The 72,089-nt window shown below is 46.3% G+C and overlaps 1 pseudogene; it reads right to left on the minus strand.

The window, feature by feature from the left end:
• Positions 1–10,062: 10,062 nt before the first annotated feature.
• Positions 10,063–41,628, minus strand: LOC144762263 (uncharacterized; annotated as a pseudogene).
• Positions 41,629–72,089: the final 30,461 nt, after the last annotated feature.

Raw genomic sequence — 72,089 nt, forward strand, 5'->3', positions numbered from 1 at the left:
AAGCCAAGTGCAGGAAGCCCGCACTCTCTGCGCCACATCTGGGGCAACCATCCCCTCTGTCTACTGAGTATCGTGCCAAACGGAGCGGAGTGAGGTAGGTGCGGTGTAGGAAATTAAAGTGTATTAATTTAAAGCGTGCGTTGCAAGAGACCTTCCGTGTTAGAATCCCTGTTCGCTTACGCTGCCCTTGGTCCAGCGGCGTACCCAGATCCGCTTCCCAGGCCGCCAAGGCCGATGGCACCGGCGAGGCAGAGTCACGCCGCATAGCTGCATATAGAAGGGAAATAAGTCTGCGTCCCCTGCCGCAAGACAGGAGCACATGTAAGGTGTAAGTCATTGGGGGCGCCTCCGGGCACTGAGGCCAGATTGACCGCACGACATCTCGCAGGCCTTAATAGTGTAAGTGTTGTCCCCTGCCGAGGCCAAAGGTCTCCTCAGCCTGCTCATAGGTGAGGAAGGTCTCAGCAGGGTAGAGGTCTGCCAGGAGTTCACAGCCCCCCTCTTGCCAGGCACGAAAGGACATATGTTGTTCCATTGTTACCATGGGGGCCAGGATCCAGATCGGCAGGTCGCTATGGAAGGGTGCTGTCCGCAGGACACTTTCAATAAACCGCTGCCAAACGCTCGCCGTGTGTCTTACAATGTAGGGCAACGTATCATTTGCTCCCCTGCCGCGCATCAAAGCCACCTGTAACTCCTGGACCGTTGCTCTACCCGCTAAAAGCCACGTCTCCCAAACATCCGCAAACCATCCAGCCGCCGGTTGCTGCTGGGCCGCGTAGTAATACAAGTCAAAGCGCGGGGCCTCTAGGCCACCCTCTTCATAGGAACGCACAACCGTATGCAGAGCCACTCGACTGCGCCGACCCGCCCAAAGCAGGGATGTAAGGAGCATGTTCAGGGTGGGAAAGATCCTGGGGGGGAGAGGACACAACGTATTTTGGAGGATGTAAAGCGTCCTCGGCAGCATTACCATTTTCGCGACGGCTAGCCGACACATAAGGGATAGGGGAAGGGTATTCCAAAAGGACACCGATTGCTGCAGGGTCTTAATCAACCGGTCAATATTACGGGCCAATAATTGTGCGTCCATTGAGGCCACCTGGATACCCAGATAGCAAAATCCTTCCCTCTCCCAACGCAGACCAAGCTCCGGCAAATCCTCCTGGGGCACTGACCCAAGGCCCAACCGCGGGAAGATCAGGGACTTGTTTCGGTTAAGCCTCAGTCCCGACGCCTCCCCGAACCGATCCAGATGATATAACAATATCGGAAGCGCTTCTTTCGTGGCTTTCAAGTAAAACAAGGTGTTGTCTGCGTACAAAGAGATGACATTACATGTGTCTCCGACCAGAATGCCCCATTGGGACATCTCAGAGCGGATCCCAACAGCAAAGGGCTCTATAGCTAGAGCAAATAGAAGTGGCGAGAGGGGACACCCCTGTTGTGTACCCCGTCCTAACTGCCACTCCTCTGAACGCGCGGCCCCAAGTCGTACCCTAGCTCGGGGGGACTCATATAGTATACGGCAGAATTTGGGACCCAGTCCCATCTCCCAAAGAAACTCCTGCAAGTAGCCCCAGTCCACTGTATCAAACGCCTTGGCAAGGTCGATGGATACCAGCACTGTCTGTTCCTCATTGCCTTGGACTTCGTGTTTAATGTGATTCAAGCACCGTAGATTCATAGCGGCGTTGCGCCCAGGAATAAACCCGCATTGGTCCTGGTGGACCAGGTGCGCCATATGAGGTGCCAGACGGGTGGCCAATAGCTTGGTCAATATCTTCGCATCCGTGTTGATCATAGTGATCGAACGATATGAAGAGGGATCGTGCTTGTCACCCCCTGGTTTAAGGATCATGCAGATTTCCCCGCTCATCATGCTCCGTGGGAGAGACCCGCACTCAAATACCTCAAGAAATACCTGCAAAAGGAGACGAGACAGTGTAAGGCTAAACTCCTGGTAAAATTCCGGTGGGAACCCATCGCTCCCAGGCGATTTTGCGAGCGGCAAGCAAGCCAGAGCCGCACGCACCTCACCCAACGTTAGGGCCACATCCAAGTCCTCTCGGTCTGGGTCAGAGAGGGACGGCAGGGTCAATCCCTGTAAATAAGGGAGATAAGAGGCCTCAGATATGTCCGGGACTGCGGCATATACTTGTTGTAGGTGGGACCGGAGGACCCCAAGATAGCACGTTCCGAATGGACCATGTCCCCGTTTGAGTCAGGCAGGGCTACCAAACCTTCCGGGGTCTGTTCTTTCCGAAGAATCCAAGCCAGAAGCCGCCCCGACTTGTCGCCCTTTCTATGAAGGCTCTGCCTATACTGGCCTAAGGTGTACCTGTCGAGCCGGTCAAGAATATCATGCATCTGGGCTCGGGCGAGCCGCTCCTCTTCCCCCTGCAGTGCCCCAGGGACCTCCGCCACCTGGATATTCAAGAGGTTATCCTCCGCTTACTAAAAGAACCTTTCTTACATTTTTCTCAAGAGTATGTCACTCTTCGAACGAATCCAACTTTCATACCCAAGTGCCTTCTCAGTTCCATCTGAATGAACCAGTGAAATTGCTAGTTTTCTTCCCAAGTCCTACAACCCCCGGAGGAAAGAACACTACATTCTTTGGACATTAAACGATGTTTAAAGTTTTATCTTCAAAGAACAAAGAACTTCAGGAAGTCAGATCAGCTATTCCTGGCTTATGGCCAAACTACACTGGGAAAAGCGGTCACTAAAGCCACAATTAACACATGGATAGCCGCTGCAATCCATTTCTGCCATGTTAAGGCTAACCGACCACTACAAAGGCCTGTAAGGTCTCACTCTACAAGGGCTGTGGCAGCATCTACAGCATTGTTTGCAGGAGTGACGCTAGAGAACATTTGCCGTGCAGCGACATGGAAGAATGTCCACACATTTACAAGACATTACTGCCTGCAATCATCAAATCAAGAGTATGCTGCAGTTGGTCAAGTGGTTTTATGTCACCTGTTTCCATAGGAACATATTCAGGTAACAATGTTTGGTTCATTTTATAATGAGTGTTTACTATTCAATATTTTTGTAAAAGATAAAATAAATACATGTATTACAGTTTACTTGTCTATGTTATGCTAATATTCCTTTCCTGTGAAATACTATATGACTACTCTTTGAAATTTAGTCATGTTTTCTTATTAGTAGATCATTTACTTTGCAATTGTTGGTTGTTAAACATAAGTTTATGGGGGTGTACCACGATAAGTCTCCCACCATCCGCAACCGACTTTTGCCTGGCTTACTGCTTGCTATTATGATTCAGGCATGTGAATCTATGAAATATACGCCAATACTGGATAAGAAAACAAGTTACTTACCTGTAACTTCAGTTATCCAGTATTGGTATCTTTCATAGATTCACATGCACCCACCCTCCTCCCCGGAGTGTCAGTTCTCTAATTTTGGGATACTGATTCCCAACTTATGCTAACGAAAATCTGAGGAGAACTGGCTCAGCAGAGAGGGTTCTAGAGGGTGCTGTGAGCTGATTGGTTGGAGCAAAGACTTTGGTCTTTTTAGCATAATGAGGTAGATAGGCTACTACAATCTAGGCCTCAGGCCTTCTCGTAGGGCCTACTACTGTAATTTACTTGTGGCACTGCTTTTTTATATACCGTGGGACTCCTGCCTCGGCGACGGGGAATGATTCAGGCTTGTGAATCTCTGAAAGATACCAATACTGGATAACTGAAGTTACAGGTAAGTAACTTGTTTTCTTCTCCCTTGCCCTTCCTCAAAGCCTCCACCACTATCACCCTCTACAATAACGGTATCATCTTAATACAAGCCTCTACAGAAAACCTAGCTAAGACGGCCACTGTGTACCCCAATCACAAGAATGGTGTCTACGGCAGCCCCACTGACCCCTACCCAACCACTACCTCTTCGCTGGGTTTATCCAGTACTACCCCTTAACAGTTTTGTGTTCTCCACTCTCCCCAAACCCCTCCCTGACAGATGACCCCAGAGTTTCCTTATCCCCAGTTGGCTTATGTCAACCTACGAGAACTCCAAGCCAGACGGCTGACGTTCATTTGGGTTCAATCTCTTCGCCGATCAAATCTTGGCAACGTTCCTCCTTGGCCCCTATTCTAACCAACCCTCAGCTCGTTGACGTCTCCGCCCGGGCTAAGGTTCCGTCCTCACCATTACAAGATCCTCTAATACTTACTGCCCTTCTTCCTCCTCATGAATTACCCACCACCATTGCGGACCTCTCTGGCCCTCCACGACTCCCCGCGTCACTGGTAGCCTCTCCTTCACACCTTACACCCCTCGCCCAACCCTCAGACCTGGTGGCATGCCCAGATATATCTCTACAGCTGAGCCATCTCACTTCAGAGCTATATGAACTGAAAGCCCTCTCAAATGATCTCTTCCCCATGATCAGCTCTCTCCTCACCTCTACAAACTGGCCCAGAGCCACTACTTGTGATAGCGAGCACAGTGGTCAGTTGCTAGCCCCTTCCTTTTTGAGTTTTATTCCCTCTCCTATCTTCCCTCCCAACCCCATCTCAAAATCTACTCCCTCTCTAAACTCCCCACCCAGCCCCAAAAGTAGTTAGACCCACCCGGCGTCCACTGATCTCCTTGACCGTCTCAACTCTAGCACTACCTGGTCTAAAATTAACACGACCTCGACGAGGCAAATTCATTCTGTCCTTTCCAACCCTTACAAAGAACCTCCCCGCCACCTGAAATGCAGTGATACTGTCAACCTCATCAGGGTGAATGTCACCCAGACTCCTTACCCCCTAATACTCTATGTCTCAAATGTGTTCTGCTAAATTGCAGATCAGCCAGTGAACACGCCTCAGATATCTTTGACCTCATCCAATACAATGATTTAGATATTATCATCCTCACTGAAACTTGGCTTAACCCCCCTTCCACTCCTATCTTAGACCTCCTAGTACCCCACTCATGATATAATCAGGTTAGACAGAGCCTTGAAGTTGGGTGGGGGCCTAGCCTGTATCTTTAGGAACAGTCTCTCGATCTCTCACTTGGAGTCCTCTTCCCCTTCTTCCTGTGAAAACCTTTGCCTTAGCATCTCAAGTGAGAACCTACCAATCTGCAAACTACACACCTTTTACCACCCCCCGGGAGACAAGCTCCCTTTGATTGAGCAAATAATGGAAATCATCTCCAGCAATGTTGACTCAGCTGTGCCACAAATCTTCCTTGGTGACTTTAACTTGCACTGGTCTAACCCCAATGACCCCACGGTCTCTTGCCTTAAATCATTTCTTTATGATCTAGAATTGACTCAACACTGTGACCAACCAACTCATACTAAAGGAAAAACTCTAGACCTCATCATCTCCAAGGAACAGACCATCACCTTAGATTCCATAACACTGTGTGACTGGTCCGACCACCACAGCATCCTCTTATATATTAACAGGGAGGTGGTGTTGAAGAAGACTCAACCTCTGAAATCAAAGATATGGAAAAGGGACCTCAGATCAATAAACCTCAACAATCTTGCTGCCTACTTTAAATCCGTCCTCTCCTCCCAAGCTGACTTGGTTGAGGTGCAAACACTCGCTGACGCCTACAATGTGACCATAGCCAACATCATGAATGACATTGCTCCACTCCAACTTAAAAATGCCTCTTCAAAAATATCCAAACCGTGGTATAATGATAACTTAAACACTGAACGCCGCAACCTTAGGGCAGCTGAACGCTTCTGCCAATCATATCCCTCCATGGACCAACTAAAACTCCTTAGAGATATCAGGAGCCTCTACAACAAGCCGATCAAGAAAGCTAAGGCGGACTATTTCAGATTACAACTAGACCAATCGGCAAATCGCCCCAAGAAACTTTTCAAATTGGTCAAACAGCAATCAGTTATTGGTCCAAACCTATCAGACCCGGGTGGCGACCCTCCCTCCTGCGAAGAATTTGATGCTTTCTTCACAGAGAAATCTCGACTCATCTCCACTGACCTCGCTTCCAAGAAGGCTCTATTACCCTCCTCTATTGCCGCCACACCCGCTGACCTCTTTGAAAAGGGCAACCCGACCTTCTTGAACTCCAAGAACAATGCGTCATGGGGCTCCTTTACCCCATTTAGTGAAAAAGACATTTACAAAATTCTTCAGTCTATCAACCCGTTCAACCACTTTGGTGACCCGCTGCCTCCGGCCATCTTCAAAGAGATCAAGGTCGCTCTCATCCCCACCTGGACTAGGATTGTAAACACTTCCTTATCTCAAGGCATGATCCCTGACTGCCTAAAAGCAGCTCAGGTATCACCTATTTAAAAAAAAAAAACAATGCTGATAAATCCATTCTCAATCATTTTCATCCCATCTCCAACATCCCCACCCTAGCGAAACTCCTAGAAAAATGTGTACAAGATCAACTATGTGCTCACATAGAGAACTATCAACTTCTAGACTAACATCAATCCGGTTTTCAGAAGGGGCACAGTACCGAATCAGCCCTCTCACACGTTATACATGACATTCTGAAAATGCTCGACCAAAATGAATCCTGTCTGCTTATCCTTCTTGACCTGTCCTCAGCTTTCGACACGTTTAATCATGTCAATCTCCTATCCATCCAGCAAAACAGAATGGGTTTCTCCGATCTGGTGCTACAATGGTTCTCATCCTTCCTTCATCACAGAACACAATGAGTCAAGGCTAACCACTCTCTTTCCCAGCCCTCTCCAGTTCTCATGGGGGTCCCCCAAAGGTCCGCTATTTGTCCCATCCTATTCAATCTCTTCTTGGAACCTCTTGCTAACGCACTAAACTCTACGAACATTCTCTTCCACATGTATACCGATGACACACAACCAATGTTCCCTCTAACTTCTTTCCTCTGTGTGCGGCAGTGTAAGGTCTATGTGCGCTGCAACCAAGGCTATGTGCGCCAATAACCAGACGTGCGTGTGGGTGCAGTGCCATATATTACTCCAAACTTTTGCTTAAAAAAGTGAAAAGACTGTGCATTTCCACACATACAGATCCACGTGAATGGTGTTAAGGCAGATTTGAAACCATCCCACATAGCAATTTGAAATCTTGGCAGCTTGCATTTCTTTTCTTAATAGAGCTGGGCTGCGGGTGATTGTGTGCAATTGTTCAAGTTTTCATGTTAATTTGAGCTCATGATGGGTGCTGCGATTAACATGAAAACTTTAACAAGTGCTCTCTTTGAGCAGGAAAAATAAAGTTATAATAACGTTATTATAATTTTACTTTTCGCAGTTTCAGGGCTCAGTTAGGGTAGCGCTGCATCAGGTTCTCGACTAACGCATTTTAATGCTAGTGTCCGCATCACCGCATTAGTCACACATTCTCGCGCCCCTCTGAAAATACTGCAATTGAGGCACACTGCCAATGAGGCAACACCAGCAGGCTCAAATTGTCTAACATATATGAGCATGCAACTGCGCCATCAAATTTAAAATGCTATACATCAGAGATAGAATATTCATGAACAGCGCGGTGCAGGCAGGCCAGAATTTAACAGATCAATTAGCCGTACCCCAACCAGCCTTCCTGTGAGTGTACGCTGGGGATACCAGCCATCACGTGGGTGATCCATGGAACGGGTCTTGCCTGCTTTTTTCCCCACAATTACACCACCCTTTTGGTGACCAGAAGCACACACATGCTTCGAAGATTGGACACACCGGTGGGTGGTAGCTACACAAATGACATAATAATCCAGCAGTGACAAGGTGATCAGTCAACCTTTGCAAAGGGCTGTCAACTTCGCAGAAACACTAGTCACATTTTTTAGTAACATTTGATCCGTTTGAGCTACAAACAATTTTTTTGTTAAAATCGTCAATTTATGCAGCAGATGATGCATTATGCGGTAAATATTGCAGAACCAGAATTATGTAGAAAACATTTGCAAACTAGGATATTTTGCCATTCATGCTTGAACTGCTCTTGTTGAAATATGGAGAACAAGTACTGATGACAGAAAATCTAGGGCTCGGAGACAAATGGTTTGTGCTTCCACTTTTAAGCTTATGCAGTGGCGGCTGGTGCTTTTAAAAAGTGGTTGGTGCTTTTAAAAAGTGGTGAAGCAAAAACTTTGAGTTGAATTTAAAGTGTGAAAAAGTGCAAGAGAGCTCAGCGATTGAGCTTGAAACAACCATGGAGACGGGGTTACTATGAGACTGATTATTAGTTTGGTACTATTTCACAAGAAAAATATAGAACAAATGGGTGCAAATGGTGCATTTTCCCCATATATTTCACAAAACCTTGCAAAAATGTATTAAAAATATGCAAATGACCTCACAAAGACTCACCCTATACTCATGCAGACACATCGCTCCTCTCACCCTGTGTTCACAGATGCACAACGCTTTGCTCAGCCTACACTCACATAAGCATACCCTTCTCCCTGTGCTCACTAGTGTACACCATTCACTAAGTGCATTCACATCCCTCATACAGTATACTCATAGTAACACAACTCTCTGTACGCTCACACAGACACATCACTCACCATGCACCCCCAGCACTCACTCAAGCTCTTACAGAGGCACACTAATAAACCTCCACACACTCACTCACAAGGGGACATCCTTCGCCTTGCGATCATACAGTGGACTTGCATAATTCACTCTGCAGGCAAAAAAGCACACAACTCACCCTGCACTCGTACAGTCACATACCTTACTTTGCAGTCACACGGGCTCTTCACTCACCCTGCATTTACACAGTCACATTACTCTGTATTCACCCTGCACGCACACAGAAGCCCCATGGTTGCAGCTCCAGTCCAGCCAAGTGATCTTCCTGTGGTGTGTTGGTAAGGGTTGTTGTTGTGTAGGCCCTCAGAGGAACAGTTGGCTGCAGGATTTTGGGAGGCCACGCTGATGGCTACTCCTCAGAAGTGCAAGTTAAGGGTAGAGAATGCATATCTTCTGCAGACTGGATGCCTCCCTTCCCTTCTGACACGGCAGGATCCTGAGCCTTTGGAGATAAGGAGAGGAAGTAAAAGCAAGGCTTTAACTATCTAGGGCATATCACTTGACTCACTTGTTTGTGGATGATAGTTGTGCACAAATGTGTGCCATCATAAACTTTACACAGCTATGCACATTTCCCTCATAATATCAATGTTTTACAGATCAGCAAATGCCCCACAGTATCTGTCTTTCCAGTGAGCCCATTTATCTCCCAGTAGGTCTAGTCTTACAGATGTCGATAGGTTTTTCGACATTAATTTGACAGCGGTGCACATTTTCTCCATTATTACTGTTCTACAGATATGCATTTCTCCCCATTAGTACTGTCTTAGAGAGCTGCCCAATTTGTGTGCAGTATTGCTATCGTATTCATGATTGTCTATCTCTGTGTAATATTTGGAGGTGTGCCTTTCTCCCCAGTGTTAGCTTTTTACAGCTGTGCATATTTTCTCTTGAATGGAGTTTTTGATGATGTGCACATTCCTCCCCCGTTCTGCTCCTTGCTGATGGGCACAGTTCTTCCTCAGTATAAATGTCTACACTGGTGAATACCTCCCCCGGATTTGAAACAGGGCTGGGCAGGAATCAAACAATATCCAGAGCCTCTGTCATTTTCAACTTTTCTTGCTGCGGAGAGTGGCGCTTCCTCCATTCCCAATCCCAAGCCCTCCATCCTCATTCAAGCGAAACTATTTTTTAAAGGTTATGTCCATTTTTTCAAACAGTTTGAACACATTCCCAATTACAAAAGCGCAAACACCCCTAACATTGTGGATCTTGGTTACCAACTTTTCTATGAATTTTTATTTTGTAAAATTATGGGTAACAAAAGAGTCCACAGTCACTCGTCCATTAAAGAGGCAAATTAGGTGGTTTGGGAAACAAGTTGCAACGTCACCCTCCTCCTAACACCTTTCACGATAAGTTGCAAGTTGTGTAAAGAATTCACATTCTTATGTGAAAGACTAAATGCCGTTCCAAAGCGGTGCAAAAAACAGTCCATACTGCACTTTCCGTTAAAATCCTTGAGTATTTCCTTTGAATGTCCCACATAATGGCAAAGCACGGAATCATGTCAAACTCTATACTACTGTAAGAGCTGCCACGATGCCATTGAGAAGTTCCATGCTATAGCCCATGTGAAAAGAATGTCCTGTCATTCGCCTGAACCTTGCTGGCGAGAGAGGTGTTGGTGGAAACATTCCGGAATCAAAGTAGGTCACGGTACCAGAGAAGCTGCAACACGACAGTCAGGCTGTCAGAGACAGCACCAGCAGACTCCAGAAGCCCAAAAAATTAGTTTCCATTCCACCTTCATTCTTTGTCTTCTCGGACGGCAGCTCTATCAGGAAAACGAAGAAAAACGCCAGAATGAAGGCCAGACCAGCCACAAGTATCAAGCAACATGTTGTAATCGATGTCATTTATAAGCTTGGTTGCAGAAGGCTTGCCATCACAGTGTCATCCTAACTCTTATACCTTACCTCATATGGAATGTTCACATACTATTTAGTGCACGTCACATGACGCTTATGTCATTTCGTCAGCTGTTCATCCTCTTTATACCCTTTCCCTCCCGCTGCTGACGGCCTTATTAATTCAATAAATACTTACTTCAAACTATCGACATTGGTGTTATTTGTATTAACACTGACAGTAGTCTCGCTGGCCACCTCTTTCCACGGGCGGGTGCGGGGACGGGCTGGGGGAACTCATTGGTGGCTAATAGGCCCTCTCTAAAGGGCGTAGGAGTGGCAAGAGCCACATCGGGATCTGAGCTTCGGCGCACCTGGCCTCCTCCGTTCTCCTTTTCAAGCACCATGCCAGATATCAGGATGCATCGGTTACCCCCTGCTGCAGGGCCGATTGTGTGCTTTTTTTTAAAGCATTCATGTTAATGGCAGCTCCTTATGGGCTCTGCAATTGACACTAATACTCAAACAAAAGAACGCAATGAGCCACACTCTAGAAAACAGAAGAAATTTAGCAAGTGCTCCCTCCCCGGAGCACTTGCTAAATGCCTCTTCCTACGCGAGATCGAAATGCCCGTTTTTCATGCTGCAGGGTGGCGCGAATGCTCTCATGGATGTGTGTGCGCACCACACACACAGCACTGCGCGCTCGGGGGCACTGACGGGCGCGCCCGCTCAGGCGCGCATGTTCGAGGGAACACTACACACAACTATACTTGAAAATCTCATCCCCGGATAACATCATCTCACTCAACACTATCTTAACGTCGACTTATAATTGGTTAACCAAGAACCATCTCCTGCTCAACACCTCCAAAACTGAGTTCCTGCTCATCTCCCCTCCGAAGCATCTCCCCAAGCTAGACCTCTGGCTGACTCACCTCACTGCCTTCAATTGCACGCCGACCATCATAGACTCAGCCAAATCTCTTGGAGTTACCTTGGACAAGCACCTGAATATGTATATTCATATCAGCAATGTATGTAAGGGAGCAAACCACTTGATGAGGTTGATGAGGACTCTCGGAAATATCAAACCTTTCCTTCCACAAAGTGACTTCAAGCATGTGGTCCAAGCGCTTGTCTTGCCGAGGCTAGACTATGGCAGTGCTACCCTCTGTGGCCTTCCCAAATACTCCCTGGCTCCACTAAGTTTTGTATGTACAACAGGAGCATAAACCCATCAACCGTGTTGGGATTGGGGTAGGTAGTATAGTATAAACATATGATATCCCAACTGGTATTATTCAGAGACAATTATAAATGAAATGTCAACAACATTATCAGAAGGAAGTAAGGAGACTCTTCCTTGGTTATTGCAAGTGCTCAAGGCATCATTTTATATAGGAATATAATGCAAAGGAAGGAAAACAAGGTAATTCGCAGTTGTGACAGCACTGCACTTAAGCAATTAAAACAATAGATTACAACCCAAATTGTACTTGGTGCTAGATATAAGTGGGTGAAGAACACGGTAGTGGCCCAAGTGACAATGTGATCAGCGAAGACGGCGCAGAGTGACTGGTGCAGAGATATATACAGTGATTACACGACGATAAAGGATTTCAAGTGACTTGATGAGTACATTTCTATTTGTATGTTCGTAAATCACTTTGTATGAAGCGCCTATAGTCGCGCTGAAAGGTCGACGGTGTTTCGATCCACTTGAATCGGGATCTTCTTCAGGACTTGGGTTGGTCGCAGTACGCGAGTGGTAACTCGTAGAAGGTCCAGGGTGGTGGTACCAGGGCGGGGTGGGTGGTGGAGGATCCGATGAATCAAAGAATGCGGGAAGATGGCGCACTGGGGGGTTCATGGTCGAGCCGGCCTCAGTCCGGTAGTGCGAGCGAATCTGCTACGGGGTCCCGTTTGCCGATCCAGTAGTGATCGGTCCTGTAGGAATCAATCTCAGGAGAGAGACGAGCGGCGAGACGAGCAGCGGACTGAACTTTGTCCACCCACATCACCAGACAACCGCAAATTACATTCAGGAGGGGTAGGACCTATGCAACAGACTTAGCCCTACAGTACCCAGGATAGCAAGAACTAACTCTTGGTTAAGCTCTCCAAACATGTTTTTTTTAAAATGTGGATTTTGTGGGGTATGCCGGTGGGCTAAACATAAGACAAAAAGTTTCAAGAGCTCTGACAACAAAACTTATGATATTCGGACGAATATTAATTGCCTAACTAAATTTGTGGTCTACATTATCGAATGTAAATGTGGACTACAGTACGTAGGAAGTACTATCAGGAGCTTGAAGGACAGAATTGGGGAACAAGTTAGAGGCTTGCTACAAGAAGATGCTAGGTATCCAGTAGCAATTCATGCTAGCATATGCCAGGCACAAGGCCCTAAAAAAGAATTTGTTTTCTTTGGAATAGACCACATTCCCATAGACATTAGAGGTGGAAATAGAGAGTTGCGCCTTAGGCGCGCAGAAGCGCTCTGGATTGTGAAGCTCATACAGTGGGGCGGGGACTGATCTGTGACCTTGAGGTGCAATTTTTCTTGGGTGACTAACACCTGGATTTCAATTCTCCTAATATAGAATATAGGACCGTAACACACAACTCTATAGGGCACCGTATTTTCTGTCCGTTTTATTGATCATAAAATTGTATACCAGGACAGAGAACCATGTTGTAATACAGGGAATGGATTCTAATATATATGGATCACATAGAGTAGATGTTGTAAACTCTTATGTGAATGCATTATGATATGAATCCTGTTAGACCGTATGTAGGCATGCACCTGTATTTAGAGTATGAGGCAAATTCTATTACAACACAATTACTCTGTCTATGTCCCTCAATCCTTACTGTCGTCTTCCTCCTGACAGGGTAACCGTATATGGACATTCCATGCTCTTACCCTTTTCGTTTGCCTTTCCTTCAGCCTTAATGATGGCTTGGTGTCTTGTTCGCGCTTAATTTACATGGCGGTACAATATGGGCTTTTGCTACCTATTCGTTTGTTTTTAAATCTTCAAATGTATTCAATTTGAACTTTATTGAGAATTTTGAGAGCAAACATGGATTATCTAATGATGGGTCCATCATACGTTTGCTACCCATAGATTTTCTTGGTTCGACGATATATATGGGCTACTTGTATATACATATTCTTACCAGCTTTAATAATAAGAATTTTTTGTCAATCACGCACACAGATGATAACTAAGGGGTTGCTTTGATAATACGTGCGCCTCTTAGTTGTGGTAGTTTTACGTTTCCTTAGAGTGACGTAGGGTCGGTATAATTAGGTATGGCACGTCAACAGGTCAGCAGTCTAGCGGTTGGACATGCGACTTAGATATATACCTGCTTCCGGGTTGAGCCCGAGTCACTTCCAGGTTTCAGACGCCAGTGTAGAGAGGGCGATTCGGCCCCAGGTAAACACCGTTCGTCCCCTAGAAAGTTTTATTAACCTTTTATCATTGCACGTATTTAGTTAGAACTTTGACCATACATTGGGCAACTAGAACTAACAGGTCTTCCTGTATCCGTGTGGTTCTGAAGGACTTTTATTTTGCTACAAGAATTGGGAATACTGATTATTTATTGCACAGATGTGCGGACTACTGGCGTCTTCGGCAACAATCTAAGCAAATATCGGGTAAGAGGTAACACACATTTGTGATGGGCTTGTTTCTGATGGATAGATATGTAAGGTTTGAAACCGATTGTGATATATCGATTGTCTTTGAGGGTGGGCACATCAAGAGGCAGGCTACATTATACTTATAGGAGACGGGGCATTCGATTTCGAGGATTTGGGAATTGAGAGCCTGAGGTTTTAATAGGTTGTAGACCGTATGGCTAACGGAACCTCCGTGTTGATGTGTTTTTCCTGACTTATTATAGTTGGCATTAAATAATGTAATGGTTGGAGTTACTTAAAACTTACTGGCATAGAATTGCCAAGTTGTTCTTAATTTGAATTTAAATAGTCTAAGAGTGTACAGAAGTGCCCACATGAACTTTGGTGTCTCGTTTCACAATACTAGTGTTGGGGCGTCACGCACATATAATTAATGGCTCTACTTGACGTACGCTCTCAACATTACCCCATCTCTGAAATATGGCACTAATTACCTTGCAGAAATCGATACTCCGCTATCATCCCAATACGAGGTTACCCTGCCGGGTTGGAATTATCACCGGACGTGGGGTAAGAACCTCTTTTTTTATTTTTTGGGATCTTCATTCTTTTAGGGGGGTACTCAAATATTGGAGAATTAAGTACTAATACCCTGCCCTTTTGTGGTTTCTCTTCCTTTTCTCTATCTTTTACACATGATTAGCCTAAATACTAAGGATTCAGCCATTGAGGTAGCTTTGAAATTTTCTTAGCCTTTGTCACACTCATGAGGGCTGCTTGCGGGTTGTGTGTCACGCCTTTCTCTTGATTTGTTCATATATATTATGCAGTGCGAACGACGATGAAGCTAATAATGCTTGCTATGTACTATCGACTTATACGTTTAGTGTTGGCACGGGTGTCTTTTCACTTTTTATCGCGACGTACATGAATATCTTCTGTTGGTTAAATTATAAATATGATTTAGTCATAATAGACGCATTACGGACCATGTCATTTCAACTACTTAAGGGTTCCACATGATGAGGTATTTTCTTGATAGTAATTGTCACATCTGGTTATACAATTGCATTTATCTATCATTGGAACGTTTTTAAGCAGGCCTGCTACAGGTCATCCATTTTTGTATTTTTCCAGCCCTGAAGAGTTGTAGCATCTGTGCATGTACAGACCTACAACGAAACACGTGTTGGCTGGCTGTAAATTGTCAATGACTTGAATTGGGCTGTGCCTGCCTTCCACAATGCTGCCTCCACCACCTGGGGAGTGGCTGATGTTTCTGCCCTGCACACTGAAAGAAGAGAAGGAGTCCAGTAAGCAAAGTGCTCCAGGACTGTACTTGCCTTCCACAATGTTGGCTCCACCTCCTGTGGGGCGTCGATGTGCCTGCCCTGCATTGTGAAAGGAAATGAGAAGTCTGGTAAACAGAGTGCTTCAGAACTGGTTTGGACGGGGCAAAGGCCCCTCTCCCCTCAGGGAACAAAGGATGTTGGGGTATAAATATTGGGACCCTGATCCCATGAAATTAGATCACTTTGGACTACAAGAAAAAACCTTTACTGAGGAGAGGAACCTGAAGAAACTGAGGAGAGACTATTCCCAAGCTGAAGTGCTGCTTGGGGGATTGGCCTGCAGTGGTTGCCTTACTGCCAAAGGAAGGAGAAAGGAACTTTGTGTACTTTGCTTTCAACTTGTGAAGGATCTCCAAGGGCTTGGAAAAGAGCTTGCCTCCTGCTGAAGTCTCAGGGACATCAGACTTTACCCCCAGCTCCCCCAGAGTTCTTTGGAAGTGCCTGCTGCTGTTTTGGGCCTTCTGAGGAACTGCGTGTCGCAAGGAGCTGGAAGCGCGACTCAACGAGAAGAAGCGTGTCGCTGTGCCTGCCGTCGAAACTCTGAAGGAGGGTGTCGCCACTGGAACTGTCACACTGCACCGCATCGGTGAGAAGCGTGCCACAACGAAGAGGAATTGTGTTGGAGTCGCTCCTGCTGCAGTCGCAACTCCAAAGGAGGGTGTCGCCTCTGTAGTTGTCGCACTGCACCGCATCAGGATAATCTAGCAACGAGGTCGGAGCGTGTCACCGTCGCTGTGCCTGCCGTCGCAACTCCGAAGGAGCGTGTCGCCGCTAGAACTGTCGCACTGCACCGTATCGACCAAGAGCACCTCGCATCCCCGAGAAGCACGCCGCCGTCGGAGCTGCTGCCATCGCATCTTGGATGTCGCCGCTGTAGTTGTTGCATTGAGCAGAAGCTTCACATATCGTGGTAGAAGAGTGTCGCCGCTGGAGCTGCTGTCGTCGCATCTCAAGGGTGTCGGCGCTGCAGTCCGCGCATCGAACCGAGAACTTCACGCATCCCGAGAAGCATGCCGCATCTGGAAGACCTTCACGTCTTTATTTGTTTGTATCTGAACTTTGTCGCATTTCCCATCGCTGAGACATTGCTTGTCGTGGAAGCGCAACGCAACCTAAGGTACATTGACGCAGAGTGTCGCATCTAAGAACTGAACTGAACTAAGCTTAAATCTACTATCTTAAAGTAATCGTATTGTGTATTTTTGTCGTTTATGATCTTGTGTTAACTCTATATAAAGTCTACTTGATTTTTATATAAAACCTGTGTGGTGTCCATTTGTAGTGTTGTCACTGTGTTTCTGTATGTGGTCACAACTGCTTAACTTACAACGCCTCTGAGATAAAGCCTTGCTGCTCGTGCCAAGCTACCAAGGGGGTGAGCAGGGGTTATTTTAGGAGTGTAATCCCCCTTATCCTGACTAGAGGAGAGGGTCCCTATTTATCACACATACCTACCTGTGCCAACTAGAGACCCCCAAATCTAACAGGGACCATCAGTGACAGTTCCGGGCTCATGTCATTAACTTAATATTAGAGGGACTGGTGGGGAGCAGGAGGGACGGCCTCTGGTATTTTGACAAATGGGGGAGGAACAGTCTGGATGCAGAACAGTAACATCCCTGCCTAGTAGGGGAAGGAGGACGTGACCGCTTCCGACCAGCCGTAACAGCATTAACACAACGCTAATGCCAGCAAACCGGCGAAGCTCATTCATCACATGTTTGGGAGAGAATACAGTCCCGGGACAGCACTGGGGACTTGTGTAGAACAAAGAGGGAGGGCTGGAGATAAAGCCCAACTGCCACTTTCACCCCACCCCTTGGGGCAGTGATTTCACCTCAGGAAGGGCCCCGTAACTCCACAGTTGGTACATCTGCAGTTTCTGAACCTCGCACCCTGGCTTTGGGAAATTCTAGCCTCTGGTGGCTAAAGAAGAACTCAGCATTATCTTGAGGCCGTTGCTGTCCCACACATTTTCTTCACTGGAACTGGCAAATAGAGACCTTACAATACAATGCGAAGGCCTGTTCTGTGCCCAACTTCCAGAACTTGCCTAGAAGGAAGACGCTCAATGGCCAACTCTCAGTGGGTATCGCTTATGCTGCCCATACACAACTCTAGTTTACAAGCTGCCCTGCCCAGATTGATTCAGGGGTGTGTGCGTGTAAGAGTGTTGACCATTTTAGTATCAGGCAAGTCCAACTTGGGTTCACAACAAACCGGTAAACAAGCGTGCAGATTAAAATAAATAGGCATGGCTTTCCGAAGCAGCACCATGCTGGAAGATGAAGTACACTGGCCGTGAAGCGAGCTCCGCACAGATCATCAGCAAAATGTAACAACCATGCAGAAAAAGAGAAAAGGGCGTGGCCTCCCAAAGCGGCTCCATTCAGATTAGAATGCCCGTCTTCATATTCAGACACTATTAAAACCTTCCTGGTAAAATTATTTCCTTCACTTAGTGGATGCATAACTGGTGTCAGTTACTGCTCAAATATATCTTTAAGGTAGTGGATTGGTTGAGAGTGATAATGTAGGCATCTGATCGTTACAAGATAAAGTTCTAGTACCCTGTCCGCCAAACCTTTTATTCCGCCAGCCTCATTTAGAGACTGGTGGACATTAAGTACCTTGTCGACAGAGCCCCTGTTGGCCCTATCAACATAATAGTTCTTTCACCGGCCCAACGGAGTAGGGGTCGTTGAGGGAGGGCCGTGGACCATACGCTCTAAATAGGGTGAACGGTGTAATAACTATTTTATCCTGTCAACAACCTCCAGGAAATACCTGCTGTGAGGGACAGGAACAAAAACAATAACGAGTCCCTCACCTTTGAAAAATTCCCAGGGTGTGGGGGTCATTAGTGTTTTCTTTTCAGAAACATACCCCTGCTTTGGTAGTATGTTTTCCCAAAAACAAAAAAAATGCCAAAAGTTTGGACTTCCATCAAAACAGCCCGCGACTGCTGGCAAACTTTTATAGATTGAAAGTAAACACCATGATGCTGGTTCCCTTACCCCGATCCCTGGAACGACCCCTGGTACCCCCCCTCCCCCGCCCTCGGAAATCCACACAACCCCACGGACCCCGCACGCAACCTGGGAATAATCCTGGACTCCGAGCTCAAAATAGATCAACTCTGTCTCGTCCTCCTGCTTCCACACCCTCCGCCTCCTACGTAAGACCTTCAAATGGATCCCCCTCGAACACAGAAAGACTGTCACTCACGCCCTGGTCACCAGCCGACTCAACTACGGCAACGCACTCTATGTCAGGAATACTGTGCTCCTCAGGATCTGGGTGATGCTATAAGGGGTCCACTCCTTGACATCCCAAAACTCTGAATACAAAATCACAGAGCGATAGGGCCATCAAGTGATGGAAAGGTAAGGGTAGGGAACAGCAGGGATGAGAACCTAGTAGACAAAATAACATATATCAAAACACAAATACATATAGTTGACTACACTCAATCTCCCTAATGCCAATAACTACCTTATCCAACAACGCATGGAACGTTATTCACTTCCCCGTAGGAGAACATCCTATCCTATTCAGATGGATAATCCTATAAAACAGAGCATACATTAATCACTTCCACTCCCTGTTCTACCCACTGGCCCAGCTCCGTTTTGGTGTGCCCAATAACCCATCTATTTTCTCATCAACCTTAACCTGCTCACCGGTTCTGTTCGAGGACCTTGTTTCACTGTAAAATCCAGAATCAGTCTTGATTAACGTATGAAAAAAAAGAATCAACATATAAGCGCTTGAACTCTCAATGTATTTCCAGTGATAGCGCTAAAATATGTATTTCCAGTGATAGCGCTAAAATAGATTTGCCAAAATAAAATAAGCAAAAAATTAAGAATAATACCAAATGTTGCTCTTCCCTACTCCGTGGAAAATGCGGTGCCCATCCCGCTCAGTCTAGAAACGAATCACATTTATTCAATGGCAAAATAACTCCAAAATTAAAGAACGTCTCTCTGCTACCCCTTTTTGCAGGAATTTGAACGCGCGTTCACCATCTGGTGCAAACGCCGTCCCAACACTTCATCAAGGAATGAATACTTGCACAGGACACCAACCCTAATCCGCGGTATTATAACCGCTGCATTATTTGCCTGCAATGTGACTACTTGCACAGGACGCCAACCCTAATCCGCGGTATTATAGGTGCTGCATTGTTTGCCTGTAATGGACACACGTTCACCGTCTGGTGCAAACGCCATCCAAGGGAACATCACACATGAGCTACTGGGAGCCAGCACTCACCCTTTTAAGTTGTAGGCTCCAACTGCTCGCATATCCAAAGCAACACAGTTCTAGCTCAGCCGAGCTAGCACGAAGAAAAACGTCTCTCTGCTTCCGCGTCTTCAGCCGCCATAGAAAACGCAAAACTCCAGAATAACGCACGCCCACGTGTGCTTGCGTCGTCGTCATATAGACGCTGGCTCCTCCTTGTCCGCATGCACCTAGGGAGTTGTAGTTGTCCTTTAGGTAGGCGCTTTTCGTCCCGTAGTTCCTGACACACACTGCCGGAAAAAACAAAAACTCCACCCGCAAGCTACAGAACATCCAGAACGCCGCCACAAGACTGGTCCTCAACCTGCCAAGACACTGCCACATCTCCCCACACCTGCGCACAATCCACTGGTTCCCCATCAAGGCTAGAGTCACCTTCAAGATGCTCACCCACACACACAAGGCCCTCCACGACACCGGACCAGCATACCTGAACAACGTGTGTCCCGTGCTCACTATGCCACTGGAGTGAAGCTATCCTGGCTAAAGACGGCTGATAGCCAGAAACCGGTCCAAGGATGCTTGATTCCGGTCCAGGGAAGACATGGCTTGGTAGTTTGGGCTGGACTGTTCCCATGAGGCACAGGGTCAAGACTGATTTGCATACGGCCATGACTGAACTGGGGTGGCTTGGTGAGCAACATAATGATGGATTAAACCCAGATCTGTGACTGGGGGTGAATGTTTTGCCATTGTGCAACATTCCGTCCACCATCTTGTGTGTTTTGCTTTTCACCCTATGTGGGAAGGGTATTCCCAGATGTGTGTCCCATGCTCACTATGCCACTGGAGTCAAGCTATCTTGGCTGAAGATGGCTGATAGCCTGAAACCAGTCCTAGGATGCTTGATTCCTGTCCAGGGAAGACATGGCTTGGCAGTTCGGGCTGGACTGTTCCCATGAGGCACAGGATTTAGACTGATTTACATATGGCCATGTCTGAACTGGGGTGTCTTGGTGAGCAAAATAACGATGGATTAAACCCAGATCTGTGACTGGGGTGAATGTTTTGCCATTGTGCAACATTCCGTCCATCATCTTGTGTGTTTTGCAGGAACCACGTCTGGGCATACCCGTCCCAATTAGGGTGACACACTAAAGTATGCGAAAAAAGTGACGGATTGAATGCCTGAATTAATCTCAGACACAGGTAATTAATTGGGGCTCCATCCGTAGACTCAAGATTAATTTGAATATAAAGCGGGGTCTGAAATGAGGTGGCATGGTGTGCAAAATAATGATGGACTGGGATGCAGCCCAAGTAATTACCAGTGGCTGAGATTATCTATCACTTTTTGTATACTTCCTAAAAGTGGCATTTTCAAATTGTGACTTAAAATCTGTCTTTACCATTAAAGAGATTTTTAAATTACAATATCTGAAAGAGGCAGTTAGTTGTAGATTCCTTACCTTCAAATTTCTCCCTGGCGTCAGACTAGATCCGGAGATTTTTATTTAGCAGTACCCCTGCGTGTCGGTAGTTGGCACCACTCGACTCTGCTTTCGGCATCGTGGTAGCTGGGATGACGTTGCGGTGTCTACTTAGATGCCGCCTCTGCGTGCTGTCAGTTCTTTTTCCGCGCCAGCCTAGCGCAGATCTGGAGAGAGGTACCCCTTAGCCACTTTTTGGCTATCCTTTTTTGCAACGTTTTGTCGTTTTCTGGTGCGTAAAGGATGTCCCAACGTCGGACCTGTTTCAAGCCTTGCAAGTCCTGTAACAAGATGATGTCGGTGATGGGTCGTGGACCTTGGTCAGCGGACTCGATAATTCTCGCTTCGGTGCTTACTCTAATCAGGGGTTCCACTCGGCAACTCTGGGCATTAGCTTGCCTAATCTCCACAACGGCCCCACCAATTCCGGGGATGCCTGGCTCCACCTTGGGGACTCCCAGCAAGGGACCATCCCACAGGGAAAGCCAGGACGGGTTCCCCAGAGTTATACAGCGCCGGGACGCCCCGTTGCTGGGGCAGCTGTGCGCTTTACAAGTATACTAGTAGTAGTAGTAGTATGGACCCCCACCTCTTGTGCTTGTGGTGTCTGTAGTGCGACCATGACCCGAAGTCATGCTCCGGCGGTCGGCTGTGCTTGTTCCCGGTCTCTTTCGAGAGGAAGGTCTCAAGGCCGTTCGCGGAGCCTCCACTCCTCGTTGCACTCCAAGTTGTCAAGGTCATCGGGCATGTCCAAACACAAGAAGAAGGTGAAAAAGCTTAAGCACTCTTCACCTTCTCACCAGTGGTTGGCTGACACGATGCGGGATTTGGACCATCGTTGCTAAAAGGCTCCATATCCGGGGCCTGAATCAGGGACAACTCTTCCCCTACCCCCATTTCCTGGGGCCAGAGCGTCCCCTGCCTAACGATGACATTTTAACGCTGCCTTACCCCTCGTATTTGGGCAGCGCGACACTGCCGGCGTGCCTTCGGACCCTGTGGAGCAGGTCGGGTTCCTGGGCCTTCGGTGGAAATTAGCCTTTTTAGGGGCCCACCCGTGCAGGGGTTCACCCTTATCTGCCTACTGGTCCTTAAACCAACAGAGATTGGCACGGAAGCTGGAATATCAAATAACAAGTTTATTAATCACTCATGAGCGGGACTACATCAATACAACACCCTCGGGCACTGTAGGAGGTAGTACATGGAATACATAAACCAAGGGTCTTTTATACCCTGTTTGTTGCTGGTTAAGCATGGAGACTCAAATAGAAGGTACAGGGATACACAGGAGTAGCTATCGACTAATATGGGCAGACAGATATCACTTGGTCAGCAAATTGGGAGGGGAAACAAAACTGCTTACTTCAGTTGGAATAGCCTCACAGTTACATTCTAAAACAGGTGCATTCTAGCAGCTACAGGCCTTTCTGAGCTCATACATTGCTCTGGCTTAGAATAGAAGGAGTTAACTAAAGCTGATGACTCAAGCAGAATAGAAAGGCAGGCAACAGTGAAGATGGCAGAATCACATTGCTTAACAAAATGGATGCCACAACTAAAATGGCTTCAGCTTATGCTATTGGCAATTTCTGCGGTTTCCACAAACGGCCATTTTAGCATTAGCTGAAGACATTCACTATGCAGTAGAAGAAACATGAAAGTTATCACTCATATCTACTATCATCAGTACTCTTATTTCTGGGTCAGTTACTAGTCGGGCATTTACATTCTGAACATTTCATTTAGCTGGTATACATGAGCTACAAATAGAAACACATAGGGAACAGAGCATTGGGCCACATTGTATACAGAGACAGCAGGAAAAAAGGATCGCAACAAATATACATAGGGCTGATAATAACTTCCAGCCCCAGACAGTAAACATTGTTATTAGCCATCCAGTCAAAGTCCATGTTCCTGAATCCTGATGGATTTTAGTGGCTATTTTGTGCACTTTAGAAATCGCCTCAAAAACTGAATGGGCGTGGTAAGGGATATGCACGCAACTGCTCCCGATAATGCAGCATGTTCCACCACGATCAGCCAGGATGACGCCAAGGACTATCCTGTTTTGGAGAGCCACAATTCTCACAATTTGTAGTTCTTACGTGAGATTTCCAAGTGCCATGGCTGTCTGATTGGTTACAGCCTGTACAACACTTGTCAAGCGTCTGATTTTTCTGCTATTTAAGGCTGCACCAACAAAGAATAATAGCCCCACATTAAAGTCAACGTACTGCTGCAATGCAGTATCAGTTTGATCCACCTCATCATGATTTAGTGTCCTCTTATATCGGTTCTTAGAAATGTCCTTATACTTTTTATGTGGTAGGATGCAGGAGCCAAAAGCACAGGTGGTAGCAAAAAGGGCACAAAACAGCTACCTGACCACTCAATAGGTAGGTGGTACTACCCTTTACTTCCGCAGATAAAATAAGTGTTATGTGATGACCACAAACTGCTATTGTTCGTTCCAGTAACATTTAACACTATAATACAGTCACTTTTCCCCACAGGAATGCTGCCAATACTGCTCACACAAAGGTCTGCTCGAGCTCTAGTAACAGCAATAACAGGAGGTCCATTTACTTTGTTTGTTTGAGTAGTAGAGAAAACATAGCGTGCAGAGGAATTTCCTCGACGATACTCCTCCATTTCCCATACAGTTCCTTTAGCTTGTGGATCTCCTTCCTCATCAGGGTAACACACTTTGTTTAATTGGGCATTCAGTACACCTACATCAGCTTCAGTAATGTTAGCAACTTTAGAAGACCATAGTGCCGCAAATCAGGCCCTACAAGAACCATTGTGTGAAAACTGCAGAGGAATGAATGGCGTTCCTCCCTTTTTCTGATGAGGTGGCATCATTCCACACCCAACAGTCGGTAATGCTTGTAGCATTGTGGGTGTGATGCAACATTTGAATAAACGTGTTGTTGAGATAAGACTGTCTATGCTTCTGCTCATGATAAGGGGGAGTGTAGTAATGGAGCTTAATGGTGACTGGAGTAGTAGCAGTCAGTAGATTTCGAGCAGGAGCTACTCCCTCTCCAACCCATGTTATTGTAGCAATGATGATAGCAATGGAATTAAGTCCAATAACAAACACAGTCTTTCGATCACAGACTCTCGTAGGAATTGATCTCTTCTCCGCAGGCATGTTCATTTCGATGTTGAAAACCAAAACAGATGGTATCCTAAGGTCCTGGGCAGCCATTGGTTTCTTCACTGAGATTGAGATGAGTATCTCTAGTAGAGTCCCCCCTTTGTAACTCAGGCTTTCACTAACCCTGGACAGTGGCTCAAACAGTCTTTTTCAATGATGAAGTGTCTCTGTTCCGGGGTCGCAGCTGATATCGAGATGTACCAGGGATCGTATGGTCCGGGAAGACTTCCTCTGGTTCTTCAGATGATGCAGCTTGGCCTCTCTCTGTATCCAGAATGTTGCAGTGATCTTTCAGCACAGCAGGTTCCACCAAGGCGGATGGCACCCTCTTGCACTAGGTGGAGTGGACCCAGTTCTTCCGATTGGTCACTCGGACTGCAGTTATATTGCCAGAAGTACTTGCTCGGGTCCCCGCCACCTCAGTTCCAGGCTGCCTGACCTCTGGAACACCTTCACCATCACCTGGTCACCGGGCCGCCGATCATGACCATCACCTTGCGACTTGTCAAGAAGAGCTTCTCGAACCTGTTGATGAATAGAAAGCAAGCTGTCAGTCACCTGAGACAAGTAGTCGCTCATCAACACATAAGGTACATCATGTATAGGGCGTGGCTTAGTTATCCCCCAAATGTTCATTGGCCTCCCAAAAACCACCTCATATGGTATTAGGCCAGATTGTGTATGTGGTATCGGTCTAATGGAGAGCAACGCTGGGGCAGTGCATCAGGCCATTTCAGAGATGTAGAAGCTAGGATTTTGGCAAGTTTCAATTTCAACGTGGAGTTGTAACGCTCCACTAAGCTTGCTGACTGCAGGTGAAAAGCTGCATGAAATTTCTGCTTAATCCCTAATCCTTTCAAGACATACTCAACAACTTGCCCAATGAAATGTGGTCTGTTGTCACTTCACAAAACTCGACAAACGCTGAATCTGGGGAAAAATTCCTTTAGGAGCACCTTTGCTGTAGTAAGAGCTGTATTATCTTTCGCAGCATATGCCTCTATCCACTTACTAAAGGCACAGACCCCCTCTAAGACGTACTTCAGATTATTACAGCGTTCTAGCTGGATGTAATCCATTTGCAGAACCTCAAAAGGTGCAGTTGGTATTGCAAATCTTTCTGTTGGAGTTTGTGTTCCCTTTCCAGCATTATACTGGAGACAAATCAGACAAGACTGAATTATCTTTTTACCTGTGCCGGCACTATCTGGATGGTCCCCAACTTGCATAAGTAGCTTTGCTATTGAGGATGCTCCAACATGAGCCGGCCTACGTGCCATGTGAATCATGGGATGTAAGTAGGCTGTGGGCAATCTCCACTTGGTCATATCTTTATTCCTCTAACAGCCCTCATCATCCAATGTTCCCTCCTTAGACCATTGGTCTAATTCATCAGCAGAGGCAGATCGTGGCATGTCCAGTACTTCTTGCCTGGCATCATGCCAACGTTCAGCATGTGACTTAACCACGTACATAGATGTAGTGCTTTGTTGCATTGCAGTCTCACGAGCTGTATGATCGGCAAAGGCATTGCACTGTCCTATTTTATCAGTCACTTTCTTGTGTGCGCTACACTTGACAACCGCTACTTTCTTAGGCTATGTCAAGGCAGTAAGGAGATTATGTACTAATTCCCCATGCACTATTTGTGTCCCATGTGATGTAAGGAAGCCTCTTTCCTTCCAGAGTTTCCCAAAATCGTGAGCCACTCCAAAAGCATATCGGCTGCCTGTGTAGATGTTAACAAACAGATCAGTACTAAGCTCACTTGCTCTTGTTAGTGCTATCAACTCAGCTGCCTGAGCTGACTTTTGTGGGATGCGAGCTGTCTCAAGTACTGTCTGAAGTGTTGTTATTGCATAGGTAGCAGATGTCGTGCCATCAGGCAATTTCAAGCAGGACCCTTCAACCCACAGTTCCACGTCAACACTAGTAAGGGGTGTATCTTGTAGGTCAACACGACCCTTTGTTTGTTCTTCAGTAAGGGATATACAGTCATGGGACTCTTGTGACTGAGGCTGAGTAGCTGGAAATGGCAAAAGTGTAGCGGGATTTAGGGTCGAACATCTTTTCAAGGTGATATGAGGGGCCAAAAGTGTCAATTCATAACCCGTCAAGCGTGCGCTAGTCAAATGTTGTTTTTTCATTGGTTCAAAAGGGCGTCAACTGAATAGGGCACTAACACAAGCCATCTGTGTGAAATACAATTATAAACCTCGGCACTCTTATTCAATTTTATATCAATTCATACAGTTATTAAAGCAAATCGATTTAAAGTAGCAGCAGGACATCAATTTTGTTCTTGCTGTATCACTTTAATATAAGTATATGACAGAGTCTTAAGTCACAAATTTAAGAGCAATAACAATATAATCGAGTAAGCAGCTTGGTATGACAGTCTTCTTTTCCAGCGTTGAACCGGCAGTCGACACGTGTTTCGTTTCATAGAAACTTTTTCAAGGCTTCAATCACTATTTTGCATGGGTGACCAAGAAATTGTATAAAGAGTGTCCAAGTCTTTATAATGGGAAATCGTCTGTCCCTAAATATAATTCAGCACTCTGTTAGAATAGACCACGGCACACAATTTTTTGTGTATATCCACTGGTTAATTTATAATGTTAGTAGTCACGAGGTCCTGGGCTATGATATGCTCCTTTTATCTTCGGAAATCCCTCGCGGTGCAGTCGTTCTGGGTTGGTCGACCATGCAAAATAGTGATTGAAGCCATGAAAATGTTTCTATGAAACGAAACACGCGTCGGCTGCTGGTTCAACGCTTGACAGGAGGACTGTCATACCAAGCTGCTTACTCTTGATTATATTTTTATTGCTCTTAAATTTGTGACTTAAGACTCTGTCATATAGTTATATTAAAGTGATACAGCAAGAACAAAATTGATGTCCTGCTGCTACTTTAAATCGATTTGCTTTAATAACTGTATGAATTGATATAAAATTGAATAAGAGTGCCAAGGTTTATAATTGTATTTCACGTTTTCACTGGGTCCAATTGGGCTTCGGTGTTCTGGCACCTTAGGTAGTGGGGTGCCGCCATCTTAACCTCGAGGGGCACCAATACTTGGATGTTTATACTAAATGCACTGAGAGATTAGATGTGCTATCAATTAAACCACCACTGCCATCTGTAAATATTGTCACAAGCAATCTGTGTGACAAGACTATTCCCTCACTCTGACGTATGGACACAGCTGTCGCCGCTACTGCTCAAAAACACTCAGGCAACGCACGAGCGACTGGATCAAGGACAGCTGAGAAATATGCACAAGGACGCTGCTTATCACCGTGTGTCTGGGTTAAAACCGAGAGAGCACAACCGTCCCTCTCGTGTACATAGAGTGTGAAGGCCTTAGTATAGTCTGGAGTTTCTAATACTGGTGCAGAGCAAAGAGCTTGACGTAACTGCTGAAAAGCATTCTGGCATTCAGTAGTCCATGGGAGAGGCATCGGAGTGTCTTTAGTCAAAAGGGCTAACAAGGGCTTAACAATATAGGAAAAGCCAGGGATCCACTGCCTACAGAAAGAAGTAAGGCCAATCAGTGCATGAACATCCTTCTGAGTACAGGCACAGGTGTGTCCAAAGTAGTTTGAATGCGATCTGGTGCGAGTGCACGTCCCTCCTTAGACAGGAGGTGACCTAGGTAGGTAACCTGCTGTCTACAATACTGCAATTTCTTCTGAGAGACTTTGTGATGATGAGAGGCAAGAAATGAGAGCAATACCAATGTTCCTTTTTCACACTGTTCAGGTGTATCAGCAGCCAACAAGATGTCATCGACATATTGAATAAGAGCCACCCCTTTCGGTACAGGGAAAGAATCAAGCTGTCTTTTCAGTGCCTGGCTATAAATGCTAAGACTCTCTGTATACCCTTATGGAGCTCAACAAAATCTGAAGGATCGATTATTCAAAGTGAAGCCGAACAAGTAACGGCTGTCAGGATGAATAGGTATTGAGAAGAAAGCGTTCTTCAAATCGATCACACTGAATGTAGTTGCAGTAGGAGGAACCATAGTAAGAAGTGTTGTGATGTCAGAGACTACTGGATATTGAGGTACGACTATCTTGTTTACCTTGCAGGTCAATGATAAATCTATAAACCTTAGTATCAGTGTCCTTTTTCAAAATGGGAAGAATAGGGGCATTACAGGTATTGTAGGGGACTTCTTCCACAACCCACACTCCAATCAAATCCTTCACAATGTGTATCAATGCTTCTTCACCTTCTCGAGAGATTTTATATTGGGGCAATCGAGGAAATGAAGCACCTTCCTTCACTTGAATATGTACTGGTGGGATAACCATTTGTCCTACATTAGTATCTGATGTAGCCCACAAGGGGCTAGGTAACGATGCTAGAGCAATATCCTCTTTAATGAGACAAGACATCTCAACCATCGGATATTTGTAATTTAAACACGCATACCTTCTGGGAAACAACGTATTGTAGCATGAATATGTTTGAGCTTATCGATACCCACAATATTATCCGGTGTGTTAGGGGAAAGCAGAAATGGACATGCTGCAGTGAATTTATCAAGACTAAATGCAAGTGGCTGTGACAGTGGGCTAAGGGAAGGTGTCCCATCGAATCCTATCGATATTATTGCGCCAGCCAGGGAAGCCCTAGGAACCAATTATTTTAGACAGAGCACTACAAGTAGGTCCTGTATCAACCAGAAAGCGATCAGTAGAACCCAAGACTTTTGCATTGACATAGGGACCTCTCTGATCTACTGGGACCGCAACTGGTTCCTTACCCCATCCAAGGCATTCCTATGCATAATCAGAATCCTTAGGGCCATCAGCCAAGTAATCAGACATTTGATATTGGTTTCGTCTGTCAAAGGTATTAAAGGAAGTTGGGTTGGTTTCAACTGCCTCAAATCTGGTAGGATTATCCATGCCTCCCCTATTTCCTGTGTTCCCTGGGTGGCCTCTCATACTACCTCCACCCCGCTGATACAGCTGACCTCGCAAAAGGGGGCACTCAGAACACCAATGTAAAATCTCCTTACAAAACGCACATTGATCAGAAGACAAATATGTTTGAGGGAAAGGGGGTACACCAGGGTGATACATCGCACATCTACCTCTCGCACTACCTCTAAATGATGAACCATAGACTTGAGCCGACATAACTTTTGCTTTTAAAATCTTTAACCTTTTTATCCTCCTTGCCTTTGGCTTCCAATTCTCGACGCTCATAATACTGGGCCATAGTCAAAAGGGAGAGGGGGGAAGACGTGGTCCATGAACTCTCGCTGGCCTTTAGGCGACTAGCTATTTCTGGCAACATGTTAGCGACAAATTTGTCAATGAACAGATGCTTACCAGTGTCATCTGTCAATGACTGCCCACTTAAGTCATGGAATGTCTCTTCGAATCGTGTAAAGAAATCAGAAACTGACTCATCTGCTTTCTGCTTAAAAGACGCTAATGTTGTCCAATCTATTTTCTTGGGGGGTATAAGAGTTATCAGCTTAGTTACAACAGCTTTGTTAAGATCTAATATCACCTGTTGTGGTTTCTGCGCAGGCTCTCTATCGGCATCTAGTCCCTCTAAATGCACCCAGTATCACCATAGGCTACATTATCACCTACCTTCCGAATTGATCTCCACATAACAGGGGGTAACATAAGTCCAAAGAACATGTCAATATCAGGCAATGTCATAGCGCAGGAACTAATAGCGCCTTCTACTTCTTCATAAAAAGCAGCTGGATTTTTGCCCGGAGCAGGCAAATCAGCTTTAAGAGCCATAACGTCTGCTCTACTCCAAGGGGTATAGACCCAATTATAAATAAAATATCCCTATGGCATTATCTGAAGTTTTATCGTCACTTGTTCCCGCTCCCTATGGAGGAACATACAAAGGCACAGCTTCACGCATCGGTTTCACAGTAACTACAGGATTACTAGTGTCTGTATCTGAACCTATAATATCCTTCTTGTTGCGCCGGAGACTGAACGGTTTATTCAGCTGTAGCTTTATCAGCTGCCTTTTTCTCTTCCCGTAAACGGAATGCCTCAACGCGCAATTTAACCACTCACCTAATTAGACCGGACACCTGTGAAGAAAGAAAGGTGCCATCACTTAACTATTTATAATCAAAATTTATATCTGAGGGCTCTAGAGCACCAGAATGTTTTCTAAAACTGAGTATTACCTCCCAAGTAAACATTTCTAAAAAATATAACTGCTCTAAATCTGACCATTGCTGAATCATTGCTATGAGGTCTGGGGTGGAGGCACTCCCACAAGCTGCTTTACGAGCAGCAGATCTAAGGGTGGTTTTATGCTCAGTGGTTAAAATAGAGCGAGTTGTCTGCCCAATTTGCTTATCGTCCTCTTTTTCATCTGAAGAAAAATGCTCATCATCAGAATCTTCATTCTCAGGGGCGCTAGAGAATTTATACGGAGGAGGAGGTCTACCTAAGATTATAGAATCATCTTGAGGTTTATTAAGTATGGGATAAATGGGGCTCCTAATAGGGTACTGACCAGTTACCTCTAAATGACGCTCCCTATCTTCTTTCTCTTTTATTTCCTTCATCTCTTTATTTTTCAGTTCTAAGTGTTCTGGTAAATTATCCTGCACTGTTCTTTTTCTGCTATAACTTCTTCTCTCCTCACTCTCTCATTCACCTCTTTCTCCCTCATTCAAACACAATCAAACATATCCTGTCGACTCTTTCGCCCAAAGAGACACTTCTCTACATACTGAATCTTTTTAAAATCAAATGACCCATTTACTGGCCATCGTAGATCAGGATCCTTTTTTGTATATTTGTTCCACAGTGTACTATACATTATGGAAGAAATACTGTATTTAATATACATAAACCTATTAGGTGTCCCCTCTAGGGGAGCCGGCTGACTACTTTCTAGATCCATATTGGTACCTCCAAGACAGCAAGACATTCTAAGAAGTGTGCTAGGAGCAGGCATGCCAAAAATATTATAATAAAATATAATATTATAATCGAATAGTATTTATTTCAAGTGTATTAACAGAAGAGACAAAAATCTCCCCATTACCTGCCTTTGTTTATTGCAAAAAACAAAACCAGAATCTTGGCCAAGCAAATCCAAAACAAGAGTGCCGCTTCAGCGACCTTACCAAACCAAAGTCTCCAACTGCCGAGCTCTGGGTTGACATAATGGTCACTGCAATACTTACGCCAAAAGAGATCTCAGTCGGGGACCGGCCACCACCCGGAGGGTCAATCAATCAATCAACACATTTATATAGTGCGCTACTCACCCGTGAGGGTCTCAAGGCGCTGAGAAGGGTGGGGGGGGGGGTTGCTGCTACAGGTCTTGAGGTCTTTCCTGAAGGTGAGATGGTCCTGGGTCATATGTAGGTGTGCGGGGAGGGAGTTCCATGTTTTGGCTGCCAGGTTGGAGAACGATCTTCCTCCGGCGGTGGTTCTTCGAATCTGTGGGACGGTGGCGAGGGCAAGGTTGGCTGAGCGGAGCTGGCGGGTGGGAGTGTAGAACGAGAGGCGGTTGTTGAGGTATTCGGGGCCTATGTTGTGGAGCGCTTTGTGTGCGTGGGTGAGGAGCCTGAACGTGAACCTCTTGTTGATGGGGAGCCAGCGCAGGTTTTTGAGGTGGACGGATATGTGGCTATGGCGAGGGATGTCGAGGATGAGTCGTGCGGAGGCGTTCTGTATGCGTTGTAGTCGTTTCTGAAGTTTGGCAGTGGTTCCTGTGTATAGGGCGTTTCCGTAATCCAGGCGGCTGGTGACGAGGGCCTTGGTGACCGTCTTTCTGGTTTCGGTGGGGATCCACCGGAAGATCTTTCGGAGCATGCACAGGGTGTTGAAACATGATGACGAGACGGCGTTGACTTGCTTGGTCATCGTGAGGGAGGCGTCCTGGATGAATCCTAGGTTGCGTGCGTGGTCCAAGGGTGTTGGCGCAGAGCCCAGAGCTGAGGGCCACCAGGAGTCATCCCAGGCGGATGGGGATTGTCCGAGGATGAGGACCTCTGTTTTGTCTGAGTTCAATTTCAGACAGCTGAGCTTCCTCCCTGTAGGTTGGTTTTGGCGGTGGCTGGGTCTTTGGTGAGAGAGAGTATCAGCTGTGTGTCGTCGGCGTAGGAGATGATGTTGATGTTGTGTTGGCGTGCGATGGGGGCGAGGGGGCTCATGTAGATATTGAAGAGGGTTGGGCTGAGCGAGGTGCCTTGGGGTACGCCGCAGATGATCTCGGTGGCCTCCGAGCGGAAGGGAGGGAGGCGGACTCTCTGGGTTCTGTTGGAGAGAAAAGAGGTGATCCAGTCCAGGGCCTTTCCTTGGATCCCAGTGTTGAAGAGGCGGGCTAATAGGGTGCGGGGGCATACGGTATCGAAGGCTGCTGAGAGGTCTAGGAGGATGAGGGCGGTTGTTTCTCCGTTGTCCATCAGGGTCGTGATGTCGTCGGTGGCTGCGATGAGAGCAGTCTCGGTGCTGTGGTTGGCTCGGAATCCGGACTGGGATGGGTCGAGCGAGTTTTTTGCCTCGTGGAAAGCTGTCAGCTGTTTATTGACGGTCTTCTCGATGACTTTGGCCGGGAAGGGAAAAAGTGAGATGGGGCGGAAGTTCTTGAGGTCTTTGGGGTCCGCTGTGGGTTTCTTCAGAAGGGCGTTGATTTCTGCGTGCTTCCAGCTTTCGGGGAAGGATGCTGACGCGAATGAGATGTTTATGACGTTCTGGAGATGGGGTGCGATGATGGTGTCGGCTCTGATGAAGATATGATGGGGGCAAGGGTCCGAGGGGGAGCCGGAGTGGATGGAGTTCATGACGTTGGTGGTGTCTTCAGTGCTGGTGGGGGTCCAGGCGTTGAGGGTGGTGGTGGGGGTCGCTGGTTTGGTGACCGTAGGCGGAGTCTGGGGTCCGAAGCTGTCGTGTATATCTGCTATCTTTCAGTAGAAGAACGTGGTGAGGGAGTTGCAGAGTTCTTGTGACGGTGTGATGTCATTGTTGCTGGCGCTGGGGTTGGAGAGCTCTTTGACGATGTTGAAGAGTTGTTTGCAGTTGTGGCTATTGTTGTCTAGCCGCTCTTTGAATTATGTTCTTTTGGTGGTGCGGATCAGCTGGTGGTGTTTGCGGGTGGCGTCTTGAGGGCTGTTCTGTTTTCTGTGGTTCGTTCGTGGCGCCAGGTTTTTTGGAGGGTTCTGCAGGTTTTCTTTGATTCTTTGAGGGCGTCTGTGAACCATGAAGTTTTCCTGTTGCCTGTCGTGCCTGGGGGGTTCTTCAGTGGTGCGAGGTCGTCGGTGCAGTTGGTGATTCACTGTGCGAGGTTGTGGGCTGCGTCGTTGGTGTCGGCGGTGTCGGCTGGCGGGTTCTGGTTCAGCGATGAGTGGAGCTGGTCTGTGGTTATTTTGCTCCAGCATCTGCGGGGGATTTGTTGTGTGCCGTAGTGGGATGTAGTCTTTTTGAAGGTGAAGTGGATGCATCTGTGGTCGGTCCAGTGTAGTCCGGAGGAGTGGCTGAAGGAGACGTGGTTGCTGGCGGAGAAGATGGGGTTGAGCGTGTGGCCCTCGATGTGGGTGGGGGTGTTCACCAGTTGCTTGAGTCCGAGGTTGTCGAGCAGGGTGGTGGTGTTGTTGTCGCTGTTTTCCTCCAGGTGGAAGTTCAGGTCCCCAAGGAGGATGTATTCTGGTGAGGCTAGGGCGTGCGGGCTGATAAAGTCGGCAATGGTTTCGCTGAATTGTGTGCGCGGGCCCGGGGATCTGTAGATGACGGTTCCTCTAAGGGTGGTCTTGGGGTCGGTGTGAATCTGGAAGTGCAGGAGTTCGGCGGTGGAGAGTGTGTCTTCGGCGTTGGTCGTGATGTTGATGGTGTTCTTGTAGACGATGGTCAGAGCAGGAAAACAGGAAAACCGGAAAAACAAGTTGGTGTGCAAAGATAAAGGGTCCCCTCGTGCAGGGTACCTCCTCAGTAGATTCCTGTCTTCCGTCAAGACCGCTCCTTTGGATGGCCGCGTCCCCAATGAGCCCCACGAGCCGGGCACCAATTTGTGGAAATTAGCCTTTTTAGGTGCCCACCGGTGCAGGGGTTCACCCGTATCTCTCCACTGGTCCTTAAACCAACAAAATAGAGATTGAAATTCTAGCTTCCGGACGGAAGCTAGAATATCAAATAACAAGTTTATTAATCACTCAAGAGTGGGACTACATCAATACAACACCCTCGGGCACTGTAGGAGGTAGTACATGGAATATAGAAACCAAAGGTCTTTTATACCCTGTTTGTTGCTGAGTAAGCATGGAGACTCAAATAGAAGATACAGGCATACAGTGGCGGTGCGTCCATTGGGGGCATTGGGGCGTTGCCCCACTAGCCATGGACGCCCGCACTGCAGTGCCAACATGCATTAAAAAAAATGTTTTTAAAATAAATCTGTGCGGTGCGCGCTGACTGAAGCGCACTACCGGCGCCGGGACAAGCTCGACAGAATCGGGCATCCATAAGTAAGTGGGCCGTGGGGGGGCGGGGCTGCGGCAGAGAGTGACAGCGCACAGGCAGCCAGAGAGCACAATAGTAGCGTATGACACTGACACACACTGCGCATGTAAAATCCAGGAGTAGGCAATATTGAGACTGGCCCGCGCATGCGTACAGTGGTACACCTTTCCCCCCCCCCCCCATATCACCCAGAGACACAGGCAGGGACCCGGGCCCCGGGCACAATATGGGCAGATAGTAGGCTGCTCGTAGCCAATCCTGGCGCAGTGGCGCTGTTAACGCTGCGCCAGGATTGGCTACTGCAGCAGGATGGTGCCGCACCTGGGTGTTGGCTGATCTGCTGAGGGCCGCACTAGTATGGCCAATCACATATGGCTATATCCAGACATGTCCAGGTGATTGGCCATACGCTGTTGGGACAACTAAGAGTGAAACTGAAAGTAGAAGAAGTGATCAGTCGTCGTTGTTGTGTGCCTGCCTGCGTGCCTACAATCTACTACGGACGGTCGCGGACCACTTGGTGCTTTGTGTGAGTCCTCCTGTCTACTGCTGCTGCGTCGGTCGGAACGGAAGACATCGCGGAGCAGACCACCAGAGAGAGAGAGAAGTTCCAGATAGTCGATGTCACGGTCACCACCACCACCGCGACGCACGTAAGCTTTTTACTGTGCCAGGCCAGGCCTCCTCTGACCTCTGCCAGTGCCAGTGCCATCCCTAAGTTAACCAGTCACAGTCAGTCAGTGCTATGCTAGCTTAGCTTCCTCATCATTCCTCGTCAGTCAGACAGTGCTGACACCTTCGGGTCAAGTTCGCGCTATATCAAAGTCCGGAAAACAATAATGAACCTTCTCAATATGTTATCATAGCCTAATACTCTATTTTAAACACATCTCCGATGGGTTTTATTTATGCTGCATTTATGGTTGTGCTTTATATGTTTTCAAGCCAAAGGTATGCGTTTAAAGGGGTGATGAGGCCTTTGGATATGAATTCCTTCATAGCAGTCAGAGTAGCACTCAGTACGTATGCCAGTGCACTTAGCAAAGTCAAAGACATAGATGACACCAGCTGCTGGTTATTAAACAAGTGGCTCATTACCAGGCAGGGCCAGAATCGAAGGTCATCACACTGGTCAAATGTTAGATCACAAATCTTCAATTACTGCTGAATCGAAGGTCACTAATGATGTCACGAGTTCCACGCGCCGACAGTTCACTGGCACAATTTGTATTGACGGCACAAAAGCTTTTATATTCAATCAGCAACCTTTTACTTCTGTAAAACCTGGCAGTTTCTCGGCGCTCACATGCACCGGCTAACTGGTTTAAAACCTGCCTCAGGAGTAAAGCGTTAGCGACGAAGCCGCCAGGGACATTTCCTGAATACTGACAAGGATTTGATGCAGTGCTCCAGGGTCAGGTGTGAATCCCCTTCAAAGGAGATCGTTTGTTCATCAGAAACGGCCGTGAATCTATAGTGCACCCAACACTTCAAGGACGTGCATTTTTAAATTAACATTAGTTTACCTCCTCTATAAGTTTATGCTCTATCGTCGTTTTTTGATGTATTTGCTGTATTTATTTATTTGTTTAGATTAAGCTTATGCATTTCCTGGAAGAGTGAATTACTATGGGCGCATAAGAAAACAGCAGATTGAAAGCAAGACAGACGTGCCATTTAGGAACGTTAAAGTTTTATGGTTATTGGTTTTGCCTAAAAGCATATTAGAGTTGCGTCTGATAGTACCAGTTCAGAGAGCTAACGATGTAAATACGGGTGGCTTCACAGTGTACAATCAGAGAACGGCACCTTGGAATAACACGAAATGGTATGAGTTGTCAGAGAGAATAAAATATTTTCCCACCCCTTCATAAATACATAGTATATGCATTAACGCATGCAATGTATGCAGCCGAAGCATCACTGACATGTTTTTGTCTTATTTGTGGGTGAGGGAAAAGCTCCAGACACACATCCAAAGAAGAACCTACTGTGCAGTGGTGGTGCGTCCACTCTGTATTCCAATATATATTTTTCTTTGTAATGTTATTGTTTACTGTAGCTACAGTTTGTATTATAGGACAATTATCTGGTAATTGTGTGCTGACTTTTTTCCAAACCTAGTTGTCCGTGCTTCTATTCACTATCATATGGGGATGTGTAGTGTGCACAATAAATTCTGTTGTATTGCTCTAATTCTCTCTCCGGAGGGCTCCACATTCCAGAATGTATGTTTAAATCACGGAATATGGGCTCAGCTGAAAGAGGCTTTGTCAAACCGATCACTAAAAATGCTTTTACCTATTATTGTGGCTAGACCAGTTATTTACTAGAGCGGTGCGGGCGCTTGTGTGTCACTGTCCAGTTTTGCGCTGCATCTGCAGGTTTTTAAAAGAGTAAGTTTGGCGCTCGCTACGGTGCAGTATGTTTATAAGTTTACGCCTCACCACTTTCAAATGTCACCAGCTGCCACTGCACAGGAGTAGCTATCGACTAAAATGGACAGACAGATAGCACTTGGTCAGCAAAGTGGGAGGGGAATCAGAACTGCTTACTTCAGTTGGAATAGCCTGACAGTTAAATTCTAAAACAAGTGCATTACAGCAGCTACAGGCCTTTCTGAGCTCATACATTTCTCTGGCTTAGAATAGAAGGAGTTAACTAAAGCTGATGACTCAAGCAGTATCGAAAGGCAGGCAATAGTGAAGACGGCAGAATGACATGGCTTAACAAAATAGATTAGAAAGTGTTGAGGGTAGGAACACCTCTCCTCCAGGCTGTGCACAAATCAACAACGAAACACAAGGGTTTCTTGATCAAAGTTCATAAGTTTTAATACCATGTTGTACAAAGTTCTACTTCATATTTAGAGCATAATTCAAATGCGTCATCATAGTGTGCATAATCACATTCTTATGTCACATTATTCACAGTTGAGGCTCAATTATCGTCCACCCAATTCTTTTCAGGTCATGCAGTGGTGACCCTTCGTCAGGGGTCTGAAAAAAGAGGGATATACAGGACCAAATTAGTCACTCCACGAGTCAAACGGATCATACATGCTTAAACGTGCTGCTGGCCCACCTTATAACCATCAATATCCACGTGAAACGAAGCGGGAAAACGTGCAATATGCAAGATGCGGAAACCAACCACCAAAGTCAAGAACCCAAATACCGGAAATAAAGCGCTAAAGGTGAAACACATCTAATCAGCGAGCGTTGAATTTACCAAATCTCTATCAGTGCGTGAAAAAACTAAAACCCAAGTCCCTGGAAAAACAATCGAATGAAACAGTGAGAATACACTTACGAAAAATGGACGCAGCCGCGTCTCGAAGAAATCTATCATGTAAACACCGTGCAACAAGGCTGCATTTAATAGGCTTTGACCCGGTCATGTGATCGGAATCGGTTGACCAATAGTGAAAGGTGTATAGATAGAAACCCTGACACGTGATATGAGTACCGAGGCTTAAGCGTCGGGAAGTGAAACGAAATTGCGGTGGTATAAATAAGTTGCAAACACAGAAGTAATATGGCCAAGCATAATGTCAAAGTACAATGCTAGATGAATAGACAAGGATATCAGCACAAAATAAAAATGCCAAAAAACAGGTTAGGATGAGACAACACGATGATGCACGTTATATACATATATCATGAATGGGGAACAGTGTTGATCAAAGGCCAATGCGATATGTATATTAGATCACAGAAAACAAGAATGTTCAATCCGATCATTTAAACCAACTGGATGTGTAGAGTTCAATTTTTTTTCCAGTAGAATTCTGCTCTGAGTCTCTGTTTTACAGGATCCATGTCTGGGCGTTGTGTGATAACCTCGAGAACCGAAAATCTCAATTGGGAAATCTGATGCACAGCTTCTTTCCAATGGCAAGCTAGTGAGGATTTAACATTTGCCAATCTAATGTTACTCTTGTGCTCCGTAATACGCACTTTAATTTTCCGTTCGGTTTGTCCAACGTAGATTTTCCCACATGGGCATTTAATTGCATAAATGCAATTCGCCGTGTCGCAGGTGCTGGAATGATGCAAGTCAATGGAGTATTCTTTGGTCGGATGTGTGAGGCTGTTACCTATAATCACATTATTACAATGTATACAGTTTAAACATTTTGACATCCCTTTCCATTTTTGGTTGACTTTAGTGGGTGCATTGAGTAACTCTTTCAGATTTTTTGATCTTTGAAATGCGAATGTTATTTTGTCGCTGTATAAATCTTTTAAATCCGGTTCAGTTTGGATGAGATGCCAATGTTTGTTAACTATCCGTTTGATTTTACTGGATTCCGTGGAATATTTCATCACGCAAACTGTTTTCTTATCCGGAATAATTACTTTAGGTGAGAGTAAGGTATCTCTGTTCAATTTTTGGGTTTTGTCCAATGAGGTTTGTAACAAATATTGGATCACGCACTAGCTATGAAATTGATTAGTCAAAAAACATATGCATTTTTCATCTTGAAGTATCCCAGGAGACCTCAACTGTATATGTTGCCGAAAATCCACAAGGATCTCACCAATCCTCCTTTAAGACCCATTGTCTCCGCCTGTGGATCTATCTCGGAACCAATTGGAAAATTTATTGACAAATTTCTACAACCTATTGTTCAAAACTGCGGAACATATATCAAGGACACCACTGCATTTCATCGTGTTGTCTCATCCTAACCTGTTTTTTGGCATTTTTATTTTGTGCTGATATCCTTTTCTATTCATCTAGCATTGTACTTTGACATTATGCTTGGCCATATTACTTCTGTGTTCGCAACTTATTTATACCACCGCAATTTCGTTTCACTTCCCGACACTTAAGCCTCGGTACTCATATCACGTGGCAGGGTTTCTATCTATACACCTTTCACTATTGGTCAACCAATTCCGACCACATGACCGGGTCACAGCCTATTACACGCAGCCTTGTTGCACGGTGTTTACACGATAGATTTCTTCGAGACGCGGCTGCGTCTGTTTTTCGTAAGTGTATTCTCACTGTTTCATTCGATTGTTTTTCCAGGGACTTGGGTTTTAGTTTTTTCACGCACTGATAGAGATTTGGTAAATTCAATGCTCGTTGATTAGATGTGTTTCACCTTTAGCGCTTTATTTCCGGTATTTGGGTTCTTGACTTTGGTGGTTGGTTTCCGCATCTTGCATATTGCACGTTTTCCCGCTTCGTTTCACGTGGATATTGATGGTTATAAGGTGGGCCAGCAGCACGTTTAAGCATGTATGATCCGTTTGACTCGTGGAGTGACTAATTTGGTCCTGTATATCACTCTTTTTTCAGACCCCTGACGAAGGGTCACCACTGCATGACCCGAAATGCATTGGGTGGACGATAATTGAGCCTCAACTGTGAATAATGCGACATAAGAATGTGATTATGCACACTATGATGACGCATTTGAATTATGCTCTAAATATCAAGTAGAACTTTGTACAACATGGTATTAAAACTTATGAACTTTGATCAAGAAACCCTTGTGTTTCGTTGTTGATTTGCGCACAGCCTGGAGGAGAGGTGTTCCTACCCTCAACACTTTCTAATCATTTAAGGCACGTCTTGACCACGTGCGACGACTGGAGCGCTCCTGATTTACTAAACGTTTAAATCCTGACACACAGAGTGCACAGGGATAACACATTGCTTTAACAAAATAGATGCCACAACTAAAATGGCTTCAGCTTATGCTAATGGCAATTTCTGAGATTTCCACACTTTGATGCCGGCGGCTCTGGCCTCTGCACCGGGGGGCCCCTGCAGATCAAGGCCTGGATCCGGATCGACGCTGGTCGATCTGACTCGACCTTCCCCGGCTCCGACGCCTGCTGCGCCAGTCGTTCTCCTGACCGACGCCATCCCCATCCTCATCCCTGACTTGGACCCGGAGCCGGACCATTGTCTGCCGACTTCGGAACCAACGCCGGAAGGTACTTTTGTTCCCCTGTTCATCCCTGGTGTTCCCTATCGACCAGAGGGTGGCGATGAGGACTGGGAGGGGTCGCTGAACACTTTATCTGACCACCCTGGAAGAGCCGGACTGGCCAGAGGACCTGGGTGATGCTAGTGGTCTGGACACTTCTCCAGACACTGGCTTACTTTCTCCCCCTACCGTGGCTACGGAGGAGGGAGCGTCCTATTCTCTTGTGGTGAGAAGGGCGGCCAAGGTCTTGTGCCTTGAGCTCCCTTCGGTGGCAATCAGAACTAACCTCCTGACAGAGATGCTTCAGCCTGCGGCGTTCACTTCTGAACTCCTGTTGCCGTTTAGTGAAGCTCTCACAGACATTCTCCTGGGCACCTCCCCGCCCGGGTGACCCAGTGTTCCTAACCCAATACCCTTCCTCCGAAAGCTTGATGGTCCAAACCTCCTCCTCAAAGGGCACATTCCCTTCTGCCCCTCCAGATAGGGAATCCAAAAAGCAGGACCACCTTGGGAAGCGTATGTTCTCTTCCTCCAGTTTGGCACTGCAGTCCGTGAATACCGTGTGCCTCTTGGGCCGATACTCCCACGCCATCTGGGATACGGTTGCGCAGGTGCTGCCTCAGTGCCCAGAGGAGGCCTTCTCTCCCAGGCAGTGGCGGATGGGAGAGACGCAGCCAAATTCATGATCAGATGTGGAATGGATAACACCGACTCACTGGGCAGAATGATTGCCACGTCGGTAGTCCAGTCAACCTTGATGGACATGCCCTCTGATGGCCGTCGTCTTTTTGGCGATAAAGAAGACTTGGCGCTGGGGCAATTTAAAGATGCCCGGGCTACGGCCAGACCTTTGGGGCCTAGCCGCGCCATCTTGCCAACTCCAATCTGCTTTTTGTCCTTTCATGGCTACGGAAGGGGCACCCAACCATGTCCGGCCCAGTCTAGCCACAGGCTCACACAAGCTGCCCAGCCTCTGCGTGGCCGCGGATGTGGGGCCCAGCAACCTCGCTGATCTGGGAGCCAGCGGCGGTCCAGTCCACCCTTTCCTCCCCTGCGGCAGCCTCTAAACCTTCCTAGTCCGACGTTTCAGGCCCATCAACGACCAGTGGGAGGCAGGATTCTCCATCACCTCCTCCACTGGCAATCCATCATGTCAGACAGGTGGATTTTGCAAATAGTCCGACTCGCTGTCCTTCAGGACTACCCCTCCCTCTATGCCATTATTTTTCAATCGCATGTCTAAGGATCATTTGGCACTTCTCCGCCAGGAGGTTTCAGCTCTCTTGGCCAAGGCAGCTATAGAGAGGGTCACTGCACCAGAAGTAGGTCGTGGTTGCTATTCCCGTTACTTTCTGTTGCCCAAGAAGGACAAAGGCCTGTGTCCTATTCTAGACCTCAGGGCCCTCAACTGCTTCCTCTGGAAGGAGTAGTTCAAAATGCTCACATTGGCTCAGGTCCTGTCTGCCCTCAACGCCAGAGACTGGATGGTGGTGTTGGACTTGTAGGACACCTATTTCCATATTCCTGTCTTGCCAGCCCACAGATACTATCTACGGTTCACGGTGGGCCACAAGCACTTTCAGTTCACCATGCCCCCTTTTGGCCATACCAGTGCCCCTCTGGTGTTCACAAAAGTGATGGCGGAGGTTGTAGCTCCTCTGTGCAGATATGAGGTTGCAGTCTTAATAATAATAGGGAAGCTTATAAAGCGCCTGGTTACGCACCCCGGCGTGTCTCCGCGCTATAGTAAGTGGAAGCAGCATGCCCTCAGCTCAGCTCACTGCTATTTAGCTACTGTACAAACAGATGAGTCTTGAGCTTTCCCCTGAACCTTGCCTCTGATGGCTCCAGACGGAGCTCCAGCGGAAGTTTATTCCAGTTCCTTGCTGCAAGGAGCCGGAAGGACCTGCCCCCCATGCGGGCTTTTTTAATTCTGGGGATCACTAATAGGCCACACCCAGAAGATCTAAGGGAGCGGGCCGGCCTGTGCTTAGTAATAAGGCTATGTAGCGGCCTCGGTGCTTTGCCCCCGATAATACGGTGGCACATACACAGAGCCTTGAACTCAATTCTCCTTCTAACCGGAAGCCACTGTAGTGCCTGCAGCGCGGCCTTCGAGGCAGATCTTCTAGGGAGCCTCAGGACCAGCCGGGCTGCGGCATTTTGTAACACCTGAAGGCGATCAAGGCTCCTCACCGTGACTCCCAGATAGAGGAGGTTCCCATAATCCAGTCGAGCGGTGACAAGAGCGTGCACTAGCGTCCGTCTAGCCTCTGTCGGGAGGAGGTCCAGCACTTTCCGTAGACCTTTCAAGACCCCAAAACACGCCCCCACCACCCGACTAATCTGGGGCACAAATGTTAGATCAGCGTCGCGCCACACGCCTAGATTTTTGGCTTGCTGGCATGGCGTGGGAACCGGACCCAAACAGGTGGGCCACCATGCCGATGACCACACAGACGGGCCTCCCCCCACCACGAGCACCTCTGTCTTGCTACCGTTCAACCTCAGGCAGTTGGTGGACATCCATGCGGCAAGCTCCTGCATGAATGCTCTGAATTTGACCGCAGCCAGATCAGGTGTCCGCGACAGGGAGATGACCAGCTGCGTGTCATCGGCATAGGACACAATTCGCAAACCATAGCCCTCCACTATAGTTGCAACAGGAGAAACATAAAGATTAAACAGAGTCGGGCTCAGGGCCGAACCCTGTGGTACGCCGTGACCCAAGTTGACCACTCTAGAGTAGTAATCTCCCTGCCGGACCTGGAATCCCCGGTTAGACAGGAAGGACTGAATCCATTTCAGCGCAGCCCCTGAGATCCCGCCCTTGTTCAGACACTGTAGCAAGGTGAAATGTGCTACAGTGTCAAAGGCTGCGCTCAGGTCTAGGAGGATCAGGGCCATGGTCTGACCCTCATCCACCCCCTGTCTGATGGTCTCAAAAGCCATTAGCTGACTCCGTAGAATGGCGGGGTCTAAATCCAAACTGTGTCGAGTGGAGCAGATTGGCTTCCTCCACATACATCATCAGCTGGGAGTTCGCGACCTTCTCTGCCACTTTTGCCACATGGGGTAGAAGCGAGATCGGGCCAAGGTTCTCCAACTTCTCATAGCTGATATTAGGCTTTTTCTGAAGGGGGAGAACTACCGCCTGCTTCCACCCCTCAGGCACCGTATGTGTCCTAAAAGATACATCTAACAGATGTCTAATGTAGGGTTCCAGAATCACAAGACTTTCTATGAGCAGCTTCGGCAAAGCAGGATCCCTAGGAGAGCCCGACTTTATCGAACTGCAGATGTGCCGTAGTGCTTCAGGGGGAGGAGTAATAAAGTTCTCTAGTGTATTCAAACCCCTGACTTCCCGCTCATCCTCCATGAACTCATATCCCATTTTAGTAGCTCCCGGAAAGGCGGAGTAGATCTTAGCTACTTTTTCCGAGAAAAAATCTGCAATCCGATTGCATGAGTCTACTGAGCTTTCCATGGGCATAGCAGGTGATTTAGACAAGGAAATTTCCCTGTAAATTTTAAACAGTTCCTTCGTGGACTTTTCCGCATCACCAACTCTACCTGCATAGTAAGCTGCTTTAGCCCTTCTAATAAGTCCATGGTAGGCCCTGCGCTTAACTTTGTACTCCTGCTTGGCCTGATTCAAGAAGGCAACTCTCCACTGCCTCTCAAGATGTTTGCATTCTGCCTTTGCTCGATGCAAATCCTCATTATACCATGGAGCTGATTTCTGTAGCCGTCCCCGTGGGTTGTTCAAGCATAGTGGGGCTGTGCTTTCCAAGGCCTCAATTATGCGTTTATTCAGATTGCTATGTGCGGATTCAGCATCCGTCCCGCCTGGCCTCCCTCCTTTAGACAAAGCAGCATTAAACTTGGCCTGGGAGAATTTGGTCCATTTACGGCTGGCGTAGTTAGAGAGAGGCTGTTCCTGAACTCTAACATCGGGAATTCGCACCATAAAGGGCACAAAAAAGTGATCCGACCAGGGGACGGGGATAGGGGGATTTACTTTCACTTCCTCCCAGTTGGCAAATACGGTGTCCAATAGGTGACCCTGCTGATGGGTGGGGACCATTACTTTCAGATCCAGTTGGAGTGCTTGCAGTTCCTGACAGAGGCCTGCCACCCCTCTATCAAGTGAGTTCTCCAAATGTATATTGAGATCCCCTAACACAAGAAATGTATCCCTCCGTAGAGCCGCTTCCGTAATTCCCTCCACCAGGCTGTCAGTGAAACAGGTATAGGGGCCTGGAGGTCTATAAATCAGGAACCCTTTTATCGTAACGCGGGCACTTACCCTAACAGTAAAGGCTCCCGTCTCACTATCCGCTACCGTTAGATGTTCCAATTCACAGCACACCGGCTGTTTGGAAGCAATTGCAATTCCCCCCCCTCTACCTAAGGCCCGGTCCTGCCTGACCATCGTATACCCTTCAGGGAGTGCTTCAATTATATCTGACTGCGAATCGGCATCCAACCATGTTTCCGTGAGGAACAGGAGATCCAATTTTTTATCAATAAGAAGGTCGTAAACATCTAACTTGTGTTTCCGCATAGATCTGATGTTTAATAACCCTCATGCCAGCCTAATTTCCTTCAACTTTCCTTCATCTGCCACACAGAACGTATATTGGCAATTTTTGCAGCATACATCCTCCTCCACCTTCATGCTATGGTTACATAAGTTAGGGGTTTTAAGATGGAGTTCCATGAGTTGACCCAAACTCCACCGTATTCTTACCCCATTTTGTCCAGGGGTTATGGCCCCGGTTCCCGTACGGCCGCGGACGGGCGCAGACAGGCTTACGCGCCCGCTGCGCCCGCCCGCTGCGCGGCCGAGTGGACATCCGCCTTTTATCCCTCCCAGCGTCTAGTTCTCCTGAACACTAGACCGCTGACCGCCCCCCCCCCCCCGCGCACCGGAAGTGGCTGCCTCTGACCTTCCTCGCCCTCCGCGCAACGGTGCTTGTCACCGCGTCGGACCAGGGCGGGAAGGAGGAGAGACGAGAGCAGCCCCCGGAATGGCGTAGCGTCCCTTCAGGTAAGCCCCCTAAGTGCTCAACTCCGTGCAGAAATGATAAAGTACGATGTTAAAAGAGGAAGCCTAAATCGCTATCCTCACAATGCCTCAAAGCAGTTTTAAAATCAGCCAGTAAAACTTTCAGATAACGCCGTATACAGCGGCTGGGACACTGCCACTGCCCACTCACCACCTCGCGGCCCGGATTCCTGTGCCTTTTATCCCTCCCAGCGTCTAGTTCTCCTGAACACTAGACCGCTGACCGGCCCCCCCGTGCACCGGAAGTGGCTGCCTCTGACCTTCCTCGCCCTCCGCGCAACGGTGCTTGTCACCGCGTCAGACCAGGGCGGGAAGGAGGAGAGACGAGAGCAGCACCCAGAATGGCGTAGCGTCCCTTCAGGTAAGCCCCCTAAGTGCTCAACTCCGTGCAGGAATTATAAAGTACGATGTTAAAAGAGGAAGCCTAAATCGCTATCCTCACAATGCCTCAAAGCAGTTTTTAAAATTAGCCAGTAAAACTTTCAGATATCGCCGTATACAAGGGCTGGAACACAGCTACTGCCCCCTCACCACCTCGCGGCCCGGATTCCTGTGCCTTTTATCCCTCCCAGCGTCTAGTTCTCCTGAACACTAGACCGCTGACCGGCCCCCCCGCGCACCGGAAGTGGCTGCCTCTGACCTTCCACGCCCTCCACGCAACGGTGCTTGTCACCGCGTTGGACCAGGGCGGGAAGGAGGAGAGACGAGAGCAGGCCCCGGAATGGCGTAGCGTCCCTTCAGATAAGCCCCCTAAGTGCTCAACTCCGTGCAGAAATTATAAAGTACGATGTTAAAAGAGGAAGCCTAAATCGCTATCCTCACAATGCCTCAAAGCAGTTTTTAAAATCAGCCAGTAAAACTTTCAGATAGCGCCATATACAGCGGCTGGGACACTGCCACTGCCCACTCACCACCTCGCGGCCCGGATTCCTGTGCCTTTTATCCCTCCCAGCGTCTAGTTCTCCTGAACACGAGACCGCTGACCGGCCCCCCGCGCACCGGAAGTGGCTGCCTCTGACCTTCCTCGCCCTCCGCGCAACGGTGCTTGTCACCGTGTCGGACCAGGGCGGGAAGGAGGAGAGATGAGATCAGCCCCCAGAATGGCGTAGCTTCCCTTCAGGTAAGCCCCCTAAGTGCTCAACTCCGTGCAGAAATTATAAAGTACGATGTTAAAAGAGGAAGCCTAAATCGCTATCCTCACAATGCCTCAAAGCAGTTTTTAAAATTAGCCAGTAAAACTTTCAGATAGCGCCGTATACCGTGGCGGGGACACTGCCACTGCCCACTCACCACCTCGCGGCCCGAATTCCTGTGCCTTTTATCCCTCCCAGCGTCTAGTTCTCCTGAACACTAGACCGCTGACCGGCCCTCCCGAGCACCAGAAGTGGCTGCCGCTGACCTTCCTCGCCCTCCGCGCAACGGTGCTTGTCACCGCGTCAGACCTGGGCGGGAAGGAGGAGAGACGAGAGCAGCCCCCGGAATGTCATAGCGTCCCTTCAGGTTAGCCCCCTAAGTGCTCAACTCCGTGCAGAAATTATAAAGTACGATGTTAAAAGAGGAAGCCTAAATCGCTATCCTCACAATGCCTCAAAGCAGTTTTTAAAATCAGCCAGTAAAACTTTCAGATAGCACCGTATACAGTGGCTGGGACAATGCCACTGCCCACTCACCACCTCGCGGCCCGGATTCCGTGCCTTTTATCCCTCCCAGCGTCTAGTTCTCCTGAACACTAGACCGCTGACCCCCGCGCACCGGAATTGGCTGCCTCTGACCTTCCTCGCCCTCCGCGCAACGGTGCTTGTCACCGCATTGGACCAGGGCGGGAAGGAAGGAGGAGTGACGAGAGCAGCCCCAGGAAAGGCGTAGCGTCCCTTCAGGTAAGCCCCCTAAGTGCTCAACTCCATGCAGAAATTATAAAGTACGATGGTAAAAGAGGAAGCCTAAATCGCTATCCTCACAATGCCTCAAAGCAGTTTTTAAAATCAGCCAGTAAAACTTTCAGATAGCGCCGTATACAGCGGCTGGGACACTGCCCACTCACCACCTCGCGGCCTGAACTCCTGTGCCTTTTATCCCTCCCAGCGTCTAGTTCTCCTGAACACTAGACCGCTGACCGCCCCCCCCCGTGTACCGGAAGTGGCTGCCTCTGACCTTCCTCGCCCTCCGCGCAACAGTGCTTGTCACCGCGTCGGACCAGGGCGGGAAGGAGGAGAGACGAGAGCAGCCCCCAGAATGGCGTAGCGTCCCTTCAGGTAAGTCCCCTAAGTGCTCAACTCCGTGCAGAACTTATAAAGTACGATGTTAAAAGAGGAAGCCTAAATCGCTATCCTCACAATGCCTCAAAGCAGTTTTTAAAATTAGCCAGTAAACCTTTCAGATAGCGCCGTATACATCGGCTGGGACACTGCCACTGCCCACTCACCACCTCGCGGCCCGGATTCCTGTGCCTTTTATCCCTCCCAGCGTCTAGTTCTCCTGAACACTAGACCGCTGACCGCCCCCCCCCCGCGCACCGGAAGTGGCTGCCTCTGACCTTCCTCGCCCTCCACGCAACGGTGCTTGTCAACGCGTTGGACCAGGGCGGGAAGGAGGAGAGACGAGAGCAGCCCCCGGAATGGCGTAGCGTCCCTTCAGGTAAGCCCCCTAAGTGCTCAACTCCGTGCAGAAATTATAAAGCACGATGTTAAAAGAGGAAGCCTAAATCGCTATCCTCACAATGCCTCAAAGCAGTTTTTAAAATCAGCCAGTAAAACTTTCAGATAGCGCCGTATACAGCGGCTGGGACACTGCCACTGCCCACTCACCACCTCGCGGCCCGGATTCCTGTGCCTTTTATTCCTCCCAGCGTCTAGTTCTCCTGAACATTAGACCGCTGACCGGCCCTCCCGCGCACCGGAAGTGGCTGTCTCTGACCTTCCTCGCCCCCCCACTACGGTGCTTGTCACCGCGTCGGACCAGGGCGGGAAGGAGGAGAGACGAGAGCAGCCCCCGGAATGGCATAGCGTCCCTTCAGGTAAGCCCCCTAAGTGCTCAACTCCGTGCAGAAATTATAAAGTACGATGTTAAAAGAGGAAGCCTAAATCGCTATCCTCACAATGCCTCGAAGCAGTTTTTAAAATCAGCCAGTAAAACTTTCAGATAGCACCGTATACAGTGGCTGGGACACTGCCACTGCCCACTCACCACCTTGCGGCCCGGATTCCGTGCCTTTTATCCCTCCCAGCGTCTAGTTCTCCTGAACACTAGACCGCTGACCCCCCCCCACCTCCCCCGCGCACCAGAAGTGGCTGCCTCTGACCTTCCTCGCCCTCCGTGCAACGGTGCTTGTCACCGCGTCGGACCAGGGCGGGAAGGAGGAGAGACGAGAGCAGCCCCCGGAATGGCGTAGCGTCCCTTCAGGTAAGCGCCCTAAGTGCTCAACTCCGTGCAGAAATTATAAAGTACGATGTTAAAAGAGGAAGCCTAAATCGCTATCCTCACAATGCCTTAAAGCAGTTTTTAAAATCAGCCAGTAAAACTTTCAGACAGCACCGTATACAGTGGCTGGGACACTGCCCACTCACCACCTCGCGGCCCGGATTCCTGTGCCTTTTATCCCTCCCAGCGTCTAGTTCCCCTGAACACTAGACCGCTGACCGCCCCCCCCCCCCCCCGCGCACCGGAAGTGGCTGCCTCTGACCTTCCTCGCCCTCCGGGTAACGGTGCTTGTCTCCGCGTCGGACCAGGGCGGGAAGGAGGAGAGACGAGAGCAGCCCCCGGAATGGGGTAGCGTCCCTTCAGGTAAGCCCCCTAAGTGCTCAACTCCGTGCAGAAATTATAAAGTACGATGTTAAAAGAGGAAGCCTATATCGCTATCCTCACAATGCCTTAAAGCAGTCTTCCCCTATCTCGACATCTGGCTGTTGAAGGTGAGTTCTCTCCAGGCTGTCATCTCCCACCTCCAGACTATGGCAGACCTCTTGCACTCGCTGGGGTTCACTATAAACATGTAGAAGTCACACCTGACTCCCTCTCAGATGCTCCCTTTTATCAGAGCTGTTCTGGACACAGGTCAGTTTTGGGCCTATCCTGCTGAGTAGCGAGTCCGGTATTTTCGGGCTATGATACCGATGTTTCAGCCTCTATCCCAGATTTTGGTGAGAATGAATCTGAGGCTGCTGGCCCTCATGGCCTCTTGGATCCTGCTGGATCATGCCAGATTGGATATGTGGGCTCTGCAGTGGGACCTGAAGTTTCAATGAGCGCAGCATCAGGGGAATTTTTCCAACTACGTTCAGATCTCAAAGGAAACTGCACAACAGTTGCAGTGGTGGATAACAAACCAAGCTTTTGTCAGAAGCATATCCCTCTCCCTTCCCCAACCAGATCTAACAGGGGTGACAGATACATCACTCCTGGGATGGGGAGGCCATCTGTGAGAGGTGGAGATCAGAGGCATCTTGTCTCCGGCAGAGTACGGACTCCACATCAACCTGCTGGAGCTCCAGGCGATCCGACTGGCATTGAAGGCATTCCTTCCCTCTCTCAAAGGGAAGGTGGTGCAGGGGTTCACCGACAACACCACTGCAATTTGGTACTGCAACAAAAAGGGTGTGGTGGGGTCTTGGGCCCTTTGTCAGGATTCTCTTCACCTCTGTACATGGCTGGAAGATAAGGGCATGACCCCGGTGGTTCAACACCTGGCGGGTTCTCTGGAATTCCAGGGTGGACAAACTCAGCCATCGATCACGAATGACATCTTCACTTGGAGGTGGTGCAAGGTCTCTTTCAGTAGTGGGGAGAGCCTTGGTTAGATCTGTTTGCCACCGAACAGAGCACGCAATGTCAGCAGTTTTGCATATTGGAGTTTCCAAGGAGGCAACCGCTTGGTTGCGCTTTTCATCGCGAGTGAGACTGCTGCCTCCCGTAGGCCTTTCCGTCTGTACCACTTCTGCCCCGAGTGCTCAAGAAGATCAAGCATGACCGGGCTCAAGTTATTTTTGTGGCTCCAGACTGGGCAAAAAGAGTCTAGTACCTGGAGCTTCTGAGCATGGCCATCACTCCTCAGATCAGACTGCCTCTTTGGGAGGATCTTCTGTCACAGCAGCAGGGGACAGTTTTCCACCCGAATCTGTCTAGTCTCCAGCTCCTTCCGTGGAGACTGAGTAGCAACACTTGACAGCTTTTGACCTTCCGCCCGAAGTCTCTAATGTCATCTTGGCAGCCAGGCATCCTTCTTCTAAATTGTTTATACGCCTGTAGGTGGAACAAGTTTGTGTCATGGTGCACAGCAAAGGCTGTGGATCCCCTTTCTATCCCTCTTTCAGAGGTCCTCTTGTACATACTTTCTTTGCCCTACAGGATTCTGCTCTGGGCACTCTCAAAGGCTATCTTGCTGCTATCTCTTCTTTTCTTCGGCTGCCAGATCAGCCATCCTTATTCAAGTCTTGTGACTAGATTCTTTAAGGGCATTACTAATCTATTTCCTCCATCTCCTTTCATAATACCCCAGTGGGACTTGAATCTTGTTCTAACATATCTTATGTGCGCTCCCTTTGAGCCTCTTCATAACTGTCCTCTTAGGCTCCTTACACCGAAAACTGCCTTATTTGTGGCCATCATCTCTGCTCGCAGGGTGGGTGCTTGTTTTCCAAGCCCCCTTTCTTCTCTGTGTTTCTGGACAAAGTGGTGCTAAGAACGATGCCTTTGTTTCTTCCTAAATTCATGTTGGACAATCTATAACCTTGCCCACCTTTTTCTCACCTCCGCACCCTTCCAAGTAGGAGGAGAGACTCTACCATCTGGACCCCAAAGTGCATTGTCTTTCTACCTTGACTGCACTAAAGATTTCCGGATGGATGATCAACTCTTTATTGGATATGTAGGTGCCAGGAAAGGCTGGGCTGTTCAAAAACATACCATCTCTGATACACTTTAACGAAGAAGGATCCTCCAGTGGGGCTGAGTGCTCATTCCATTAGGGCTATGGCAGCAACCACTGCATTGGCACGTGGAGTCCCACTCCTTGATATCTGCCAAGCTGCAACTTGGGCATCCCTGCACACGTTTACTAGACATTACTGCCTGGACCGTCAAGTTAAGAAGGACTGCTGTTTTGCCCGTTCTGTTCTCTTGGGCTTTTTAGTATGAACTTGGTTTGCAGACCCTCCTCCTGGTATGGATGGTATTCCTGGGGTATCTATTCTAAGGTAAGGAATCTATAACTAATTGTCCCTTTCAGCTGAACAAGTTACTTACCTTCAGTAACGATGTATCTGTAAGAGACATAGGTTAGTTAAAGATTTCTTACTGCTCCACCAATCCTCCCCGCTCTGCGAACTGACTTCTAGGGAGAGGAACTCCCTTACAGGGCCCTACTTGTAGTGCACCACTGGTCAGTGTCTTTCATGGCTCGCCGCTTCTGGCGTGGATAGTCGTGTCAGAACTGACTTCAGCACACAGGGGCAGCATCTTAAGTAGGCACCGCAAAGTCATCCCGGCAACCACGACGCCGAAGACGGACACGGGGTCGACCAACGCCACCTACAGACGCACAGGGGTACTGCTAAAGAAAAATCTCAGGATCCAGTCTGACACCTGGGGGAAATTCTAAGGTAAGGAATCTACAACTAGCCTATGTCTCTTACAGATACATTGTTACTGAAGGTAAGTAGCTTGTTCTTCAATTTCTTGGACAACAAACATGACTTTACTTCCTGCTCCCAATAAACAGTTGATTATCAGAGACAGAGTCACTTTTAAGTCACTTGCCTGTGGTAAGGAAATCTGCTGATTTCCTAATACCCCGTCACGTCCTGCTCACTTAATGTTTGTGTACTGTTTTGCTTTAAATATGTGTAAATAAATTCAAAATACCGTCCAATGGGACACGAACAGACCCGATCCTGATTGAAGTGTTGGGGTTATCTATAGTGATTTTCCTTGAGAGGGACAACTGTCTCTAATAATCTACTACTACCCTTTGTCCCTTCTGACTATAAGGGTTCCCTTTTTCCTTTTTTATGAACCCAATCAACAGTTAGCACGTGTTAAATGTAATAGGTAACCCATTGTTATCCTATGGGAGAGGTAGGCCTCACAGCAGTGAAAAACGATTTGAGAGTTTTTCACTACCAAGAAATGTAAAACTTTAAAGTAATTGTCCAACATTTTAATTACAATGCACCCTGCCCTATGGGCTGTCTAGGGCCTTCCATAGGTTTCACATATATTTAATAAAAAGAGAGTTTAAGGATTGTCAAGGGGTTATGTTGCCAAGGCGGAATTGCAGTTTACAACTGCTGACAGACTGCAATGGCAGGCCTACACATTTTTTTAGAGGCTACTTAAGTGGGTGGCACAATATGTGCTGCAGGCCCACTAGTAGCATTTAATTTACCCACCTTGGGTGTATAGTATACCACTTTACTAGGGACTTATAAGTACATTAAATATGCCAGTCAGGTGTATGCCACGTTTACCATGTTTTAAGAGTGCGCACAACCACTTTAGCACGGGTTAGCCAGGGGTAAGGTGCACAGAGTCCTATGGCCAACAAAAACAAATGAATCAAACTAGGAGGGGTGAAGACAGAAAGTTTAGGGGAGACCACCCTATGGCTGACAGGTCTTACAAATGTAATTTGCAATGGAAAAGCCTGTTGAAACACACATATTTGCAATGGTAGGTACATGTAAGATAATCTAACATGTTATGTTTGCTGTCAGGGTGTCCTTTATGGGAAGGTATGTAATGAAAGTAGTGAAGGCTTGGCACGTATGTGTATGTCTGAAAGGGAGGGTTGCCTGAAAGGAACAGCAAACCACCATCCCGGTGTTTGCATTCCCAAATGGAATTCTTTTGTTTTTAAAGAAGTCAGTGATGCTCTAGTAAACATTCTCCATTTGGGAATTCGAGGGGAGGAGGCATACTGCCTATGCACACCGAAGACAACACAATTCCCTTTGCAGATCATTTATGACCTCCTTTGATGTGTCACTAACAGTACATTGGTTTGCAACTAGAAAAGCGTTTGCAAACCATTGATACACTGCATACCAAATCTCAGTTTGTAAGGAACATTTTTTCTAAATTTTAATGCAGTATGGGCCTCAAAATCTACTTTATAGAGGTGGATAAACTTTCCAAAAGCGTAAAATGGGTTTCATACATTAGTAAAGAACATTTTTCATTTGCAAACCCGGTGATTTTATCAATGTCAGTGTTTGCCTTCACCAAGTCCTTTCATACATCTGTACCTAAAATCCGTATGGCCTGGTAGGAGGGCTATTGTGAGTCATTGCTGGGTGAATATAAATGTGTAATTTTACAAGCAGGTATGGTGTTCCAGTATTCATAGGATGTAATCTCATATTATGTTAAAATAATTTGTTAAGCGCACGTTCACCAGACGGTTTCTTGGCGCTGATGTAATCTCATCTGTAAGTGTAAATGAAGGGAGGAGAGGGTGTGATTATATATGTGAATATATGGAGTGAGGGTTAGTGGGAATGGGGAGAAATCTGGTGCTTGGAAGTGTGAGTATGATAAATTGTTGTATCATTTTGCTCTGGGTAGTACAGGTGGGGAAGTTGGCAAAGTGTCTGGCTGCAGCTTTTAAGATGCGCAAAGAGGAGACCAGCCGCAGTCTAGTTGTCAGTTACCTTGAAAGCTGTTATCCAGAGGAGACCCAGGCTATGAATTGTCCTAATAGGAGCTCTCAAATAGGCTATATACAATATGATACGATATGGCATCCCTAGTCAGGAAATGTGTGATGGCCAGGGGGTCATCCAATACAAATCTGGTGGCCAGCCCCCAACATGGTCTAGAGTTCTGGTCAAGAGTTAAAGGGAAGGCAGACTGGCTTGTTTGGTAGACGGGAGGGAAACAGGTGCTACAGAGGGGATGGTTTCAAATGGGATCTCGGTTTTCTATCATCGGCTGTCTTCTTTTTCTACTCTGGTTGATGGATCTTGACCGGTGTTTCAGAGAAGAACAGAGCTATACATTGCATAAATTACCACAATCTCTATCTATATCAGGCGATAATGAGAACTTGTTATGAGTTAAAGGGTTTTATTATTCAACATTTTTAGTAAGTCATCTTTATTAGGTTACAAGTTAAATTTGTCAATCCCAGTCATTAGAATATCATTAAAAGTCGAGGAGCAAGATGGAATCTGCATGAGTTCTCGCCGCTCGGCCGCTCATGCCGGACGCGTGATGATCGGCTAGCTTCCCTGCACCGCTCACAGTGATGCCGGTCTGGCGAACGCACAGAGTGCAGAGACAGAGGCTGATGAGAGCGCTGCAGTGGGCATCGCTCTTCCGTGGACAGGATTTTCCTCGACTTCACGTTGGCCGACCTAGCGCTAGTGAAGCAACCCGCAAGGCCCTCTTGGATATGTTCATAATCTGGTCGGATCCACTCACACGGGCCATCCTTTATTCTATCCCGGCAGCGATCGTTTCTCCGCCTCGTGCTGCATCCACAGCCGCTGCCTCCTACGTATTTCTTTACAGTTGGACCCTGGTCTCTACACAAGGAAGTAGCCCCGAAATGAGTGTTCGGGGGACGCGAAGAGGTGGCAAGGTGAAAACACTGGGGGACTCTAGAGACACTGCAGCTGCGGCCACCGAAGGCGCCTCCAAACCCAAGTCAGAGGTCAGTGCTGGTAAAAAAATGTTGGGCAAAGTAGGGGGGGGGACTTTTCCCAGAGACTCTAAACACCCTGACTCCTCGCAACCCCCCAGGCAAAAATATTCCTGGGTGCTAAAACTCAGCCCTCTAATGCCAAATCTAAGACTTATGTGCCCATTGCTGAACATACACCCCCAGGGAGTTCTAAGCTAGGAACACAGCAAGAGTGTGGTGCAGCGGAAAGCAGACCCAGTGGAACCTTCCTCACTAACACTGATACAACTATAGAGGGATCCTCTGTTGAAACAATTGAACCCACCCTGATCCAAGATGCTTCTTTCCTGGCACATGCCAGCGACCAGCCAATTGGGGCTACAACACATTCACCGGTCTTCCCTCCATCCCAGTCTCCCTCTGCGGCGCAAGCACAGGCGCAGGACAACAGACCCAGTAACGGTAGCCTTGGCACCCCGTCTATCACGCTAGATGCACAGCTAGCAGGCACAAACAATGTCATTCAAAGCCTAGTTGTTCCTCCCGGCTCTCAAAATCCCTGGACTCCCGAGACAGGTGTGGAGCATTTCTACTCAGTCTCAGACAGCACACCTACCTCATCTGGCGAGGGTGGGTCTGAAGATGCCAGTGAAGGAGATAGCGAGGTCTCCCTCAAAAACACAGGCACGGTACTGCGCCCCAAGAAGCCCAGAAGCAAGACCAAGCGCCGTAGCCAGCTGAAATTGGATTATTCGAACTCTCAAATGTCATATCCCCCTGATGAAGATGATCTCAACTCGACACAGTAGAGGAGCTCAAAAAACCTGCAGGCGTACACAACCGACTCTTCTCTAGCCTCTATACTAGCCTCCATTAAAGAATTTCATGAAGCGGTCCGGGCCGACAACCGCGCTGCCAAAAACGCTGCCAAGAAGCTTCAGGGCGGCCTAAGACGGCTGAATAAAACCTGCACTGATATCAACGACCGGGCCACCATGGTGGAAGCACGCACTGAGCACCTGGAAACTGAATGTTTGGCTACTAAACAACAGGGGGAGTCCAACACCGCTCGCTTGAATGATCTGATGACCAAGATGGAGGACCAGGAAAACCACCAGCGCAGGAACAACCTCCGCCTGCTTGGCATTCCGGAGGGGAAAGAGGGAGACGATCCAAGGCGCTTCATTGTTAAATTACTACAAGACTCTTTCCCAGATCACCCGGGTTGGGACTGGGACCGGGAAGTGCAGAGGGAACACCGACTCCCTTTCAACCAGAAATGGCAATACAATAGTGGCAACGCAACTGGAGCAAAGCCAAGGGTATTCCTTGTTTATTTTGGAAACTTTCTCCTCAGACAGCTGATATACGACAAGGCTCGCTCTAATTCCAAGAAAGGGGCCAATGGGATAACATTTTTTGCCAAGCCAGACTTCTGCCACCAGACAGTAGAACGAAGATGGCGGCTGAGACAATTGATCTCCCCTTTCCAGCAGCAGGGGGCTGAAGTCTATCTAATGAATCCCGCCAGGCTCAAAGTAATCTACAACGGGACTACCAAGATCTTTCTATCCGAAGTGAAAGCAGGGGAATATCTAGAAGAGCTGAAGTCAAAGAAAAACAACAGATGAAAAGCTTATACCTCGCTTTCCTTCAAAATAATCTTACTCTATTTCAGGACGGGTCTCTCTATCAGACATTGGCCTTGCCACAATGAACTCTAATTTTTTCCTCTTTATGGTCCCCACAATTGGGTTACAGCATCTCTGCTCAATCTAATACTAATCTTTGCTGCCACCGGGCATTGCCTTCTCCTTTACAGTGTCACTCAAAGGGCCACTAGCTGTTCAAAAGTATAACTTTTTTCTCTATTTCTTTTCTGTTCCGGCGTGGCAGGCGGCCGGGGCTCATGTTGACTACCATCATTCAGGATTTACCCGATTGCTCGAAGAAGGGGTATGTGCGGTGGGTGGGGTGGGGGGTCGGGTTAAGCACTTCAATAGAATGAATTGGCGCAAAAGCAACAAAAAAAAGAGAAAGACATTTTTTTTCATGGCATACGCACACCTCTAAACCTACCCATTACGACTCAGGGCAGGATCATAGGATCTCGACTACACTTTTCTATCTTATAAATGGCTAAGCTAGATTCATTAAGAATAGTCTCTGCTAACATCTGTGGTCTTAATGATTCCTCTAAAAGACAAAGTGTGTCTCTAGGGCTACGATCCTTGGGGGGGAGACATTAATTGCTTACAGGAAACGCACATTGAAGGCTCTCAGCAGCATCTATTAGACACCTTGGGGTTTAAGGTCTTGGGGGCCACTACACAGGGTGCTAAAACAAATGGGTTGTAATTCTGGCAGATAGAAGATTACCTCTTATTACTCCCCGGGTTAAATCCGATCCACTGGGCAGGTGGGTTATAACTGAGTGCCGCCTTGGTAACAGCCCCCCTTTACTCTCTGCTCAATCTATGGAAGTAATACTGATGACCCAGGGGTCTTTAATCTGGTCTCAGGTGAACTAGCGCACTGGCCCACCCCCATTAACCTGTGTGGCGACCTTAATATACATTTGCCTTGCAACTGGGAAACTGATAGCAATTGGAGATATAAAGGCAGGAAATCCTTGTTTTTTCAGGCCCTTGGACGTAGAGATACCTGGGCCAGACTAAATCCACTTTTTTTTCCGCCCGCATCACTCCTTAGTCAGGCTAGATTACTTCTTTCTCTCATCCTCACTCATTAACAAATGCACTATCGAAATAGCTCCCTGCTTCATGTCTGACCACAACGCTCTCATGCTTAACAACCAAGGGGTTTGGGAAATGGAAGGAAGTGCCCAAATGGAGCTTTGAGAAAACTCTCTTGCTGGATACTAATTACCAAACACATATGCAAGGATGGATCCAGGAATTTTGTTAAATAAACATCAGCTCTGCTTCCCTAATGATTGTTTGGAATGCCTTAAAGGCAGGGGTTAGGGGTGAGACTCTTAGGTTCTCAGTCGGTAAAAATAAAAAAGAGAAGCTTTTAATCAGTAACCTACAGGGGAAACTAAGGGTCGCTGAAACCAAACTGACCCAACTTATCCAAACTGGACAAGATATTGAAGATATACAGAAAGAAGTAGTTTTGGCCAAGGCTGAGATCGGGGCAGTTTTTGCGGAAAGAACCGCAGCCAAGTGGGCAAGCTCACGCGAGAAGAACTACGAGTGTAGCGATAGCATTGGACACCACTTGGCTTTCAGGGCTCGGCAACAGGCTTCTAGAAATGAGATACATGCAATAAAACTCCCCTCAGGGAGTGAGACTAACAATTCTGATCTCATACCGAAGGGATTCCAGGAATTTTACACTAAGTTGTACACTGAGGAAAATCATTGTGCGAGTGACACACTAGAGACCGAGATTGAGGCTATCTCAGTGAGATTGATCTTAGACGACTTAGCCCAGATAACAGCGATCTATTAGATCTAACCCCAACCTGGGATGAAATTATGGAATCCCTATCCAATCTCCCTGACGGGAAAGCTGCAGGCCTGGACGGCATTCCCGTAGAGTTTTATAAGATCTTTGCCCCCCAAATCAAAACAATCTTTACAGAGGTGGTAATCTCTATCTTCAGAGGGGTTCCTCCTCCTGCCTCTTGGTCCAAGGCCAGAATAGCTATATTTCCAAAAAAAGACAAATCTCCATTAGAAATGAGCTCCTATAGGCCTATCACACTCATCAATTGTGATTCAAAAATTTTCTCCAAAGTATTAGCGACTAGAATTTAGTCCGTGGCCGAGTCCCTAGTCTCAGAGTAGCAACATGGGTTTATCCCAAAAAAAGGTACAACGGAGCATGTCAGGCGGGCCATTATCCTATTCAACGCTGCACAAGTAGCTGGAGACCCGATGTCATTAACATTGCTCGACGCTGAAAAAACTTTCGACTCGGTCTCCTGGCGATTCCTGTGGGCCGTCATGAGTAGTCTGGGCTTTGGGCCAAAACGTACGCAGGCGGTTCAAGCTCTCTATCTCAATCCTATGGCCTGTGTATCCATTAATGGGCAACCCACTGAACAATTTAACATCTCCCGGGGTACCAGGCAGGGCTGTCCTTGCTCCCCTCTGTTGTTTGCCCTTTATCTAAACCTGTTCATCAAACAAATTGAAAGAAACCTCGACATCTCAGCAGTCAGCTTCCATGGTAGTAATACCAAAATCATGGCCTGTGCTGACGATCTGGCCATCACATCGCCTGATCCCGTAAATACCATTCTGGCTTTAGAAAATGAGGCTCTTAAATTTGGGAAACTATCAGGCTACGCCCTGAATAAAAACAAAACTCAAATAATAATAAACAGTCAAATTGCCTGGATTGATGACAGGGTGGTCCCCAAGGCAAAATATCCAGGGGTCTGTATTTCCTCCAAGCTAGACGAAATTGTAACAGACAACTTAGTCCCTCTTGCCGCCCACACTAAAAAGGCCCTAAAACAAATTGACAACTTGCATCTAACTCTGGTTGGTAGGTGCAATGTTATAAAAATGACATACTTCCCTAAACATATTTATTTTTTATGCATGATACCTCTGGAATTCAATAAAGTGCATTTGTTGAAATTCCAACAAATTTTCACTCAGTTCATTTGGGCATACTCCCACCCCAGGCGGGCACTAAAACAACTATCTCTCCCAAAAGAGCGAGGAGGTTGGGCCTTTCCTAACATCATACTCTATTACTGGGCCTCCGTCCTACAGTGCAGCTCTGAATTGGTGAGGGAACCACTCTTACTCCACACACCGGGGCTTCCTTCACCTTTTCAACTTCTGCTGGGCCAGCAGCACTGGGGCTGCCTACTCCGAGAGACGTCCTATGGATATTATAAACGTGTGAGATTTAAGACGCTAATGAGTTTTTCGCATATCCGTAGAATCTTTGGGCTGGGTAGATTTGACCACTATTCCCCCACTCTTAATAATGGCAATCTCCCTGCTAACTTTGGAAAGTCCTATTTCTCTAACTGGCACAAGGCTGGCGTCTTGAAATTGGGAGATCTTATCACCAATGAGGGAGTTATACCTTTTGCAAACTTACAATCTAAGTTCAGTCTGAAAAATCGCGATTCTTTTAAACATTTCGCCATATATGATTTTCTCTCCAGGAAGGTTGGGGGTGCTTCAGGCTTCTTGGAAGTAGATCTTCTTAACACACTGCGTAACCCCACAATCCCCCAAATTGGACTGCTGTACAACATCATAAACAGACAAACCCCAGACGACTTGCAAACCATAGCAGACAAATGGCACACAAAACTTGATTCCCCACGCAGTATTTTCTTTAATTCATTAGCCCTCTCTCAAAACATTTTATTGTCAGCCAAGCTGCAGCCACAACATTTTAAAACTATCTTTTTTCTGTACATTACCCCTAGCAAGATAGCAATGTTGGGGGACAGGTAAAGGTACTCTATGTCCTCGCTGCTCGGAATTTGGAGCCGACTCAATTCACATATTTACAACCTGCCCAAAGCTCTCCTCAACATTAGCCCGCGTACAGGAATTCCTATGGGAGGTTAGTACTCAACATATGTCACTCAATCCCACTGTTATTATACTGGCCCACAGGCTGAAACCCCAAGGGTTAAAAGCGAAGGGTTAATCTTTATTGCAATGGCAGTATGGCGTATTTGTGTGGCCTCTGCTTGGCTTAATCCCGAGCCCCCTTCATTTTCCCAGTGGTTGGCCAAGCTTGTCACTACTTATTATCTAGAAAAAGCTGTTTATGCCAAAAAGGGGCATAAGGGCCGGAAAAAGGGCCTCGAGTTGTGGGAAAAACTCACAACCTGGCTGGAACAGGCGGGATAACCTTTTGATTTTTTTAAAAATTTTCTTCTGGTTTATTCTGCTTCTTCATTACGCTTTTTTTTTTCTTTTTCTTTTTCTCTTTTTCTTCTTCTCTTTCTTTTGCCTGCCCTAAACCATGTTTCCTCTCTCCTCTGTGACCTTCTTTTCAATTTCCATAGTCGAATGCCTCACATATATGTATATATTTATTTCTCTTGCCGGCTTATTTTTTTTCTTTTTTTGTCTTCTCTCTTTTTCTTCCTCTTTTTTCTCTTTTTGCGCCTTTCATTCTTTCCGTCATTCAATTTCACACGCTGGTTTGTTTTACATTGTGGGTGGGGGTGGAGGGGGCGTTCCGATTTGAATTGCTTTGGACTTATTTTTCACTACTTTTAAATAAAAAAAGAAAAGAAAAAAAATATCATTAAAAGTCAATAAACCACTAAATAATTAATGAATCACAATAAAATGAATTAAGCGTGCTCCATAAAGGAATTAAAATTCCTATTCTTATGATGAGAAGGAAAAGGTGTTAGTCTCAGAGATCCATAAAGAGCTCTGATATCGAGAGAAAGCATAAAGCTTCAGCTTTAAAGTCAACTCAATGAATCAATAATAGATGAAAGCAGAACGTCCCATAAAGAGAGGTTAAAAAAAATCAGTAGAGTTCCAGAGCAGCATAGAATGGGGGTAAGGTAAGAGAGTCTGGGTAATAGGATGATTGTCGTACTCTAGGAGCACGCACTATTATAGACAAACAAAATTCTGTTTCAATCTTCATGTAGCTTCTTCTCTCTTTTGTGGACCAACCAGCTTCCGATGCACCCATGTGAATGCATTCAGTCCCCATCTTCTCACAGAAGCACAGTATTCTTCAGACAGTAACTTCTAAGACTGCAACTTTGTTTTGTCATTTCTAAGTTTCTCATGAGTCATTCTCCCATTCAAGTCTACTTTCCAAGGAATTAAACTACATTTCTAAACCTTCTAAATAACAAGTTTATTCATTAGCTAGCAATGGTCAATGTAGAGGTTGAAACATCTATGTAAGTTTAAGTGCAATTTCTTAGATCTGTTAACTTAAATGTGGCAGTTTCTCAGCGTATTAGGCATAGCGCATTTAAGTAGGGTTGCCTAGGGACATTTTTTCATTAAGTGTGTGTTTTGAGTCTCATTTGCTTTGCACATCAATTAACATTATTTCTCAATATTTTTCAAACACTTCTCCACATGAGATATATATATGAAGGAGGAGGATGAAGTGTTGTTACATCGGAGAGAGAGGGCTCAACTGGTGGACCAACGGTGGAGGAGACTGTTTGGAAAAAGAGCATATAGAGCATGGGTGTGAGGGACAGTAAGAGGGTCAAAGTAGATGCCAACATAAGTCAGAGGACACACGAAGAGACTGATAAGGTAAAAAAAACGGGGGCCATGGGGCAGAGTTAAAAACAATGTGTTAAGAGGGTACAGAAAGGAGAGGCAGATCGTGAAAACAGCCCATGAATCAGAGAAAGTGGGAAGAGAGGCAAATGGTAAACAGGAACATGGAAACTAGTTTCTTCAATAGGAAAACAGTAGTGCCGGGACATATTGTCATCATTAGCAGGTTAGAATTCACTTGCATCCTCTTCCAGTGTACAGTGTAGAAACGAAAATGTTACTGTCTTACGTCCTTACTTACTGAAAGCATGACACACAGACCATCATTAAACTAGAACCATCAACAGCCTCTGGTTCCTGTGCCCTGGCACTCCGACTTGTTTCGTTCGGCATACTCTGAATTGCACACAGTGCAGGACTAGGCACTGGAATGATGTTCCTTATAAGAAAACCTCGTCGACAGACCTAGACCTTTGCCCAAGACCCAGGTATTGATTTAGTTCCTCATATTAACATATCCCACCAGGGAGGCATTTTGTTCTCTGTATAAATACAAAACTTTGGAAGTTTCAGCTGTTACGAATCTGAAATGTCAACTACTACTTTGTACTTTGAACGTACTTTTAGACCTGCTTCTTTACGACCTCCAAAACGTGTCCCGTTAGTCCACCTTCTGACCCTAAATCCACCTTTCCCTCTTGGTGCCTAAGAGCTCTGTTCTCACCATTCAACAAAACCCCTATAGAGATGGTATGTATTAAAGACACCACATCCACCTTAACTTAATATATAGATGCTGTGTTACACTCACTGCACCATAATCGGAGCATATCTTGGCCCTCACCAGCTATTCCTAATCCCAAACCTAGGCACCTTCCCGTGCTTACAGACCCGTGCTTCTAGCAGCGCCACAAGATCACCGTAGGAAATTGCATAAATGCCTTCTGTACTACATATCTTTACTGGCCTAGGCACCGACTCGCATAGATGCTGTAACTAGATTGCTGTACTCTTTTGGAGCACACCAGATCACAGGTCTGGTCATCAAACACCTAGTTCATCGGATCCAAGTCTTTTCAACCATCATGCACTCTCTCACAGAGTTCTTTGTCAAGACACAAACGCTACAAGGCAGCCGTGCCCCATATATACCCAATGCAGTGTCCTAAGCAGGGGCGCAACTAGATCTTAATTTCGGGGGGGGGGCAACATGGCAAATGAAGGGGCGTGGCTAATGTTAATCAATGGGGCGGAGCTAAAATGGCAGATAATAAGGATCGGTTAATGCTCCGGTCAAGCTAAGAAAAAATGTGGTGAATTCTGCATTTGAAACTGGACAACAATTAGAGCACACATTTTTGTTAATTTGATGCATTTATATGCTATTGTCTTATGAAAAAGGAACAGAATACACTGAATTAAAAGGCCAATGTAATATATTTTACCACAAAGCACTTTAGGAACAAAATATAACCAATTTTCACAATGCCATTTCAAGGCGACGACCCTTTTTCGCCAGTTCATTAACAATTGCTTCTATAGGAGGACAATGTGCTCGTGAAATCCATAGACAGGTGTGTGGGAATGCCCTAGCTCCACCCATGGAACGACTTCCCAACGCAAGGTAACTCAAGGCAGCTCAATGCTCTGCCTCTCATTACTCTGGAGTTTCTAAACCACGTAAAACCACACAAAGTGGCCTTTGTGTGGGTTAGGTAAATCCCAATTAAATGGGTAAAATTATGGCAGCGTAAAAGAAAATCAGAATGGATGGATACAAGGGTGAAAGTATAGTAAATGTAAATGTGAGAGGATGGATGCGTTGGTGAAGGTATGGTAGAGTAAATAAATATCTGAGATGATGGTTAAAAGGATGGGTGTAAGGTTGTCAGAGTAAATTGAAATCAGAAAGGATGGATGGTTGGATTGATGGATGAAAGGATAGCAGCTTCAGCATCGCACAAATGTATGACATTACAACACATGCAATCACAATGCATGCCTTTACAAACGCGGTTGTAACAACTCAAGTGATGTTACAACACGTTACCATTACAATGCAAACTTTTACCATGCATATGCCTTTACAACAAAGGCATATGCGGGGTAAAAGTTTTGTTTTAAAATATAACTATTTTACAGGTAAGTATAAACGCTATATATATATATATATATATATATATATATATATTCACTGAAAAAACCATAGGTTATAGACCATATATAGTTAGGAATTAGCATTTACAAAACCTTGAAAATTCACTGAAAAAACCATAGGTTATAGACCATATATAGTTAGGAATTAGCATTTAAAAAACCTTTTTTTACTCACACAAAACCATTGAAATTCCATATATAGTTAGTTAGTTGCACTAACTATATATCGCGCACCCGCAATCCACTGCTGATCATGTCACATATTACATCATTCATGACATGGTCAGTGACATCACTGATGACATCTCAAATGACAGTGGAAGTATACGTGTCTGGACGAAGGATTTAGTAGGTGCATGACTGAATGTATGAGTGAGTGATTAAATGTGTCTCACTGAGTGCATGGGTTAGTGACTAAACTGTCTTAATTTGTGCATCATTATGTCTGTTGTTCTGTAAACTGCTGCATGTGTTGATCAGTAGCTATATGAGTAAGTATATGGGTTATTGATTTGTAGTGTAGTTCCTATCTTCCCAATAGGCTCTGCGCATTGGAATAATACCTACAGCAGTAAAGGCCTAGGCCAGACGTTAACTAGGTCTACTACTGTCGATACTAGACTTAAGTTTTGGGTTTGCCAGCGTAGCTCAGAGTTCGCTAGAAACTTTCTCGAATGTTCAGGAAAGAATTAACTCCCCTGATTAGACAAGAAGGGATTTAGTTTCTGACAACCATAGAACATGACAACTTTGCTCTCCCCTAATCAAGAGTGTATCTCCAGAGTCGTGTGAGCACAAGGCAATTATTTTACTCAGTCAGTACGTGCATTCTTAGTCTCATCAGATTGTAGAGAAAAGGAAGAGACGGGCGTGTTCAATAAAAAGGTGTTATTTATTGATCAGTCTCTTTTCTCGTACAATAGAAATGGATCGATATTATTGCAATACTTATAGTTAAGTAAAGTGCATACATTAAAAGCAATAGTATAAAATAATACTGTAAAAACATTGATATGGTTTCTGAGCCATATGATGTTTTAAAATGATTAAAATATATTTACATACACATATACATTTGACTAAACGTACTCAACTGGTGTTTCTAAATACGCCTACCCCGTGTACCTGACCTAAGTCTAATGCGTGGGCGGGAATAGAAAGTTACAGTTTAAGTTAAGTTTGTTTTTGCCAAGTGAATAACTAAAGAATTCTCTGTGAGGGGTTATTCAGTTCTGTACCTGGAAGTTAGGATGAATGAGGAATGGTATCTCTTTCTCTGCTCTCGATATTCCAGGCTGCCTGCGAGGGCTGCCCGAAAGCGCCGGTGCTGGGTCTCTCGGCAGGAGATAGCAGCGCGTCTCTCAGCGCGTCAGAAAGGCGGGGCTGCTGCCAGCGGGGTCTGCTCTGCTTCTGGCTTCGGCAAGTATGGCTGCCCCGTCTCGTCAGCACGCGTGTGTTTGCATAGGGCAAGATCGGCAATATTTATACCTTAAAGGTGCCGAGATTGACGTAAGGATGGACATAGATACGTCAATAAAGATGTCATACGACTTGCTCGTTAGCACATTCTTTTACTGAAGTTCTCTGTGAAATCAAAACAATGGCCGCACGGATTTTCCAGGTTGTCATAGGTTTGATTTGTTATGAGAACGTCGTATGCCTTATCAGGGGCTGGAGGAATGTCGCTTGTCTAATTAGATCTCAAGCGTTATGACCTAATCAGATAACACGTTCCTGTGCCGTAGTGTGACTGCGTCAGATAACGGTATCTGCATCATGGGGGCTTTTCTTGCCTCATGGGCTGACTGTTAGTTAACTTGATGGTTAGTTTAACCAGAATAGGGTCAGGAATAGGGGGATCGATTCAGAACCTATAGGAATACATGACACCCACTCCACGCTAACTATGGTCATATTTACTAATCTATGCATAGTATAACATAGTACAACATACTATAGAGTATAGTGTATACCTCACCACCCCAAAATACATAAATGCATTTTGAAATTTTCAAATATACTGAAAAATTGCAGTCATATATATTGTATGCACTTAAGCTATGAATTAAACGCTAAAGTAAACACGCATTTGTAGACATTATTGCTTATTTGGTATATGAGAAATACACATGAAATGGCTCTTAATATGGCTATACAGAAAGAAAGTTCGAGACCATTTCATCACATAATAAAATATTTGTGAACATACCAGCGGGCAACTAAAGTTTATAAAGTATCTAAAAATAGAAATCTTAGTTCTCTAGGAATAGTTTCTTACTTTAAGCAGAAGATAAGTGTCCCGAAAATTTTGTAAAAAATAATTTGGGGCTGCTAAAAAATTGCTGTCCGTGAACTGGTGGGAAAATTGTTCATGTGACTTTATTTTTAAAGTTGAAGGCCGAATTCAGGGAACGCCGTGTGCGAGCTTGCTCAAAAGTCTCTATTTCTGTTCTGGAGAGAACATCATATCATTAAGGCTTTCGAAAAAACCGTCAACAGCTTCATGGGAAAGTTCCACTAAGTCAGAAATAGGTGTAACCATGCATTCGTGCGCATGATTGTCTCCATTGACATTCTGATTCGCATTGCTGACAGAAGGTCGTACCTGATCGATGCCGCTTTCATCATGAACTTCACTACTCTTCAATCGTAGTGGTGAAGATTCCACGAATGCCGTCATCAGGATTGGCAGCCTTTGAGGGCAGCACAAAGCGTGAACCTTGGTAGGAACCAACAATGTATCTGCATCCACTGGCGCATCCGATTGTAGCGTCAGACAGGTGTCTAACACGCATTCTTCTCCGCATAGCAGACACCTCAATACAGGTAAAACACATCTTTGCCACATTGGTCGAAATGATAGAAACCAAGTCATGTTCAGGTCTCTAAGCCGGGAGAGTCCCAGGATTTTTGATATCCGGTCCCGGTATCCAATGGCTAGGATTGTTTCTTCCATTGTCGCGAGAGTTTGATCTGTGACATGGGTTGCCATAACGAAAAATAAGGACTAAGAATAGGATTCCTGCAATTAGTCCCAGGATCAGGGGAAGTCCGCCAAAAATCGAATGGACGAAATCTGGAAAAATACCCAGTATGGCTTTGAATGGTGTTAATGCCATCGAAAATACTGTCTTAAATACCTTTGAGACCCCAGTGGTATCAGAAATATTTAAGATTTCGCTCAGGATTTCCGCAAAATGTACGGGGGAATTAGATGATAATAATGTATGTATCTCTGCAGTCGTCCTTGCGACTTGTAGATCATACGTTTCTTTTGATGACGTGAGCCTTGTAGGCGTCTGAAGAAGGACTGTTTTCATTCTGCTTAAAGTATCTATTCGAATAGAAGTAATTTTCAAATTGGGCCATGCCCTTGCCTCCCTGTCTGGAAAGGAGCTGGGGAACAAAGAACGTCCACAGCACTTGACCTTCGCAGTCGTAGTGACTAGATAAGGAGTCCCGGGCATAAGACTACAACATTTGCGGTCTACAATAAGAATGTAACTCCCATTATAGAGTCTTTGAAAGAATGGTTCTATTTCAGTTGCAGGTGCGCCTTGCTGGTGACATGAAAGGTTGTATGAATTCCCTTCACAGGCTCCATGCAAACTAATTCCGTTACACAGAAGCGTGCCGCTTAGTGACATGGCACAATTGTTGCCACTAAGAAACACTTTCTGTCCTTTATTACTGACACATGCATGTGAATAGGGCAGGTTCCAAGTTGTTTTAAGGTACCCCTTCCCCAATTTCTCGTACATGCCAGCCTGTATATATTTTTGGCAGTATCGAAACCTGAAGGTTGAGATTGGAATATTTATGATTCCGTGGATTATCCATTCACTGACAGGTCGTTCTGACATTGTCATTGGTAATCTTTCTAGTTTTTCAATGCTCAAGATTGTATAATCAGCACCCTTTTGCGCCATACCAATTTGTCTATCAGTAAGGTTAAAGATTTGGAATAGTGACGTTGTGTTGATTAAACGCCAAGGCACATAGCCTGAACGCAGATTTTGTAACGTCCAGCCAAGCTGTACAATAGAACGCAATTGTGACTGACCATGATGTAATAACAGTAAGTCTTGCGATAATATATCGATTGCTGAAGACACAATGCTGTCCAATGAAAAAATTCTGGAGGACAGAGTCATTAACCCATTGTCCACTACAGAAAGTGATTTTTCCAAATTAATACGGTCAATTTCCCGTATTCTCTCTGCTGTTTCAATTTGATTAACCTTCCAGGCCTCATTGTATGCTGCATATACAGAGGCTGCTATGAAACGCTTTTGACGCTGTTTGCGTGGTCCCATTATGAAATCACGCAAGTCAGCACCATCAGTAAGTAAAGTTAGGTGTTGCTTAATTTCAGGCAGTGTGGAAGTTTGTAGCCACTGAAGGCATAATTTGCCCACACTGTAGGTTGTTATTATCCCTGGGTGATGTCTTTGGGGATATCTAGGGTCTGGCCTGGTCATTTTGAACCCCTGTGTTTTATTCAGGAATCTGTCTTGACAGTTATTTGTATCTGTGGGCCAGATTAACCATTGTTTCCAATCAGGATGTGTTCTGTTCTGGTTTAATATATGGTTTACGTCTATCTCTTCATCCGTATCAGAGCTATTGCTAAACATTGTTGGCTTTGGAATAGACGGTTTATTTAAATCTTTGATTTTGGCTAGGCCAAGACAGGTGGTTTGTTGAACAGTGTCATTTAAAAATATCATTTGTTCTGGGATCATGCAAGCTCTAAACAAAGCTTCTAAACCCTGTACTTGCCATTCTTTTGTACCCCAAACACTTTTCAAATCAACATTTTTGTCCCAATAATCAAATCCAAAAGTATTCATTTCTTCGAAGAATGAATCTGAATATATCAACTTTGTGTTGGTTATCATGGTTTTCATCCCTGTCTTGTTTGACAATTTAAAATAAAATGTTTCAGCATTACTTGTGTTAAAACCTGAAAAATATGAATATTTGTCGTAAACGGGTCTTGAGCTCCCTTTTGGATGGTGTTGCACAATGTTCCCATTGATTATAATTTAAAACATTTCTAGGTTGGGCAGATTTATGTAAAAAATGGTTACCATAGTGGTTATAGCAATACATACTATCATAATTTGTAGAACCTTGCAAATAATCATGTTTTGTAAATTTAGCAGACATTACTAAGTCAGACATCATGTTATTAATGCTTTCGAAGTCCCAATCATCAGCAAATGAGTTTGGTTTTGCAAAGTCACTCAAGGAGATCTTGATTTGGTGTGGATATTTCAGGATCTCGACCGGACCATAAATTTCATAGTCAGTGTTGTCCCAGGCTACCCCACCAGGTATAGGATTGGCTGTGAAGTTGGCTGAAGAAAGTTCTCTTTTCTCGACGTGTGAAGATGTGTGTGGTTTGAGGACCAAGTTGATGTTCTGACTTGCTGTGTCCATTTTAGCATATTTTCCCTCAATGAAGCGTCCCAAAGTTAATACCATGATGAGCCAAAGTATGAGGATAAATGCACCAAAACCCACCCAAAATTCAATCCATGGAGAAATCAGATATGTTTCTTTCAGTTGGTTCAAAAGTTCCTTAGCTTTGTCTTTAAAGGTTTTTGATTATGGCTGTGTCTTTGATTCGCTGAAGCCCTCAGAGGAATCATCGAAGTTAATGAAGTAGCCGGATGCAGTTCTGTCAATTGTTCCAATTGGTTCAGGATTTTTGTTTCTTGAATTGTCACCTGGTACTTCATTATAGATTGGTGTGTCTCTGCTAAATGTTTTTATTTGGGTATTCAGAGGTCTTAGTTCTATTGCATTGTTGCATAGTCCTTGTTGTTCTTCTGTAGGCGTTTCGAATGTGATGAGCCTCTTCGTTAGGACCTCAGTACTGGTAGCAAACCTTGGTGTTCTGCTACTTATTGGGAGTCCACTTGGCCTACTGTTTGTTATCGGCCACATGTTGTGGTTTTACCAGGTCGATGGATACAACTCGGTTCTCCTTTTTACCAGCAAGTGGCGGTAGTACAACTGATCTTGTCCCGTTGACAGACAAGACAGGAACTGCTTTTCTGTAAGAAGGCCCAAATTCCTTCTTTACCGCGATCTTCTCCCTGACTAGATCCCCGACTTTTGGAATCCAGACAGGTCTTGCTGGGACAGGTGGTGATTCTTCAGTGGTTGTTGGCTGTTGTTTCAACTGTATGTTGCTCAGGTCTTTTCTTGTTTTGTTTAAGTCCTGCAAAATAGCCAAACGGTCTTTGACATCAAAGCTTTTTTTCTTTAACCACTGAAGTCTGACTGTCGAGGTCAGAGATAATCATTCTAGTTCCAAATAATAATTCGTACGGACTGAATCCCTTCAGAGAATTTCTTGGCAAGTTATTTAGACTACGTTGGACACTTATTAGATGTTTGACCCACCCAGCTCCCGAACCTAATTTCCTTTCCGCTATAGATTGCTTTATGCCTTGGTTTTTTCTTTACACCATCCCGTACCCTCAGGAAGGAAGTGAGAAGATTCCCGCTGGACTGTGCTCATTCGGCCATGTTTCCCCCCAGGCTGGTGGGCTTGAGTGAAAACAATGGTCGAACGTAGCATGCTCTTAGCGTATATGCCATTTAGACTCGCAAATCTTTGTATAACAGTCCGGACGTCAGCCGAGTGCTGGTGATCTACATTATAAGTGGAAACTAGCCTGTATATGTTAATCGCAAGCCCTGCTTTTTATTGGTCATATTATCTGCCTTGATACGACGAGGTATTAAACTGTTTCTCTCCCCACTGCGATCTCTGTTGCAGTTTGGGCAGTTTTTTACAAACATGGTGTGATGCAGGCTCATGCCTGGCCACCAGTACCGTGATTGTAATTCTTCCAGAGAATCTTTCAGGTTGAGGTGTCCAAGACCCTCACCCATGTGTGCGTCTGCGATTAACAAGCTTCTCCTGTCCATGTTTGGAATCACTCTATCCCCCACTCCAGGGATTCGAGCAAAAGCGACGGAGTTTGCATCGATTATGTATGTATAATTGAGTGGATAGTTGATCGGTAACGCTGAGCAGTCGTCTTTTGATGACGTTTTCACCGCCAGCACTGTTTCACCGTCAATGTATTTTAATGTACGCTTTTTTCGAACTACGGGAGCTGATTTAGTGGCTGCCGCTGCGGCTGTTTCAGCCAATGAATTCCCTACAACGTGAACGCCATCACGCTGATGACTCAGTGAGTGTGTCACGCGAGTCCTTGGTAGTTCTTTTTGTAAAAGAGCT

This window comes from Lissotriton helveticus, chromosome 6 (assembly GCF_964261635.1).
Source record: "Lissotriton helveticus chromosome 6, aLisHel1.1, whole genome shotgun sequence".
Classification (NCBI taxonomy): Eukaryota; Metazoa; Chordata; class Amphibia; order Caudata; family Salamandridae; genus Lissotriton; species Lissotriton helveticus.